Here is a 72,089-nt window from a genome sequence, read left to right as displayed (position 1 = left end):
CGTCCATCTCTTCACGGCCACCCTCGCAGGATTTCTTTGCGAAGGTGTAGCTAGCATCGCGACCGCATTCACAGGAACTTTACCCCACCCGTCGAGACGTGAGCCAAATCGGGTGCCTTCCAACAGCACGCACATGGCCTCCGTAGCGGGATTTCTCCACCTGTCGAGACGTGACCTGATAAAGAAGTGCTCTCCAACAAAACGCGCACTCCGCACAGTCACCATCGCAGGATTTCTTCCATTTCCACACTGAATATTGTTCATCTAGGTGCAGGGACTATTTTGGGAAAGATCCCATCACCCACACATATGAGTCCGTCTAGGGTTTTACCGCGCCCAGAATCGCGTTGCTCTTGATCTGTGTGTCATATGCGGCCTAGATACGTCCATTCAATGGACCACCTTGTCCTCTATACGCTCATCACCCCTCTTTTGAAGCTAGGCATTACCGACTTGCTGATCTGCCCTCCATTTTCGCTGCAGCTGAACCAGAATTCTTGAAATCGATCTATTGACGACGTTCCAAGTGCCCTCATCTAGACACATTTTCTCAACAATGTTGTCTACGTTTAGAGCGACATATCCTCGCGCACCGCTTCAAATCTGGGGCATACAAAGACTACATGCTCGGGTGTTTCTTCAACCACCCAACTGTCAAAAAACCGCGAATACCGTTGATCTATATGCTTGACCCATAATACTGGGAAAAGTTAATTTTGGTCCCAGTATTATGGGCCATTGTTTAATTTCGTCTATTAGAGCGGAAAATGCATTTTTCTAGGTGGTTTCACCGTAATTCAATGAATACATACCTATTCCCTCGATTTCCATCCATTTTACGCTCAGACATACAAATTTACACCGCTATTCAGCTTATAATTCACAACCGACTTTTTATTACAACCACAAAAATAACATTGAATCGACAGTCAATTGGAGACAAGTGACAACTATAGGAAAATTAAGAAAATTAACGCATTCGAACTAAGTGTATTGCTGTCAAGCATGCAGTACAATGTTGCTTCTATCTATTGCACTCATATTCGATAGTTAAATATTAATTTGTTACGTATAAAACTAATGTAAAGTGTACACTGGCCCATAATACTGGGCGGCCCATAATACTGGGATGACTGTAATCAAAAAGAATGGCATTACAGGAATTTATGCATAGTTCAAAAACCTATAAACTAGACCTTTACTACGCAATGTACATGTTAAAAAATAATATTTCCTCTTACAACTTGCTTTTACTTGCATTTACTCAAATTAGTAACAACCAACTTACCCTTGCTCAGTAATTTCATTAAAAAACTACAAAGTATACAGCCCTAAGGGTTGTACGAAAGGGTGACGTAGGACCAGTGGCGACTCGTGGTGGTTTAGCTTACCTGTTCAACCAGCGAAAAATACAAATTAATACGCAGCTTTTTTATTATCGAAATTCTATATTTTATTCATAAAACAAACATTAGGGGTATTCACGTAGCGCTTGCTATGTTGCGTAAACGGTGTATTTCGTGTATATGCTGCCGCAATTCGCATAGCAGTTCCGGTTTCTATGGAAGCGGTAGAGTAGCGGCAGTATAAATACGCAATACTCCGTATACGCAACCTAACAAGCGCTACGTGAATACCCCTATTATTTAAATAACAACGGAATACGGCGGTTTACTTTACCAGCAAACTCGTCTCTGAATTTTAACTACGAACCTAAGACTTTCCGTTCAATTTACCTATTGAACCAAATTCAAGAATAACCACCACACGCACCACAAGCAATATGCGTAAGTTGTTCAATGCTAAAGATGAACGAGTTAATGAGAAAATTTGGCGAATAATGCATGCCATCCCCTTCGTACCAATACATTGTTCCTGGTGCTAATCTCTACAGCAACGTTCAAGCGTCGTATTGAACGTTTTGCTCATTAGCTTCGTGACTAGATAAAATGGAATCAAAGCGCAGGCCATAGGGATATGTGGTAGTAAGTTGTTCAATGCTGAAGATGAACGAGTAATGAGACAATAATGCGCCCGCGCTTTCGAGTAAAAGCTGTTTCACATTCTCTTTTTATCTCCTTCGTACCCAGAATCAACATCAGGAATAATGTGTTGGTATATATGCTTGTGCATTGAGATCAAAGCAACGTTCAAACGTCGTGTTGAACGGTTTGCTCAGCAGCTTCGTAAACTAAACTAATAATTTACCGAATTATTCGTATTGCATATGCGTCGGTTCAAACGAAATCATGAACTAGTGATGAAAAAAAAATTTGTCGGGTTGAATTTTGTTGCCTGTCCTATGAACAGGTTGAACATGCGGACGAGTCGCCACTGCGTAGGACTATATCAGACCATTAGATCAAGGACTAATGTAAACTGCATTTCTGGCATATGTATGTTTATAAAAAACAGTTAGTGCCATTGTTTAATTGAGCGAAAGAAGAGCGAAATATTCAAATTAAATCCTTTATTGAATGCAATGGTGGCTTTGAAAATACGTGGACGGGGGTTAATAAGTACAACGCCTGCAATCATTAAGACATAGAGATTTCTTTTAAAAATCACTTGTGGACATCATAAAGGTTGAAATAGTAATAAATGACCAGCCCACAGATTATTGTATTAAATAAGATTCTGCGTCGTAGCTTAACATGTCTCAATAATCTTACTTTAACTCGCTTGTGGCCTTTTTAAAGGGCCATTGGTTACAAATAACGTTAAAGCCAAAGCACGTTCATCGCAAATATGACGTGCCATTCGAATGTCCTTCTCTTTTGACATGAATGCATCAGGCACGTAAGTTTTTCTGGCAGCACGGTTACCGTTGATACGCGCCCTTCAAAGGCTCTAAAGTTTTTTTCAAAAAAATAATTGTTTTTTGAATAGTGGGTTCATACAAGTAGCATAGTTGTGATATTTTAGTGCTAAACCTTCTATATCTCATGAAGTGTAGTGTTTCTAGTGCATATAAGTTACAAAATCTTAAATGAAACGAATGCTCTTTGTGGGATTATTGTGTCTATAGTCACACAAAAAAAAAAAAACTTTTCGCCTTGCAGCAGTGGTTGTGCTTACTTTGTACTAAAAATAAAATTACAGTGTGTTAGAATATACCTGCTATTATGCTAGAAAGGGACTGTTGATCATCAGTTGCGAACTATATTGCAGAAGCTTTCAGGCATATGTGCTTTAGTAATACTGTCGATCACTCAGTTGGTGTACCGTGGTTGCATATTTACTGTAGTGTCGCTCCTCTGTAGATCAACATCTTTGTATACAGCTATACACCCAATAGTTTGGATGCAATTTGAAACTGTTCTGTCTGAGTAGAGCTTTTGCGAGAGTGGTGAATGAATTGAGTGTACCTATGTATGTAACTGATGGTTGAGTAAGCGTGAGTGGTGCTCTCTTTCTCGATCAGGCGAACTCGTTTTATACACGGCTATACATCAAATAGTTCGAGTATAATTTCGTGCGTTTGTGTGGAAAACACAGCTTTGGCACGAGTTGTGTGAATGAGTACTGAGGTGCTTTAGTAGCATTACTCGGCACGCTCTTCCTTACGACAGCTTCTGCAGTGTCTGTATTTGCAACGGTGTTCTGCCGGTTGCACACAGCTATACATCTAATAGTTCGGGTGCAATCCGTCTACTACCATTGCCGATACAGCCTGAGCAAAACCTGCTTAAAGTGATTTGCGTACCCGATTTCTGTCGCTCAGCACACGCAGCGAAGTGCTACTAGGTGACCATCTGTATGTTGCGCTCTCTGAGTGGACTTCTAGCTGTGTGCGGCTATACACCCTATAGATCGAATGCAAGCTGTGCAAGCCCTAGATAGAACGACACGATAGTTAAGGAAGTAACGTATGCCTGAATGTTTTGATTATTACAGCAACAACGTAGAGCGCTGAATCGCAGCCTGCATGGCATGATAGTACGGAGTATTGTAAGTTTAAACACATGTTTAACGCACGAGGTATGTTTTTTTACCTTTGTTATACTATAACAAAGGTTTAGGAATTGGTCGAAAAACACGAAATTGATCCGAGGCCCGGAGGGCCGAGCCACATATACCAATCGACAGGGTTCGACGAACTGAGCAATGTCTGTGTGTGTGTGTGTGTGTATGTGTGTATGTATGTGCGGAGCGCAATTTTTCTATCGCCTGTTTCTCGGAGATGGCTGAACCGATTTGTTCGCTATTACTTTTGTTTGAAAGGTATTATTGCCTAGTATATCACTATTGAATTGTTTCGAGGTTCGACATTTCGTTTAAAAGTTATAAGTAAAAAAGTAAAAATTACGTGACACGATTTTCTCCGTACCCAAATGACCGATTTCAACGATCTTGGTATCGAATGAAAGCTCTTGTTAACACTAAATTTTTCGGATAAATTTTATTGAAAACAAACAATCAGTTTAAAAGTTATGCTTAAAAAACCTGTTTTGACAAGGTAATAATTATCGCCTGTTTCTTAGAAATGACTAAAGCGATTTAGACGCTATTAGTCTCATTTGACAGGTAACATAACCTAATAGATCACTATTGATTTGTTTTTTGATTGGACGTTTAATTTGAGAGTTATGATCAATTGAATACAACACATTAAAATTTACAATAATTTGTAACGATTTCATCTAAGATGATTTATATAGTTTGAATTATTTTGGCATCAAATTAGATATTTTAATGCTACAAATATATCTGCAAAATTTCAGAAGTATCGGTTTTGCCGATCAAAAGATATTAACCCTCCAACACTCGCGCCGACTTTTGTAATTCGGTTACTCGTGCGCATAATGGTCCAAAGCCAAAAAGACATGCGCATTAGAATTTTGACTGGGAAAACTTGGTTTTAGGTTTATGGAACCTTCGGAAGAATTTCTTGAAATTGAAAGTTCTATCGTCTGGTGCAATTTAAATTTTGATTAATCCCCCTATAAGTGAAATAAAAAAATTATTTTTCTTCAGTTTCAATATAACACATTGATGTGTTCTGCAAAGTTTTAGAACATATTATTACAAGAAATTTTGTTGAATACAGTAACCTTCTATCTATTAAGCGAAGAGAGAAAAATCTTATTCATTGTATATGAATTTGTAAGATCAGTTTTTTCTATTTTAGCTCTTTTTGTAATTGTTGCATTCCTTTTTCATGTATTACAAAATTGTATAAATAGTAAAAATACACAACTTTGATTAATATAGTATACCTCTATGTTTGTTTGTTTAGGTACTGTAGAACTTTGATTAAAATAAAGCCTTAATTTTGACCCCGAATGACTCGACTACCAACAGATACATTTTAAACATTTTATATTTGCTAATTGTGTTGCTGCATACAGACACCATTTTTACATATGAAGAAACGAGAGAAACTTCCAGGGTCAATCGCGGTACAACTCACATGCTGATTGCTTCGTTTCTGTGATGTCAGTTTATGCTGATCTATTTGCCCAACAATTTAAAGTATTAATGCATAATTATGACATTTTGCTCATAACAAGGTAATTGAAGAGCATACGTTAGTTAAGCAGAGATTTGTAACTTTATAACAATATGGCATTCAAAAACCTACACGTGTTGTACAAAATGCAACAGCGTGAGTAATCGAAGGTTAATAGAAATTGATGAAATTTATTCAAGAAAACTTTATTGATGTCAATCAAAAATAATGGCGTTACAGAAATTTATGCGTAGTTCAAAAACCTATGAACTAGACTTTTACTACGCAATGTATATGTTAAAGAATAATATTTCCTCTTATAACTTGCTTTTACTTGCACTTACTCAAATTAGAAACAACCAGCTTACCCTTACTCAGTAATTTCATGAAAAAAGGATCTATCAAAATTTATAGGTGCTGCTATTTTGTTCAAATTTTGTAAACTTATTAAATTTCCAAAAATTTAATGAAAACCAACGCACCACGCAACGTTAACCAATAGATGAATTATGTTTCGAAGACGTGTCGATTTCTATCTCAAATAGCAAGTAAGACCGTATAACAAAGGTTCCTTTCACCACTAGGTGGATTAAATCGGGTTTTTCTCTTATTATTCACGCATTTTAACTGCAATGGCACTTTTCACCGAGTAGACAGAGTATGCCCCACAAACAGCATCCGTATTTCGCGCTAACGCACTCATTTACAATCGAAATCATGCTATACTGCTGTACGAATCTGCTCGTTCATTGATCGATTTAGTTTAACCTGTCTTTTTATGCTACTGGTTTATTCATATACATTTTTACCTTTGTTATACTATAACAAAGGTTTAGGAATTGGTCGAAAAACACGAAATTGATCCGAGGCCCGGAGGGCCGAGCCACATATACCAATCGACAGGGTTCGACGAACTGAGCAATGTCTGTGTGTGTGTGTGTGTGTATGTGTGTATGTATGTGCGGAGCGCAACTTTTCTATCGCCTGTTTCTCGGAGATGGCTGAACCGATTTGTTCGCTATTACTTTTGTTTGAAAGGTATTATTGCCTAGTATATCACTATTGAATTGTTTCGAGGTCCGACATTTCGTTTAAAAGTTATAAGTAAAAAAGTAAAAATTACGTGACACGATTTTCTCCGTACCCAAATGACCGATTTCAACGATCTTGGTATCGAATGAAAGCTCTTGTTAACACTAAATTTTTCGGATAAATTTTATTGAAAACAAACAATCAGTTTAAAAGTTATGCTTAAAAAACCTGTTTTGACAAGGTAATAATTATCGCCTGTTTCTTAGAAATGACTAAAGCGATTTAGACGCTATTAGTCTCATTTGACAGGTAACATAACCTAATAGAGCACTATTGATTTGTTTTTTGATTGGACGTTTAATTTGAGAGTTATGATCAATTGAATACAACACATTAAAATTTACAATAATTTGTAACGATTTCATCTAAGATGATTTATCTAGTTTGAATTATTTTGGTATCAAATTAGAGATTTTAATGCTACAAATCTATCTGCAAAATTTCAGAAGTATCGGTTTTGCCGATCAAAAGATATTAACCCTCCAACTCGCGTCAACTTTTGTAATTCGGTTACTCGTGCGCACAATGGTCCAAAGCCAAAAAGACATGCGCATTAGAATTTTGACTGGGAAAACTTGGTTTTAGGTTTATGGAACCTTCGGAAGAATTTCTTGAAATTGAAAGTTCTATCGTCTGGTGCAATTTAAATTTTGATTAATCCCCCTATAAGTGAAATAAAAAAATTATTTTTCTTCAGTTTCAATATAACACATTGATGTGTTCTGCAAAGTTTTAGAACATATTACAAGAAATTTTATTGAATACAGTAACCTTCTATCTATTAAGCGAAGAGAGAAAAATCTTATTCATTGTATATGAATTTGTAAGATCAGTTTTTTCTATTTTAGCTCTTTTTGTAATTGTTGCATTCCTTTTTCATGTATTACAAAATTGTATAAATAGTAAAAATACACAACTTTGATTAATATAGTATACCTCTATGTTTGTTTGTTTAGGTACTGTAGAACTTTGATTAAAAAAAAGCCTTAATTTTGACCCCGAATGACTCGACTACCAACAGATACATTTTAAACATTTTATATTTGCTAATTGTGTTGCTGCATACAGACACCATTTTTACATATGAAGAAACGAGAGAAACTTCCAGGGCCAATCGCGGTACAACTCACATGCTGATTGCTTCGTTTCTGTGATGTCAGTTTATGCTGATCTATTTGCCCAACAATTTAAAGTATTAATGCATAATTCTGACATTTTCCTCATAACAAGGTAATTGAAGAACATTACGTTTAGGTAATTGAAGAACAAGAACGTTAGTTAAGCAGAGATTTGTAACTTTATAACAATATGGCATTCAAAAACCTACACGTGTTGTACAAAATACAACAGCGTGAGTAATCGAAGGTTAATAGAAATTGATGAAATTTATTCAAGAAAACTTTATTGATGTCAATCAAAAATAATGGCGTTACAGAAATTTATGCGTAGTTCAAAAACCTATGAACTAGACTTTTACTACGCAATGTATATGTTAAAGAATAATATTTCCTCTTATAACTTGCTTTTACTTGCACTTACTCAAATTAGAAACAACCAGCTTACCCTTACTCAGTAATTTCATGAAAAAAGGATCTATCAAAATTTATAGGTGCTACTATTTTGTTCAAATTTTGTAAACTTATTCAATTTCCAAAAATTTAATGAAAACCAACGCACCACGCAACGTTAACCAATAGATGAATTATGTTTCGAAGACGTGTCGATTTCTATCTCAAATAGCAAGTAAGACCGTATAACAAAGGTTCCTTTCACCACTAGGTGGATTAAATCGGGTTTTTTCTCATACTTTTGGATGATGATGGCTGAAGAAGAAATTTATTGCGTGGAGTGTAAAAGGCAGGAGGTTGATCCTAATAAAGTTTTGACATGTTTGTATTGCTTTTCTAGTGCACATTTTAAATGTCGCAATATAATTGGTAATGCAGTTAGACGTATGAAAGAATCACCCTATTTTTGCTCGGCGGATTGTTCAGTTACGTACCAACGAATTATGGAAATGAAGCACAACAATCAGTCCATGGTTTCGGCACTTGCTACTGAACTGAAAAACGCTGTAGCTTTCGAAATGGAAGGGATTAGAAAAGAGGTGAAACTTATCACGTCCGCAATTGAAGCCTCTCAGGAATTTTTGTCTTCCAAGTTTGATGATATCGTAGCCGATTTTTCGGAACTGAGGGCTGAGAATGAGCTGTTGAAACATGAGGTAAATGCGCTTAAAAAATCAAGTTCAACACTCACTGATGTCGTCCGCAAACTCGAATCAAACGTCGATAAAACCAATAAATTGGCTACTTGTAACAACGTAATGCTGTTTGGCGTCCCACATGCGCCCAATGAAAATACCTCCGAGCTTGTGCAAAAAACTTTGACTTTTCTTGGTGCGTCGACAGGTACTGATTCAATAGCATCTTCCAATAGAATCTTTACAAGTATCAAATCTGGAAATCCTTTAGTCCCGATCAGAATTGTTTTTAAAAATGCAGAAGCTAAAGAAGAGGTACTTAGTAAAAAAAAGGCTATAGGGCAGTTACTTTCAACATCGATTGACCCTTCACTTTTACTGAATGGGAAAGCTAGCACCATTTCGATTCGCGACGAATTAACTCCGCTTTCGTTAGAAATCATAAAAGAACTTCGGGAATCACAAGAAAAACTTAACATAAAATATATTTGGACTGGTAAAGGTGGGATGGTATTTGCAAAAAAGGATGATGGTGCGAAACCTGAGATGATAAGAAATCGAGCTGACCTAAAAAATTTTATGGCACGCCAGATAAATCTCTCTGTTTTGTCTCCCTCTCCAAAAAGGAAAAAAAGTACAACTGACAAAAACCAAAAGAAGAAAAAATAAGACACGTTTTAATTGCTTACAAGTTTGTTGAATAATAACAACTAAATGGCCACTACACAAATACAAAATCACATTCATGAGTGCTTTGATGATTTCAAGGTCCAGTATCAAAATATGAATGGTAGAAGTTTACGGATTCTTCAATGGAATATTCGCGGGATGAATGTAATTGAAAAATTCGATAATATATTGTATTTCCTGAACTGCTGTGATGTGATAATTGATGTCATTGTAATTGGTGAGACGTGGATAAAGGCAGATAGCACTTCAACTTTTGAGATTCCCGGTTACTGTTCTACATTCTCATGCAGGGACTCGTCTCACGGAGGGTTGGCGTTATATGTAAACAACAAAATAGTGCATAACATCAAAAACAATCTAGTTTCTGATGGATTACACTCCATTCACGTTGAGCTAACTGTTAACGGGTTTTGTTATGATGTTATTGGTATCTACCGACCCCCTTCCTTTGATTTTCACAAGTTTCATGACATCTTAGAAGAGTGGTTGCACAGTTCAAAAAAGAGTATTCCATGCTTCGTTGTAGGTGACGTTAACGTACCTGTCAACCTAATCAACAATAATGTCGTGGTTAAATATAAGAACTTATTAGAATCATATGGCTTTATATGTTCCAATACAATCCCAACTCGGCCAGCCAGCAATAACATTCTCGATCATGTAGTCTGTAAGATAAATGACGCCTTTTGCCTACGTAATGATACAATCGTTACCGATATAAGCGATCATTCGCAAATTTTAACCACCATACGTCTTACTGGCAGAAAGCAAAGGCAGGTTCTTACTAAAAAAGTTGTAGATAATATGAGGCTTGCTAGCATGTTTAATGAATATATAAATAGTATCGGATCTGTAAATGACGTTGAAAATTGCTTTTTTGAAATAATCACAAAATACAACCAGTTGCTTGCCTTGTGCACAAAAACGTTTGAAATTGAAATGACAGCTAAAAATGATTATTGCCCATGGATGACGTTCGAATTATGGAAGCTCATGAAGATTAAAATCAAGTATCTAAAGAAAGTTAAAAAACATCCTTACGATGCCAGTCTACGAACTATGATAAATCATATTACAAGAAAAGTAGATATGACAAAAAAACAGAATAAGAAATCTTATTACGAAAAGCTTTTGAGTACTACTTGCCATTCAAAGCTCTGGAAAAATATTAATGTGATATTTGGGCGTTGCAAAGCAAAAGAACAAATAAACCTAATTGAAAATGGGAACAGAATTTCTGATGCGCAACACGTCTGCGAAATTTTTAACAAATATTTTTCGAGTATTGGTGCGAATCTCGCAAGCAAAATAAGTCCAACGAACGCAAACCCTACTAGTAATATCAGATGTATCTCGAACACAATCTTTTTACGCCCAGCAAGCGCAAATGAAGTCATTGCCCTAATTAAAGAGCTAGATGCAAATAAGAGCTGTGGACCAGATAACATAACAGCAAGAACAGTTAAAAATAATCCTCAGGCCTTTGCTTCAATTTTAAGCCAAGCTTTCAATAAAATTATTGACACTGGAGAATATCCTAACTGTTTAAAAACTGCAAGGGTAGTGCCAATCTTTAAAACGGGTAATCCCTTGGATGCGTGCAACTATCGTCCAATCTCTACATTATCTGTCTTCAACAAGATCTTAGAAAAATTGCTCGTTTCTCGGCTATTAGACTTTTTCAATGCAAATAATGCTCTTTACAAATTTCAATACGGCTTCAGAAAGCAATGCAGTACTATGACCGCCATAACAGAGCTAGTAGACGGCATAATCAATGAAATTGAGTCAAAAAAACTTGTTGGAGGATTATTTCTCGATCTCAAAAAAGCATTTGTTACGCTTAATCATAATATCTTACTACAGAAGCTAGAATTATATGGTATAAGAGGAGTCGCAAATAACATTATCCGCAGTTATTTAACCAATAGGACACAATTTGTGACAATTGGTGATGCACGCAGCGCACTCCAGAAAATTGATGTTGGTGTGCCGCAAGGTAGCAATATTGGTCCGTTATTATTTCTAAGCTACATCAACGACATTGGAAATTTAAATTTGAGAGGGATACCAAGGTTATTCGCGGATGACTCGGCATTGTTTTACCCTTGCACTGACATTGGCAGTGTGATATCAGCAATGGAACAGGATTTAAAAATTCTGTCACAATATTTTGACGCGAATTTGCTTTCGCTTAACCTGGCAAAAACCAAATATATGGTATTCCATCCACCTAGGAAAAAACCAACCGGCCATTTAAACCTGTGTGTTAATGAAACACTGATAGAAAAAGTGGATAATTTTAAATACCTGGGTATTTACCTTGACTCTACGTTGTCTTGGGATCAGCAAATTAGGCATTTGCAGCAGAAGATCTCATCTTTGTCTGGTGCCATGAGGAAAGTGAGTTGCTTCGTTCCTAGAAAGGCACTGTTACAGTTTTACTATGGTTGCATCCATTCCCAAATCCAATACTTAGCAATAGCATGGGGTCATGCCTGTAAATCAAAACTCAAAAAGATTCAAGTCTTGCAAAACAGATGCTTGAAAACCATATTTAAACTGCCAATACTCTATCCAACTGTCCAACTGTACTTCAATAATAGCCACACTATATTACCCGTCCTCGCCTTACGTGAAATGCAGACTGTTATTCATATTCACAAAGTCTTGCACCAACCAGATTACCACCATAATATGACTTTAATTGTTGGCAATAGATTGCAAAATACTCGTCAAGCAAATTTCATACAGCGTAGCAGAGCCACCACAAATCTAGGCCAGACGCGAATTTCATTTTTCGGTCCCTCAACTTATAACACCTTACCTCCATTGATCACCAGCATCAATGTCTTTAAATGTAATGTGAAAAAATACCTCAAAACTAATATAAGTAATTATATAATCTAGCCGTATCAACCTACCGTATGTAAATTAAAATAATATTAACTTTTTTTTTTGTTGATTAAAACCAGTAGCCTAGTTTATTTTTGTTTTTAGTTTAATGTTAAGCTTATTTTTTATTTTTGAGCCCCTTAAAAGGAATAATTCCACTGGGTGCTCATTGTGTAATAAATTAGTAATTATACCTCTTTTGTAAATACCTCAGCTATAAATTTGTGTTTCGTTTGTTCGCTGTCCAGTTTTTTCCTACTAGCTGAGGTCTGTAAGTGTCCGATACCAGGGGGCTCTCTGTGTGAGCTTTTTGGTAACGGGGGTGTGTGGAGGGTTAATTAAAAAAAACCGGCGTCGATTCACTTTCTTTTCCTCCGAGAAAGTTTTACTAGTCTACTTTCACAGTTTACCGCTTCTTACATAGCAGAAAATATGGCTCGTACGCAAAAATTTCTATCTTATTTGTATGAGTCCTTATCCTCCTAGCCCAGGGGTGAGGGGTCTCAAACCATCATAAAATAAATACATGCCTACAATCCTCCCTCCCATACGAAATTTGGTTCCATTTGCTTGATTAGTTTTCGAGTTATGAGGACATTTGTGTTTTATTTGAATGGGGCCCCCCCTATTAGAAGAAGAAGGGGTCTCAGTACCTCATAGAAAAAAATCTTACCTCCAAAAACCTCCACATGCCAAATTTGGTTCCGTTTTGCTTGATTAGTTCTCGAGTTATGAGGAAATTTGTATATTGTTTGTATGGGAACCACCCTCTTAAAGAGGGGAGGGGTCTCAATTCACCATAGAAAAAATTCTTGCCTTCTGAAACCACCACATACCAAATCTGGTTCCATTTGCTTGATTAGTTCTCGAGTTTAGAGAAAATTTGTCTTTCATTTGTATAGGAGCCCCCCCCCCCCCTCCTACGCCCTTCTTAAAATTGGTCTCACCCCTCATAAAATTGGTCATTTTATCTTCTTCTTCTTCTTCTTCAGCAGCATAGAGCCGGGGTGGCTCGTGCTGTTTCAAGCACTCGTCTCCATTCAACTCGGTCTTGGGCCACTCGTCGCCAATTTCCTAGTCGTCTCAGAAGTCGCAAATCGCTTTCGACCTGGTCGAGCCATCGTGCACGTTGGGCCCCCCTGTTCCTGGTGCCGGTGGGGTTGTTGAAGAGGACCGTTTTCGTCGCACTGTCGTCCGGCATCCTTACGACGTGTCCGGCCCACCGTAGCCTGCTAATTTTCGCTAGATGTACGATGGGAGTCTCCCCAAGCAGTGCCTGTAGCTCGTGATTCATACGCCTCCGCCACTCTCCGCTTTCAGTTTGTACTCCGCCAAATATCGTCCGCAGCACTTTCCGCTCAAACACGGCAAGGGCGCGTATGTCCTCCGTAAGCAGCGTCACGGCTTCAAGTCCATAAAGAACTACCGGTCTAATAATGGTTTTGTACATTGTTAGCTTCGTGCGGCGGCGTATGCTTCCTGATCGTAGCGTTTTACGAAGGGCAAAGTAGGCCCGATTTCCCGCTTGGATGCGCCGCTGGATCTCCTTACTAGTGTTGTTGTCCGCGGTCACCAGCGATCCCAAATACACGAACTCTTCTACCACTTCTAGTTCGTCGCCGTCAACGGTTACCGTCCGTGGGAGGCGCACATTTGTTTCCTTTGAGCCTCTTCCTTTCATGTATTTGGTCTTCGACGCATTTATTTTTAGCCCAATTCTCCTAGACTCCGCTTTCAGTCTGGCGTAGATTGCCTCCGCCGTCGCAAAGTTCCTGGCTATGATATCGAAGTCATCTGCAAAGCCTAGAAGTTGGCTACTCTTGGTAAAAATCGTGCCTCTCGTTTCAATGCCCGCTCGTCGGATCACCCCCTCAAGAGCGATGTTGAACAGCATGCAGGATAGACCGTCACCTTGTCTCAACCCTCGTCGCGTCTCGAAGGGACTCGAGAGTGTCCCAGAGATGCGTACGAAACACATCGCTCGATCCAATGTAGCTCTGATCAGTCGCGTCAGTTTGTCCGGAAAACCGTATTCGTGCATTATCTGCCATAGCTTGTCTCGATCGACTGTATCGTATGCTGCTTTGAAATCGATAAAGATGTGATGCGTGGGCACGTTGTACTCCCGACATTTCTGCAAGATCTGTCGGATAGTAAACATTTGGTCCGTAGTTGCGCGGGCCCCCATGAAACCCGCCTGATAATTCCCTACGAAACCTTGTGCTATCGGTGACAGCCGGCGTAACAGGATCTGGGAGAGTACCTTGTAGGCGGCGTTTACCAACGTAATACCACGATAGTTGCAGCAGTCTAGCCGATCACCCTTTTTGTAGATGGGACAAACCACTCCTTCCATCCATTCCTCCGGTAGCTTTTCCTCCTCCCAAATCCTCGAAATAACCCAGTGTAGAGCCTTTGCTAGCGTTTCCCCGCCATGTTTATAAAGCTCTGCCGGTAGGCGGTCCTTCCCAGCGGCTTTATTGGTCTTCAGCAACCTGATTTCTCGTTTGACTTCTTGGAGATCAGGTGCTAGGACATCACTATCTTCCATGGGCGCTCCTAGGTTAATTTCCGTTCCGCCTCCTTCTGCGACTTCGCCATTGAGGTGTTCATCGAAGAACTGCTTCCACCTGTCGACCACCTCGCGCTCGTTTGTAATTAGATTCCCTCCCTCGTCCCTACACATGTCAGGTTTCGGTGTGTAGCCCTTCCGAGTTTGGTTCACCTTCTCATAAAACTTGCGCGTGTCATTAGCTCGGAACAGTTGTTCTAATTCTTCACGATCTCTGTCCTCCTTTTGGCGCTTTTTCCTCCTCAGGATCGTGGTCAACTGGTTCCTAGCTCGTCGGTACTTGGCCAGGTTCTCTCTAGTGGCAATACTTAGATAATTTTTCCAAGCGTTTTTTTTCTCCTCCACCGCTTGTTGGCATTCCCCATCAAACCAATCATTTTGTGTACTCCGAGGCTCAATACCTAGTGCCGCGGTAGCGGCCTCTCCGATGGCCGAGCGTATTCTGCCCCAACCGTCTTCGAGGTTTGAAGCACCTAACTCCTCGGAAGAAGGCAGTGCCTCATTCAGTACTCGCGCGTAGTTCTCGGCAGCTTGTGGGTTATCTAGCTGCCTGATGTTCAGCCGAGGAGGGCGGCTTTGACGTGTCCGGTATACGGTGGACAGCTTTGAGCGTACATGTACTGCTACTAGGTAATGGTCAGAATCAATATCCGCACCCCGACGGGAGCGTACGTTCGTGATGTTAGAGAAGAACCGGCCCTCTATGAGAACGTGGTCAATTTGGTTCATTGTACGTTGGTCAGGTGATCTCCAGGTGGCTTTGTGGATATCCTTGCGCGGGAAAAAGGTACTTCGGATCACCAGGCCTCGGGAAGCTGCGAAGTTTATACATCGTTGGCCGTTATCGTTTGTGTCGGTGTGCAGGCTATGGGGTCCTACCACCGGTCTATACATTTCTTCCCTACCGACCTGGGCGTTCATATCCCCGATGACGATCTTGATGTCCCGTGACGAGCAGCTGTCGTACGTAGCCTCCAGCCTCGCGTAGAACGCTTCTTTCTCATCGTCGGGTCTACCTTCGTGCGGGCAGTGCACGTTTATGATGCTATAATTGAAGAAACGGCCCTTTATCCTCAATACACACATTCTCTCGTTGATCGCCTTCCAATCTATCACGCGATCCTGCATTCCGCCCAGCACTACAAAGCCCGTTCCCAGTTCGTTGGTAGCGCCACCGCTCTGGTAAAACTGGGCCTTTCCGCCACGTATCTTCCATACCTTCTCTCCTTTGCGACAGATTTCCTGCAGAGCTACGATGCCGAGTTTGCGGGGTTCCAGCTGTTCAATCAGCACCCGCTCGCAACCTGCGAAATTTAGCGATCTGCAGTTCCAAGTCCCGAGTCTCCATTCGTCGTCCTTATTTCGTCGCCTAGGTCGATGCCGAATATTCCGCTCCGAATATGCTTGAATGTTGTTAGTTTGTGTTGTTTAGGTGTGTAGCCGTACTGGGGCAACACAACCGAGTCTCGTGATGGGGCTGCCATCTTATAGTGCCGAGACTCACTACCTCCTTCCCGGTTAGTATACGACCTTAGTTTCCACCGGGGTTGGTTACCCGATCTCCGCTAAGGTTGCTCGTATTCCGGCTGGTACCACGAGGAGGTCGGGATCGGAGTTGCTGGATAAGAGGCTAACGACCACTATGGGGTCTATATTCCGCATTACCTAGCCGTTTACCAGCCACCAGTATCCAACGATATATAAATTGTTCAGTTTCGTTCAGTAGTTTAGTAGTTATTAGCGTTTGAAATCTTTCATTCAAACGTTACACTTCTATTTTCGTTTTCACAAAGTGCTACCCAGTCCCAGTATAGTAAACAAAGACGTAGTCCTACGTCAAAAAGGATCTATCAAAATTTATAAGTGCTGGTATTTTGTTCAAATTTTGTAAACCTATTCAATTTCCAAAAATTTTATGAAAACCAACGCACTACGCAACGTTAACCAATAGATGAATAATTATTATGTTCCGAAGACTTGTCGATTTCTATCTCAAAGAGCAAGTAAGACCGTGTGTGTGTGTGTGTGTGTGTGTGTGTGTGTGTGTGTGTGTGTGTGTGTGTGTGTGTGTGTGTGTGTGTGTGTGTGTGTGTGTGTGTGTGTGTGTGTGTGTGTGTGTGTGTGTGTGTGTGTGTGTGTGTGTGTGTGTGTGTGTGTGTGTGTGTGTGTGTGTGTGTGTGTGTGTGTGTGTGTGTGTGTGTGTGTGTGTGTGTGTGTGTGTGTGTGTGTGTGTGTGTGTGTGTGTGTGTGTGTGTGTGTGTGTATGTAATGATTTTTTCTATCGCCTGTTTCTCAGAGATGGCTGAACCGAATCGTTCGCTATTACTTTTGTTTGAAATGTATTATTGTCTAGTCGATCACTATTGATCTGATACGATGATACGATGTTTCGTTTAAAAGTTATAAGCAAAAATGTAAAAACTACGTGACATGGGTTTCTCCGGAACTACGTGACCGATTTCAACGATCTTAGTATCAAATGAAAGCTCTTGTTAATGCTAAATTGTTCAGGAATTTTTTTATTAGAAACAAACGAGTAGTTTAAAAGTTATGCTTAAAAAACCTGTTTTGACAAGCTAATAATTATCGCCTGTTTCTCAGAGATGGCCAAACCGAATTATGCGCTATTAGTCTCATTTGAAAGGTAATATATCCTAATAGATCACTATTGAATGATTTTTTGATTGGACGTTTGATTTGAAAGTTATGAGCAACCGTATACACGACACCCCACCAAAATAATAATAGTTTATAACGGTTTTAACGAAGATAATGTACCTAATTTCAATTATTTTAATATCAAAAGAGAGGTTTTGACACTACGAATATATGCAAAATTTCATAAGAATTAGTTTTACCGGTCAAAAGATATTACCCCTCGAACACTCGCGCCAACTTTTGTAACACAGTTACTCGCGCGCACAATAGCCCCAAACCAAAGAAAACGTTCGCACTAGAGTTTTGATTGAGAAAACTTGGTTTTAGGTTTATCGAACCTTTGGAAGAGTTTCTAGAAATTGAAAGCTCTATCATCTGGTGGATTTAAATTTTTAATAATCCCCCTAAAAGTGAAATAGAAAAATTTTTCCTCAGTGTCAATATAACACATTGATGTGTTCTACAAAGTTATAGAGCATATTACAAGAAATTTTGCTAAAGACAATAACCTTCTATCTCTGCAGCGAAGATAGAAAAATCTTATTTATTGTACATGAAGTTGTAAATAAATTTTACAAATCAGTTTTTCTATTTTTGCTCTTTTTGTAATTGTTGTATGACTTTTTCTTGGACCTCCAAATTGTACAAATAGTAAAAATACACAACTTTACTGAAAATAGTATACCTCTATGATTGCTGTGGAACTTTGATTATAAAAAATATCCTAATTTTGACTCGAATTACTCGACTACTAGCAGACGGATACATTTTAAACATTTTACATTTGCTGATAGTTTTGCTGCATACAGACACCATTTTTCCATATGAAGAAACAAGTGAAAATTCCAGTTGGGGCCAAATTCTGGTACACCACACATGCTGATTGCTTCGTTTCTGTGATAGCAGTTTATGCTGATCTATTTTCTCAACAATTTAAAGTATTAATGCATTGAATAATTATGACATTTTGCTCATATTAAGTTTATTGAAGAATATGCGTTAGTAAAACAACGATTAGTAACTTTATAAGAATATGACGTTGGAAAACCTACACGTGTTGTACAAAATACAACAGCGTGAGTAACCGAAGGTTAATAAAAATTGATGAAAATTATTCAAGAAAACTATTGATGTGAATCAATTAGGATGGCATTACAGGAAATTATGCATAGTTCAAAAACCTATAAACTAGACTTTTACTAGGGAATGTATATGTTAAAGAATAAGATTTCCTCTTACAACTTACTTTTACTTGCACTTACTCAAATTAATAACAACTTACTTATCTTTATTCAGCAATTTCATTAAAACTCAAAATTTAAAAGTGTTCCTATTTTGTTCAAATCTTGTGAAGTTGTTCAATTTCCAAAAATTTTATGTAAACCAACGCACTACGCAACGTTATCCAATAGATGAATTATGTTCCGAAGACGTGTTGTTTTCTATCTCAAATAGCAAGTAAGACCGTATGACAAAGGTTCCTTTCACCACTAGGTGGATTAAGTCAGGTTTTTAACAGAAGAACCAAAAGACTTATTTCTGGCGCGTTGTAACGTCACGCTTCATATTTGCTTTCCAAAACAATCTGGGCAAAGCAAATGCTATTAATTTGTTCACTTTTATTAGGAAATTTTATGCTCTTTCCAAATATATAATAATATTTGAAGGTTTCTCAACGATTTTCCCTGCTAAAACATAAATACTGTGCAAAGAAAAGTCAAAACGTTGTAACGTCACGGCGGAATGTGTCATTTGGTAGAAAAAAAGCGGCGCCATCTTTGGAACACTGAAAAAAATGCTCTTGAAAATTTTTTAATGTTTTGCCTTTCTACTATATAAATATATAGTATTGCCTTTCTACTATATAAATATATAGTATAAAGGTATAGAAATCACTTGGAAAACCGGAAATGGAAAGAAGGTCCTGCGGGCCGAATGTTATATACCATTCGACTCAGTTTCGAAAACTGAGCATTTTCTGTGTGTGTGTGTGTGTGTGTGTGTGTGTGTGTGTGTGTGTGTGTGTGTGTGTGTGTGTGTGTGTGTGTGTGTGTGTGTGTGTGTGTGTGTGTGTGTGTGTGTGTGTGTGTGTGTGTGTGTGTGTAACGCTTTTAATCTCACTCACTTTTCTCGGAGATGGCTGGACCGATTTTAATGTTCTTAGTGTCAAATGAAAGGTCTAGGTGTCCCATTGGTCGCTATTGGATTTCATACTGATCGGACGTTTAGTTCGAAAGTTATGTATAAAAATACGAAAAATATGGGACTTCATTATCTCATAGATCCCTTAACCGATTTGAACAAAATTGATTGCATATGAAAGAGGAGCCTTGCAATCCCTTAACTTCCAAATTTCACGACGATTGGACTTGTAGTTTGAAAGTTACATAAAGAAATGTGAAAAAATAGTATTTAAAACATATTTTTGTAACATTTAAGAATTAATTCAATGAAAAACATCACACATTTTATTATTATTTGAAAATTACTGCTGAGATCTATCAAACGAAACCGAGTTATTTAAAATCGGACGGTTCATTCAAAAGTTATTCAAACTTTAACACTTAAGCACCGTATATTAAACCGTTAAAACGTGTGAAATCAAAACGTATCAATCAAATGTTGATTGTATTCAATGAGTGCGATGTATGTATATATGTATGTATGTATGTATGTATGTATGTATGTATGTATGTTTTGCCTTTCTACTATATAAATATATAGTATAAAGGTATAGAAATCACTTGGAAAACCGAAAATGGAAAGAAGGTCCTGCGGGCCGAATGTTATATACCATTCGACTCAGTTTCGAAAACTGAGCATTTTCTGTGTGTGTGTGTGTGTGTATGTAACGCTTTTAATCTCACTCACTTTTCTCGGAGATGGCTGGACCGATTTTAATGTTCTTAGTATCAAATGAAAGGTCTAGATGTCCCATTGGTCGCTATTGAATTTCATACTGATCGGACTTTTAGTTCAAAAGTTATGTATAAAAATACGAAAAATATGGGACTTCGTTATCTCATAGATCCCTTAACCGATTTGAACAAAATTGATTGCATATGAAAGAAGAGCCTTACAAACCCTTAACTTCCAAATTTCATGATGATTGGACATGTAGTTTGAAAGTTACATAAAGAAATGTGAAAAAATAGTATTTAAAACATATTTTTGTAACATTTAAGAATTAATTCAATGAAAAACATCACACATTTTATTATTATTTGAAAATTACTGCTGAGATCTATCAAACGAAACCGAGTTATTTAAAATCGGACGGTTCATTCAAAAGTTATTCAAACTTTAACACTTAAGCACCGTATATTAAACCGTTAAACCCGAATTAATCCACCTAGCGGCGTGACCTGGCCTTTCTACTGTCACAATAATCATCATTTAATTTCTCAGGAACATCTATGTATAATTAACTTGACTATATTTTTAAATATCCGTTCCGTATTCCTCAAAATCCTTATTTGCCAGTAAAATTCACAACGTATTGCGTAGAATAATTAAATTTTCTTTCCTTGTGTGCGTAAATACTTGTAACACCTTATTTAGTTTTATAATCGGTCGGCCTAAACTTTCGGGCTTCAGAGCCACATAGGAAACTTGTTTTGAATTGACAATATGAAATATGTGTTCAGAACAGATTTTTTGATAATTAATTAATACCATGTGTTCAAAAGTTAGCATCTTTGAAAAACAAGAGTTCAGAAAAATTATTATTATACTTCGCCTTTGAAGACAAAGAATATCAACAACAAAATGATTAATCTCAAAATTTTACTATTAGTTGGCTTGGCTTCAATTTTGCAGTATATCTGAATTAGAAAAAATAACTGAATAGAGCATTAGATATGAAAAAGAGAAATTGAAGTTTTTCTTAGCTGGCGCTCCTTCAGATAATTATTTTTGCATGAAAATCAAAACTTATGCTTTTTTTGAATGTACTTTCATGAAAAGATAGTCATTAGCTTGATCGCATCGTTTTTACAATGTTGGAGGGTTAGGAAAACAAGAGGGTTGCAAAAGCTGCGCCTTAAACATGCTTGAGAATGGGAAATATGATCGATATGATTTTCAGTGCTTGTCATTTTTGATTTATTTGTTGAAACATGATACATGACATAAGACATCTGTCCTTTAAAATGTCATTAACGAAAACAAATCTTACAAAATTACTACCGTGCAACGTTTACTTCTTATTTTTCATATAACATTTCTAAGCTCTAGTATCTATTGATTGAAAAGAGCATCTATTGATGCGCAAAATTTGTTTGAAATTTGTATAAATTTATTTGGAAAAATCAACTCATTTTTAATCCTATACACCACTATACCTTCATGCTTAAATTAACTGCTTTTCTTCGCTGTTTGATTTTCGTGTACAATTGTGAGTAACAGCAAGTGAAGAAAATGACAATTGAAATCTGAAATCAAAGAAAAGAAAAAGCTTTTCGATTGAATCCCATTATTTAATATTTATTTGCAACAGATACGTAGTTCGCCTACGACGTGCAGGCTTCAACAGCGTCTTATTTCAAAGCGTATACGTATCTGTTGCGAATAAATATTAAATAGTGGGATTTAGTCGGTAAAAGTTTTTTCTTTTCTTTAATTTCAAATTTCGTATTCCACTAAGAGGCTTCAAAAATTTCAGACAATTGATTCAGAAAAGTGAGAAACATCTTTTCTTGAATTTCAATGCAAATTTAAAAAATTGCAAATTGTCATCCCAAGTAACAATTTGAGTTTTATTACACTCTTATGATGACATTCGAGACCAAAATTGGTCATGAAAACCACCAGAAGAGTACAATCAAACTCACATTGTTGCTTGGGATCACATACACACACATACATACATACATACATACATACATACATACATACATACATACATATATACATACATATATACATACATACATACATACATACATACATACATGCATATATACATACATACATACATACATACATACATACATACATACATACATACATACATACATACATACATACATACATACATACACACATACATCACACACATTGAATACAATCAACATTTGTTTTGAATTCACACGTTTTAACGGTTTAATATACGGTGCTTAAGTGTTAAAGTTTAACTTTTGAATGAACTGTCCGATTTTAAATAACTCGGTTTCGTTTGATAGATCTTAGTAGTAATTTTCAAATAATAATAAAATGTGTGATGTTTTTCATTGAATTAATGCTTATATGTTACAAAAATATGTTTTAAATACTATTTTTTCACATTTCTTTATGTAACTTTCAAACTACAAGCCCAATCGTCATGAATTTTGGAAGTTAAGGGTTTGCAAGGCTCCTCTTTCATATGCAATCAATTTTGTTCAAATCGGTTAAGGGACCTATGAGATAATGAAGTCCCATATTTTTCATATTTTTATACATAACTTTTGAACTAAAAGTCCGATCAGTATGAAATTCAATAGCGACCAATGGGACACCTAGACCTTTCATTTGACACTAAGAACATTAAAATCGGTCCAGCCATCTCCGAGAAAAGTGAGTGAGATTAAAAGCGTCACATACACACACACACACACACATACACACACACACACACACACACACACACACACACACACACACACACACACACACACACACACACACACACACACACACACACATACATACACACACACAGAAAATGCTCAGTTTTCGAAACTGAGTCGAATGGTATATGACATTCGGCCCGCAGGACCTTCTTTCCATTTCCGGTTTTCCAAGTGATTTCTATACCTTTATACTATATATTTATATAGTAGAAAGGCAAAACGTGTGAAATCAAAACGTATCAATCAAATGTTGATTGAATTCAATGTGTGCGATGTATGTATGTATGTGTGTATGTATGTATGTATGTATGTATGTATGTATGTATGTATGTATGTATGTATGTATGTATGTATGTATGTATGTATGTATGTATGTATAAATGTATGTATGTATGTATGTATGTATGTATGTATGTATGTATGTATGTATGTATGTATGTATGTATGTATGTGTATGTGATGACAATTTGCAATGAAATTCAAGAAAAGTGAGAAACATGTCAATAGTCAGAAGTTTTTGAAGCCTCTTAGTGGAATATGACCTCTGAAATAAAAGAAAAGAAAAAAACTTTTACCGACTAAATTCCACTATTTAATATTTATTCGCGACAGATACGTATACGCTTTGAAATAAGACACTGATGAAGCCTGCACGTCGTAGGCGAACTACGTATCTGTCGCAAATAAATATTAAATAGCGGGATTTAATTGCAAAGTTTTTTCTTTTCTTTGATTTTAGATTTCAATTGTCATTTTCTTCACTTACTGTTACTCACAATTGTACACGAAAAGCAAAAAGCGGAGAAAAGCAGTTAATTTAAGTATATAAGTATAGTGGTGTATAGGATCAAAATACTAGTGAGTTGATTTTTCCAAATAAATTTATACAAATTTCAAACAAATTTTGCGCATCAATATATGCTCTTTTCAATCCATAGATACTAGAGCTTAGAAATGTTATATGAAAAATAGGAAGTAAACGTTGCACGGTAGTAACTTTGTAAGATTTGTTTTCGTTAGTGACATTTTAAAGGACAGATGTCTTATGTCATGTATCATGTTTTAATAAATAAATCAAAAATGACAAGCACTGGAAATCATATCGATCATATTTCCTATTCTCAAGCATGTTTATGGTTCAGCTTTTGCACTATTTTTCGACCTCATCTTGTTTTCCTAACCCTCTAACATTGTAAAAACGATGCGATCAAGCTAATGACTATCTTTTCATGAAAGTACATTCAAAAGAAGCTCAAGTTTTGATTTCCATGCAAAAATAATTATCTGAAGGAGCGCCAGCTAAGAAAAACTTCAATTTCTCTTTTTCATATCTAATGCTCTATTCAGTTATTTTTTTGATTCAGATATATTACACAATTGAAGCCAAGCAAACTAATAGTAAAATTTTGAGATTAATCATTTTGTTGTCGAAATCCTTTTTCTTCAAAAGTGAAGTATATAATAATTTTTCTGAACTCTTGTTTTTCAAAGATGCTAACTTTGGACGCATGGTATTAATATCAAAATATCAAAAAAAATCTACCCTTTGGGCTAAAACCACTCAAAAAAACCCGAATTAATCCACCTAGCGGCGTGACCTAGCCTTTCTACTGCCACAATAATCATTATTGAGTTTCTCAGGAGCATCTATAATTAACTTGACTCTATTTTTAAATATCCGTTCTGTATTCCTCAAAATCCTTATTTGCCAGTAAAATTCACAACGTCCAATACGTAGAATAATTATATTTTCTTTCCTTGGGTGCGTAAATAGTTGCAAGCGTCATTTATGTTACTTGATGAACACCTTATTTAGTTTTATAATTTTTACGTGATTTATAAAAAAAATATAATGTTTGTAGACTTGAATGAACATATATAGAAAATTAGAAATTAACCCTCTAACGGGTCTACAGACGGCCTTAACTTTCGGGCTTCAGAGCCACATACGAAACATGTTTCGAATTGACAATATGAAATATGTGTTCTTAGCAGATTTTTTGATATTTTGATATTAATACCATGCGTTCAAAAGTTAGCATCTTTGAAAAACAAAAGTTCAGAAAAATTATCATTATACTTCGCTTTTGAAGAAAAAGGATATCTACAACAAAATGATTCATCTCAAAATTTTACTATTAGTTGGCTTGGCTTCAATTTTGCAATATAGGTATCTGAATTAGAAAAAATAACTGAATAGAGCATTAGATATAAAAGAGAAAGTGAAATTTTTATTAGCTGGCGCTCTTTCAAATATTTATTTTTGCATGAAAATCAAAACTTAAGCTTCTTTTGAATGTACTTTCATGAAAAGATAGTCATTAGCTTGGTCGCATCGTTTTTACAATGTATCCCATAAGAGGGACAGGGAAACAAGATGAGATAAAAAAAATAGTGCAAAAGCTGCGCCATAAACAACATGCTTGAGAATGGGAAATATGATCGATATGATTTCAAGTGCTTGTCACTTTTTATTTATTTATTAAAACATGATACATGACATAAGACATCTATCCTTGAAAATGTCACTAACGAAAACAAATCTTATAAAATTATTACCGTGCAACGTTTACTTCCTATTTTTCATATAACATGCCTAAACTCTAGTATCTATTGATAGAAAAGAGCTTCTATTGATGCGGAAAATTTGTTTGAAGTTTGTATAATTTTGTTTGGAAAAATCAACTCACTAGTATTTTTAATCCTATACACCACTAGACCTACATGCTTAAATTAACTGCTTTTCTTCGCTTTTTGCTTTTCTTGTACAATTGTGAGTAAAATCAAGTGAAGAAAATGACAATTGAAATCTGAAAGCAAAGAAAAGAAAAAACTTTTCAATTGAATCCCGCTACTTAATATATATTTGCAACAGATACGTAGTTCGCCTACGATGTGCAGGCTTCATCACTGTCTTATTTCAAAGCGTATACGTATCTGTCGCGAATAAATAATAAATAGTGGAATTTAGTCGGTAAAAGTTTTTTCTTTTCTTTAATTTCAGAGTTCGTATTCCACTAAGAGGCTTCAAAAACTTCAGACAATTGACCTGTTTCTCACTTTTCTTGAATTTCAATGCAAATTTAAAAATTGCAAATAGTAATCACTTGCACACATACATACACACATACATACATACGTACATACATACATACATACATACATACATACATACATACATACATACATACATACATACATACACACATACATACATCACACACATTGAATACAACCAACATTTGATTGATATGATTTGATTTCACAAGTTTTAACGGTTCCATATACGGTGCTTAAGTGTTAAAGTTTGAATAACTTTTGAATGAACCGTCCGATTTTAAATAACTCGGTTTCGTTTGATAGATCTCAGCAGTAATTTTCAAATAATAATAAAATGTGTGATGTTTTTCATTGAATTAATGTTTATATGTTTCAAAAATATGTTTTAAATACTATTTTTCCAAATTTCTTTATGTAACTTTCAAACTACAAGTCCAATCATCATGAAATTTGGAAGTTAAGAGTTTGCAAGGCTCCTCTTTCATATGCAATCAATTTTGTTCAAATCGGTTAAGGAACCTATGAGATAATGGAGTCCCATAGTTTTCGTATTTTTATACATAACTTTTGAACTAAAAGTCCGATAAGTATGAAATTCAATAGCGACCAATGGGACATCTAGACCTTTCATTTGACACTAAGAACATTAAAATCGGTCCAGCCATCTCCGAGAAAAGTGAGTGAGATTAAAAGCGTCACATACACACACACACACATACATACACACACACACACACACACACACACACACACACACACACACACACACACACACACACACACACACACACACACACACACACACACACACACACACACACACACACACACACACACACACACACACATACATACACACACACAGAAAATGTTCAGTTTTCGAAACTGAATCGAATGATATATAACATTCGGCCCGCAGGACCTTCTTTCCATTTCCGGTTTTCCAAGTGATTTCTATACCTTTATACTATATATTTATATAGTAGAAAGGCAAAAATATCAAAAAATCTGCTATGAACATATATTTCATATTGTCAGTTCAAAACAAGTTTCGTATGTGGCTCTGAAACCCAAAAGTTAAGGCCGACCGATTATAAAACTAAATAAGGTGTTCATCAAATAACATAAATGACGCTTACAAGTATTTACGCACCCAAGGAAAGAAAATATAATTATTCTACGCAATACGTTGTGAATTTTACTGGCAAATAAGGAATTTGAGGAATACGGAACGGATATTTAAAAATATAGTCAAGTTAATTATAGATGTTCCTGAGAAATTAAATAATGGTTATTGTGGCAGTAGAAAGGCTAGGTCACGCCGCTAGGTGGATTAATTCGGGTTTTTTCTTTTCTTTGATTTTAGATTTCAATTGTCATTTTCTTCACTTGTTGTTACTCACAATTGTACACGAAAAGCAAAAAGCGGAGAAAAGCAGTTAATTTAAGTATATAAGTATAGTGGTGTATAGGATCAAAATATTAGTGAGTTGATTTTTCCAAATAAATTTATACAAATTTCAAACAAATTTTGCGCATCAATATATGCTCTTTTCAATCCATAGATACTAGAGCTTAGAAATGTTATATGAAAAATAGGAAGTAAACGTTGCACGGTAGTAACTTTGTAAGATTTGTTTTCGTTAGTGACATTTTAAAGGACATATGTCTTATGTCATGTATCATGTTTTAATAAATAAATCAAAAATGACAAGAAATCATATCGATCATATTTCTCATTATCAAGCATGTTTATGGCGCAGTTTTTTCACTATTTTTCGACCTCATCTTGTTTTCCTAACCCTCTAACATTGTAAAAACGATGCGATCAAGCTAATGACTATCTTTTCATGAAAGTACATTCAAAAGAAGGTCAAGTTTTGATTTTCATGCAAAAATAATTATCTGAAGGAGCGCCAGCTAAGAAAACTAATAGTAAAATTTTGAGATTAATCATTTTGTTGTAGATATCCTTTTTCTTCAAAAGCGTAGTATAATAATAATTTTTCTGAACTCTTGTTTTTCAAAGATGCTAATTTTTGAACGCATGGTACCTATTAATATCAAAATATCAAAAAAAATCTACCCTTTGGGCTAAAACCACTCAAAAAAAAATATCAAAAAATCTGCTATGAAAACATATCTCATATTGTCAGTTCAAAACAAGTTTCGTATGTGGCTCTGAAACCCGAAAGTTAAGGCCGACCGATTATAAAACTAAATAAGGTGTTCATCAAATAACATAAATGACGCTTACAAGTATTTACGCACCCAAGGAATGAAAATATAATTATTCTTCGCAATACGTTGTGAATTTTACTGGCAAATAAAGATTTTGAGGAATACGGAACGGATATTTAAAAATATAGTCAAGTTAATTATAGATGTTCCTGAGAAATTAAATAATTATTATTGTGGCAGTAGAAAGGCTAGGTCACGCCGCTAGGTGGATTAATTCGGGTTTTTTACTGTGATATTCGCATCGGAAAATTTCCACAAAACAATGGAAATGTGTCCTGCATTGAGTATAACATTTGTAATTTTTTTCAGATTTTTATGATAATTGGTTTCGGAGTAAACTGCGAAAAATGAAATTCACTCTAGCTGCCATTACTGATCCAAGATGGCGTCCGATGATCTGAAAATTTTCCAAAATGCTTCTCAGGTCAAGTACTTTGTTTGAATCATTGCATAATTTAATGAGGGTCGGAGGCATTTTTTTGTATGGAAAACCGGCTAGTCCCTTTGTCAAACACTGCGTCGGTGCTAGTAGAGTTTTATGCACCTTGGTGTGGTCTCTATAAAACGCTTAAGCCTCATCAGCTGCTAGGCGAGCTGAAACATATAAATATCCTTGCAGCCAGAGTTGTATATCGACCAGAGAATTACATCATCCGCAAACAGTATACTATTATCGGTTTTCGAACTTTGTTTTATTCTGAAAATGGTCCTTTAAAACATACATACGATGGGGATAATAGTAAAGCTGGAATAGTCCGTTTGTAGTTCAGTTGAACAATGTTAAAAGCAAATGAAAAGTTCGAGACTCGTTTGCAGACGTATTAATATCAAAATATCAAAAAGTCGGTTTTGAACACATTTCAATTTGAATTGTCAATTCAAAACGAAATTCGTATGTGGTTTGAAGCCTTACCCGCTAAACGGTTAATTTATAATTTTCTTCATATATTCATTCAAGCCTGCAAAAATTATCGTTTGTCTTTAAATATATTTCTAAGAATCACTTAGCTATAATAAAACTAAATAAGGTGTTGATAAAGTAAATTAAATGACCGTTACAAACATTTACGCACTCTAGGAGAGAAAACATTGCACGCAGTACGTTCTTATGAATTTTACTGTTTGTAATTTGTTTGTTTATTTGTTACGGTAACCTTTAGTTTACAACTTTATATCAGGTCAAGGAAAACACAAAAACGAAAATAGATACTTGATGACTAAATCGAACACACAAATTAATAATTAATACTAATCAAAAAACATTAAACAATTACACTAATCTTTTTGTAAAGTTTTTAAAGGTCGATAGAGTTGGCTTTAGTTTGGGGTCTATTGGGAGACCATTCCAGCATGTGGTTCCGTATATGAGCACGCTTTTTCCACTACTAGTTGCATGCCTAGGAATGATGAGACATCGCGTACGTTGCTGCTGTCCAGGTTGCAGGAGCTGTTGAATATAATCGGGCTGGTTGCCGAAGTAAGCTTGTCGTATGAAGCAACATATTCTAAGCCGGTAGTTAGCTGGTAGATCGACTCCGAGGATAGTATTTCGAACGGCGGCAGTTGTGTCTCGTCACTGTAGCTTGTATACAAACCGTACAGCAGATTTGAAACGGCGTTGTAGTTGATCTTTTAGGGATGCCGATAGTCCAGGATAGTATACGATGTCGCCGTACATGAAGATGGGCATTACCACCGCTTTCACCAGCTTGCGTCGTGTTTGCAAAGAAAGCACCGAGCAAAATCGGCGAAGCGTGCGCAGGACGTTATAGGCTTTCATAACGACATCGTTCACTTGATGAGTCCAAGTCAAATTGTGATCTAGCTTCAGTCCAAGATTCGTTTCTTCGTTAGATAGCGGCACTGTTTCGCCACAAAAAGTAATGCTGGTGTGTGGTAAAATTAGCCCAGTCTTACTGAAGATGATGGCTTGAGTTTGCTTTGGATTAGGCGCCAGCCAGTTTGCATCGGCCCAGTGCACGATGGCTTCGAGGTCTGTGTTGATGGCTTGTACAAGTCTGTCAACATCAGAGGCTGGACCAGAAAAGTAGACCTGCAGATCATCAGCGTAAAGATGGTAGTTGCATTTTAATGTCGATGGTAAGCTGTTTATGTACAAGCTAAATAGAATCGCGCTCAGACAAGACCCTTGTGGCGTCCCGTCGGGGACATCTCGCTCATCTGATATGATTCCGCCTAGACGGACCGATTGCTTTCTGCGTTGCAAGAATGAAGCCACCAGGCCACATGCTGCATCCGAAAAGAAGAACTCGTTCCGAAGTTTAGTCTTGAGAATTTCGTGATTTACGCAGTTAAAAGCGAGGGAAAAATCAACAAGAACCATTACCGTGCACGTGTTGTTATCCAGGTTGGAATACAAATCGTGTACTACCTTAGCCAGAGCGGTGGTAGTACTGTAAGCTTTTCGGTAGCCAGATTGAAATTTTGCCAACAAATGTAGAGGCGCCTGCGAATTGTCCAGGTACTCCGTGATTTGCGTGAGGAGTATTTTCTCAAGCACTTTTGATATGGCAGATAAAACACTAATTGTCATTTGTCATTTGTTTATTGTTCAGTAGTGTAAGGTTCTACCTTTTAAAAATACTACCTCCGGTTTGTTACAGTAATTACAATTATAATGTTTGTTTAAACTAGTCACTAATAAATTAATTTACCAATCTAACTACGGTTCCAAAAACGTAATTGGTCGGAAGTCCTTGGGCTGGGTAGGGTTGGATTGTTTTGGGATGGGAGTAATTATGGCTTTTTTCCAGTTGGTAGGAAAAGATTTCGACTCAATTATTGAATTGAACAGATGGGACAGGTGTGGAAGGATAAATGGACATAGTAACTTAATGAAGGAGATAGGAATTTCATCCGAGCCCGTTGCATTCGAATGGATTTCGAAAATTTTTCGATTTATTTCATCGGTGTTCGTACGACGAAAGTTGAACTCGGCTGCACCTCGATCAATCGAGGTTAAATAAGCATTTTGAAGAATAAGGAACAGATATTTAAAAATGTAGTCAACTTAATTATAGATGTATGGAGTAGTCCCGGTGTAGTGGTTAGCATTCACGCCTCTCACGCCGAGGACCCGGGTTCAAATCCCAACCCCGCAGAAGTCATGAATGACCCAAGCTGGTTAAAGTGACTGTAATCTAACAAAAAAATTTATAGATGTTCCTGAGGAATAAAAATACAAGGTATACATCCCTAAGGGTTGTACGAAAGGGTGACGTAAGACTATATCAGATCAAAGACTAATGTAAACTGCATTTCTGGCATTTGTATGTTTATTAGAATCTGTGAGTGTTATTATTTAAGTGAATGTTTAAAAGAGAAAAGCGAAATATTCAGATTCAATTCTTAATTGAATGCAATGGTGGCTTTGAAAATACGTAGACGGGGGTCTATAAGTACAACGCCTGCAGCCATTGAGACATAGAGATTTCTTTTAAAAATCACTTGTTTGCATCATAAAGGTTGAAATAGTAAGCTTGACATGTTTCAATAACCTTACTTTTACTCGCTTGTGACCTTTAATTGGTTACAAATAACATTAAAGCCAAAGCACGTTCATCGCAATTATGACGTGCCATTCGAATGTGTTTCTCTTTTGACATGAATGGCAACAGGCACGTAAGTTAACGGCGTCGATTCACTGTCTTTTGCTCCGAGAAGGTTTTACTAGTTTACTTTCACAGCTTGTTACATAGCAGAAAATATGGCACATACGCAAAAATTTCTGTTTTATTTATATGAGAGTCCTCATCCTCCTATCACAGGGGGGAGGGGTCTCAAACCATTATAAAATAAATTCATGACTCCATAAACCCCCACATGCTAAATTTGGTGTCATTTGCTTGATTAGTTCTCGAGTTATAAGAAAATTTGTATTTCATTTGTATGGGATCCCCCTTCTTAAAGAAGGCAAAGGTTCTAATTCACAATAGAAAAAATTCCTACCTCCAAAAACCCCCACATGCCAAATTTGGTTCTATTTACTTGATTAGTTCTAGATTTATTAAGAAATGTGTATTTCATTTGTATTAGAGCCCCTCCCCCTTTTAGAAGGGGAAGGGGTCACAGTACACAATCAAAAAAATTTTACCTTCTAAAACCCCCACATGCCAAATTTGGTTCTATTTGCTTGATTTGTGTTTAATTTGTATAGGAACCCCCCCCCACCCTCTTACGCCGTCCATAAAATTGGGCTCTCGCCCCCTCCATAAAATTGCTGATCATTTTATCTTTCCAACGACAAGTAAATTGTTCAGTTTCGTTTAGTAGTTTGGTAGTTATTAGCATTTGAAATCTTTCATTCCAACGTTACAGTTCTATTTTCGTGTTCACAAAGTGCTACCCAGTCTCAGATAGTAAACTAAGACGTAGTCCTACGTCAAAAAATAATTATTGTTGCAGTAGAAAGGCCAGGTCACACCGCTAGGTGGATTAATTAGGGTTTTTTTTCAGAAAGACGGAGATGTGTGGCTTAAATATATTTGGGTGATATGGACTGAATTGTTTACATGTTACTAAGTAACATAACGAATATATTAGCCACAGCAACCACGTTTATTGATTCTATATGTGGTGTGCAAGACATGAGGAGAATCGTCCTCTTTCATCATTGGAATTCTGACGAGGTAAGTTGTACTCGACTACCGGTCTCAATTAGGTAGTCTTAGTCCATAACGAAATAAATGGCTACACACTGCGGATCAAATTTTTACTCTCCGTCGGAAAGTCTCCGACAAATCCTCTAGAAATGTGTACTCTCGACAACGTGCCCACGCATCATATTTTCGTGGATTGCAGAACAGCATACGATACGGGTTTCCGGACAAACTGACGCGGCTGATCAAAGCTACTCTGGAACGAGTGATGTGCTACGTACGCGTTTTGGGGACACTCTCAAGTCCTTTCGAAACGCGAAGAGGTTTACGGCAAGGGGATGGACTGTCCTGTATGGTATTCAATATCGATATTGAAGGTGTGATCCGGCGAGCGGGCATCGAAACGAGAGGAACGATCTCCAGTAAGAGTAGCCAACTCCTAGCCTTTGCAGACGACCTCGATATCATTACTAGAAACCGTGGGACGACGGAGGCAATCTACGCCAGATTAAAAATGGAGACTAGGAGGGTAGGATCACGAATTAATGCGTCGAAAACTAAATATATGGTAGGAAGAGGCTCCCGAAAAAGTGACGTTTGTCTCCCACGAACAGTGACTATTGGCGGCGGGCGATGAACTAGAAGTGGTTGATGAGTTCGTATATTTGGGATCTCTGGTCACCACCGACAATAATACGAGTAAGGAGATCCGACGACGCATTCAAGCTGGAAATCGAGTCTGCTTTTCCCTCCGCAAGACGTTTCGATCTAGGAGCATACGCCGCCGCACAAAGCTGATGATGTACAAAACGCTAATAAGACCGGTAGTCCTCTACGGACATGAGACAGTAACTTTGCTTACGGTAGATATACGTGCACTTGCCGTTTTTGAACGAAAGGTGTTGCAGACTATTTTTGGCGGTGTACAAACGGAAAGCGGAGAGTGGCGGAGACGTATGAATCAGGAGCTACAGGCACTGCTTGGAGAGATTCCCATCGTGCACCTGGCGAAAGTTGGGAGACAACGATGGGCCTGCAAGGATGCCGGATGATTGTGTAGTGAAATCCGTTCTCTTCTAGAACCCCACCGGCACCAGGAATAGAGGGGCTCAACGTGCTAGATGGCTCGACCAGTTGAAGCCGACTTGCGTGTGTCGAGACGCGCAACGAAATGGCGACGAGTAACCCAGGACCGAGTACAATGGAGAGCAATTCTTGATACGGTAAGAGCCACCCCGGCTCTCGGCTGAATAAGTAAGTAAGTAAGCCTATCAATTTACATGAAATGAATCTGGCGGAAAATTTTCAAAAACATGGCGATAGGTCCCACTTGCCCCGGTAAATGGGGCAAGTCGGACCTATATTCAAATTTGGTTAAAAAGCCTAAAATAACAGAAAATCGTGCAAGTTAATATACAGCAATGTTAAAGCATTGCAAGAAACAATCAAAGATAATATTTCTACGAATGGTTCATCCAACAATAGCGTAACAAAATTAGATCACAACGGGCGACTTCATATTTTATATAAAATATAGATCGTGATCGTGAGCAATTATGCCGTAATGCATTATTGTAATGAGATGTAGACTAATCTCAAGTTTTTAGTCTTGACCTTGAAATGCGGTCATACATATATATTAATAATTTTTTGAAACGATGGTTCTGCAATTGATGAAGGGACGGTAGGGGTAAGAAATGAAAATTTTTGGTGAAGGAGGGAAAGAGCGGAAAGGAAGGGGTGGGGGGGTATTGGTAGCTATGCTTGACAAGTAGTCATTTTGACTCCTACCTTTTGTCCAATGCTGGAAGAAGCATGAGTCGAACCAAGCTGTAATCTGAGATTATAACCGGATTCGAACCCACAACACCCGCCAGGGCATGTGGTTCGCTGGTACTTGTACCTTTGAACCATAGAGGCGCTGGACAAAAGGAGACCGCAAAATCCACTTCTCAAGAATAGCGACGCGTTTGGTTATCGACACATATTGTGCCGCTTCCTACATCAATTGCAGATTACCACCGAGCGAGAAGTTTTAATCTAACTACTGTTTACTTTCAGGACGACGACACTATGCCGGCCCTTACGACTTGCAAGGTACTGCACGTGACGTTGTTCGTCTGTCAGCGTGTGTTAGCCGCGTTTCTCGGCGCGGGTTTTCGAGGGAAGGCCCCGTTCCTATGTAATAGACTAATCTCAAGTTTTTAGTCTTGACCTTGAAATGCGGTCATACATATATCTAGATAGAATTAACAAAAGGGCGAATGTCGCAAATGTAAACAAAACGAGTGAGAGTTACTTTTTGCTGGACCAGCATAGGAAAATCAACCCTCACTCGGTTTGTTTACGCTTGCGACATTCGCCCTTTTGTTAATTCTATCTTCATATATTAATATTTTTTTGAAACGATGGTTCTACAATTGATGATGGGACGGTAGGGGAAAGAAATGAAAATTTTTGGTGAAGGAGGGGAAGAGCGGAAAGGAAGGGGGGGGGGGTATTGGTAGCTATGCTTGACAAATAGTCATTTTGACTCCTACCTTTCGTCCAGTGCTGGAAGGTGCATGAGTCGAACCAAGCTGTAATCTGAGATTATAACCGGATTCGAACCCAATTTCAGTTGCAAATTTGCTTAATTATATCAAATGTGCCTTTGACACATTCCGCGGGCCGGTATACCAATCAGACATTTTACAAAAGTTGCTTTTAGCATTGCTGAATATTTTTTCATGATTGGGCAATGTTTGAACCTTTCAAAACTGTCCTAACTGGTATTCTAGCATTTTCGGAAGTTATTTAAAACGTGTGTCGAAAATAAATGAAATTTACAAGATGTAAATATTTTTCGTGATATTTTAAAAAATGCTGCTACAGTGCGCTAAAACATTTCATAATAGCACTTGTTTTCGACCAACTTACAAAGGAATATATGCTGAATCCATTCCAAAAATAGTTTGGATGTAATTTTGCAGTTATTTTGTATTTCAAGTGGATGAAATAGGGCCATTTTTTGCGTTGTAACGTCACGAAAAAAGCGTAGTTTTCGCAGGAAAGTACAAATTTGAACAATCTAATGATCCGTATTCTCTTTGTACTCAAAAATACCTTTAAAATGGTACCTAAAGAATGAACATAAGGTAAGTAGAACCTAAGTTACAACTGATTGAAGATCGCGTTGTAACGTCACGGCGGGCAGCCGGAAGGATTCAAAACATGTGAGACATAAGTAATAGCATTGAAACCTTAAGACATAGCATGATAGTAGCTTCAAAAAAGTTTCTTCATTTAAAAAGCACTTTCTAGTGATTAAAAAACATTCGGAGTTCGGACATTAGGGTATCCCTAAGCAGATACAAAAAATATTTTCTCTATTTTAAGTCAGAAATGATTGCTGTCTACAGAAAATTTTTAGAAAAACTAATTTCAAGAAACTTCGTTGAATACTGAAGATTTATATTTCTTACATGAAGAATGTTATAGAGCCAAACTCTAAGGGACACCCTTAAAAATAGTTTTTTTGATTTATCACTTTAATAACGCTTCGTACGCCTTTTAGATGTTCTAAGAAATTGGTAATAGAATTAACCTGCACATTTTCGTCGAAGATACTAGAGATCTATCTTTTTTCCTTTAGGAGCTATCCCTTGTTTCTTTTATTTATACATGTTGGATTTTTAGATTTTCCACATTATACCCTAAGTTGTAAAGTTGTAAGTTGAAAAAGATAGTGCTCTACTATTTTCGACAAAAATGTGCAATTTAATTAGATTACCAATTTTTTAGAACATTCGCAAGCCATACGAAGCGTTATTAAAGAGGTAGATCGAAAAAAATATTTTTAAGGGTGTCCCTAAGAGTTTGGCTCTATAGCTTTTTTCATGTAAAAAATATAAATCTTTAGCATTCAACGAAGTTTCTTAAAATTAGTTTTTCTATAAATTTTCTGTAATCATTTCTGACTTAAAATAGAGAAAATATTTTTTGTATCTGCTTGAGGACACCCTAATGTCCGAATATTTTTTCACCACTTGTGCTTTTTAAATTAAGAAACTTTTCTGAAGCAACTATTATGTTATGTTTTAAGGTTTCGATGCTATTACTTACTCACTTTCAATCAATGTTGTATTCAAACAGTATTGGGCTGACAATACGATGGAAAGTCATAATCTGACATTTGGCAGTACTAACGGTGAGCCAGTTCTTGTGACACCAGTTAACAAAAATATCCAGTAGTTTTTGCAAATAACGACAGTCTTCAATGGATCGTACAGCTATAAATAATTTCAGATCGTCGGCGTACACCAACTTACATCCATCACCAAGAAGTAATGCCACGTCGTTGAAGTACAGCGAGAACAGCAATGGCCCCATAATACTGCCTTGTGGTACACCCGATTTGTTTGAGAATGGGGTGGAAAGGCATGAATTGAGCTGTACGCGAAGTGTTCGATCGCATAAATAGGAACTCAGCCATTCTATAAAATGTTGTGATCCACCAAGTCGAGAAAGTTTTCGAAAAAGTATTCGATGGTCTATTCGGTCAAACGCAGCTTTTAAGTCGGTGTAAATTACATCAATTTGAGCTTTCTGCTCGAGATGCAGGATGCAAGTCGACGTGAAATCCAGCAGATTAGTGCTAACGGATCGTCCAGGCATGAATCCGTGTTGGTCAACCGAAATATACCTTTATAAAAAATACCCCAATTTTGACCTCGAATTACTTGACTACCAACAGACGGATACATTTTAAATCTTTTACATTTGCTGACAATTCCGCTGCATATAGACCCATTTTTCCATATGAAGAAACGAGAAAAAGTTCCAGTTGAGATCAATTGCGGACTTCACATGCTGCTTGCTTCGTTTCTGTGATGTCGGCTTATGCTGATCTATTTTCCTAACAAATTAAAGTATTAATGCATTGAATAATTCTAACATTTTGCTCATAACAAGTTTATTGAAGAATATACGTTAGTTAAACCATGATTTGTAACTTTATAACAATATGGCATTTAAAAGATATTTACTACGCAATGTATATGTTAAAGAATATTCTTTCCTTTTACAACTTACTTTTACTTGCACTTACTCATATTAGGAACAACTTACACAGCAATTTCTTGAAAAAAGTATCTATCAAAATTTATAAGTGCTCCTATTTTATTCAAATTTCGTGAACTTATTCAATTTCCAAAAAATTTATATAAACCAACGCACCATGCATCGTTAACCAATAGATGAATTATGTTCCGAAGACGTGTCGATTTCTATCTCAAATAGCAAGTAAGACCGTGTAACACCTCCTTTCACCACTAGGTGGATTAAAACAGGTTTTTAACAGAAGAACCAAAAGACGAATTTCTGGCGCTTTGTAACGTCACGCTACATATTTGCTTTCCAAAACAATCTAAGTAAGGCAAATGCTATTAATTTGTTCATTTTCAATAGGAAATTTTACGCTCTTTCCAAATATATAATAATATTTGGGTGTTTCTCAACGATTTTCTTAGCTGAAACACAAATACTGTGCAAATGTCAAAACGTTGTAACGTCACGCCGGAATGTGTCCTTTCCAGATTCAATTGACATCGACATTGATAAACTTTCTTATATCCTTATAAATGCTTTCCCGATATGGCAAAGTATTTTAACATTGCATAAAGAATTACTACTTCAAGATAAGGTTAATTTGCTCTTATCTTATATATAAAAATGGGTTTCTGTCTGTCTGTCGGGATGTTCCTTATAGAATCAAAAACTACTGAACCAATCGGCGTGAAAATTTGCATATAGAGGTTTTTGGGGCCAGGAAAGGTTTTAGTGATGGTTAGAGACCCCTCCCCCCACTAAGAGGGGGGGTTCCCATACAAATGAAACACAAATTTCTGCATAACTCGAGAACCACTCAAGCAAATAGAACAAAATTTGGCATGTGGGTGTTTCTGGTGACAAGAATATATTCTATGGTGAATTGAGACCTTTCCCCTCTTTAGAAGGGGAATTATGACTCCTCTCCTCTCTAAGAGGGGGGGCTTCCATACAAATGATATACAAATTTCCTCATAACTCGAGGCCTAATCAAGCAAATGGAACCAAATTTGGCATGTGCGTGTTTTTGGAGACAAAATTTTTTTCTATGATGAATTGGGACCCCTACCCACTTTAGGAGGGGGGCTCCTATACAAATGAAATACAAATTTCCTCATAACTCGAGAACAAATCAAGCAAATGGAGCGAAATTTGGCATGTGAAACTTTTCGAGGGTTAAGAATATTTTCTATGGTGAATTAGGACCCTTCCCCGCTTTAAGAGTGGCGGCTCCTATACAAACGAAATACAAATTTCCTCATAACTCGAGAACTAACCAAGCAAATGAAGCAAAATTTGGCATGTGAAAGTTTTCGAGGGCAAGAATATTTTCTATGGTGAATTAGGACCTCTCCCCGCTTTAAGAGGGGGGGGGCTCCTATACAAACGAAATACAAATTTCCTCATAACTCGAGAACTAATCAAGCAAATGGAACCAAATTTGGCATGTGGGGCTTTTAGGGCGCAGAAATTTTTTCTATGATGAATTAAGACCCCTCCCCTGTTTAGGAGGGGGATCCCATACAAATGAAATTCAAATTTCCTTCTAACTTGAGAAATAATTAAGCAAATGGAACCAAATTTGGCATGTGGGAGATGTTGGAGTCTTGAATTTATTTTATGATAGCTAGAGACCTCTCACCCCCGTGGTAGTGGGATATGGACTCTCATACAAATAAAACAGAAATTTTTGCGAAACTCAAAAACTAATCGAACTCGAGAAATTCGAGACTCTTCCATAAAACATTCGTCAATAACAAGACCACAAAAACTATCTATTGTAATACTAGATCACTTAGGATGAGACGGCCGCGAGTGTTGCTGGTGACCCGCCGTCGGAAGCACTACCCACTGGGGGGAGGCAACTTCCCGCAGAAATCACTTTGTTTTCCTAGGTCTACCTGGGTTTCGTGGAACGAGCGACAGCGAGTAAGGAGAGGATCGCGAAATGGTACTTTTCACAAAAAAGTTTTCCGTGAAATGGTACATTCCGCCTAAGTTTTTTTCGCAAAATGATATTCGGCGAAATGTTGTACAATCATGGCGAATCTTACTATCCGCTTTCTGGCTATGCAATGAGGGGACAGGGGAGTTGCTTTCTATTTTACTGTGAGGAAAAATTGCAAATTTGTATATTAAACTACCCATTCCTGGTAACTAATAAGCATTAACATAAGCAACAAATCATCGTATCTGGTATTTTATACTGCACGTTGCTGTACATTTTTTGTTAGAGGTGTTTGTATCTGGAATTCACTGCCTAGCAATCTGAGGGATCAAAAGTCATTTTTTACATTTAAGAAGCAATGCAAAGAGCACTTTAATTAGTTTAGTTTTTGATTATTTTTTTTCTTAATTAAATTATATATTTTTTTAATGTTCTTTAAAACATAATTTCTAAAGATGCACTTCATATGCTATGTAGCAATTTAAAAGATTTAAATCTTATGCTATTTTGTTGTAAATAAATAAATATTAGCTTGTTGACTGCATGTTGTAAATTGGCATCCAAAATTGTATTCAAATTCTTCGTGTCGGTAATTAGCTGTAAATTAGCATTGTCAGCACTATAAGAAGGTTATCAGTAAAGTAGCTGTATATTTTGCCAAAATAGCATTTAAGTAGCATTTAAGGCGACTTAAATGCTTATTGGCCTGTATTTGAATAGCATTGGTGATGCTTATTGGTTACCTGGGATACTTTCATAGTTACGTAACTGCCAAAATGAATCATCTAAGGTTGAACTCCTCAAAAACTCGAGATTGTGACAAAGATCAACCGAGATTCATGATTCATGTACAACACAGGTTAATTTGTGGCAATACGAAGTTTGTCGGGTCAGCTAGTGTATTATATAAAAAATGGGCCAGTTCGGATTGAATACTCGTCGCGTGCGGTTCACTTTTCTTTAGACTCCGTAAGCGATCGTATCGAAATTCAAGTGCTATTGTTCTTTGCATTAACTGCCTTTGTTCTCATTTCGATCGAAAAAGCATCGGCTTTCAATTGCGAGTTTTTGACATATTGCGGTAGTTTCGAGTGGTCTTTAAACAGTGGGTGGAGTAAAAGGTAATACGAAGTTTGATAGCTTCACATTGCCGGTGAAAGTGACATAAAAAAAAATTGCGGAAAAGTGTGGCAATAACACGTGGTATCAATAGTGAATAGTGGTAGAAGATATATATATTTTACGCGTAAGCGTGAAAATCGCAATCGATATAGTGCTAATAAGATCAATCCAGTGCCAACGCAAAGGGGATTAACTCCAATTCCTGAAGGGGTGAAACGAAGACCAGTTTTTTTCTGACGGGACGACGGTTCCCAAGTAGTCAAGTGAAGAATCTGTATCAAGTATTAAATTTTTGGGAGCTTACCTCATACCTAAGTTGGGGATAAGCGAGCGCTTGTTTTTCCAACGGGACGACGACCTCCAGGTAACCAATATAGTCTTAGAATACACTAACCTCCTCGGCCATTCGGCCGCTGGACATCATGTCCACGTACGATCCCCCTCCTGGAGGCATGGGCCCCAGGGTATCTGCGGGTAAAATAGACGGATCAGAGAGGGGAAGAAAATTGCCGGAATGGATGGACCCCAGCAATAGCAATGGAGAGCTGACCATTCTACGTCTGCAAGCTAAAGACGGGCAAGTTCTTAAAAACCCCTTAATCATACGTTCGTCAGTAGAAATATGTGCAGGAGGGAAAATCGATGGAGCTTTCCCTGAAAATAGAGGAATTTATTATTCCCTCAAGGTGAGGAATGGCGATCAGGTCAAGAAGCTGCTTAAGATGGATAAGCTTACAGATGGTACCCACGTGGACAACCCACCCTAGCCTCAACACTGTTCGCTACGTTGTTTCGTGTTCAGATGTACGGGATATTCCCGAAGCGGAATTAAAAAACCACCTCAAAGATCAAAAGGTTATCGACGTCCGAAAAATTACGAGACGAGTGGGTGAAACCAAAGTAAACACGGCTTCCATGATTCTAACTTTTAATGGAAGAATAGCACCCGAATATGTCGAATTCGGATTTCTCCGTGCTCATACCAGGCCATATTATCCTGCACCTATGCAGTGCTACAAATGTTGGCAATTTGGCCATACTAAACTTCGTTGCCAACAAGAAAAGTCAATTTGCGGACGGTGCGCTAAAGCTCACGAAATAACAGAAGGTAATGCCTGCTCTGAGCAGAAATATTGCAGTCGTTGTAACGATAGTAGCCACGCCATTTCAGAGAAAATATGCCCACAATACATGAAAGAGAATGAAATTCAACATACCCGGATCGGTCAAGGCGTGTCCTATCCAAATGCAAAAAGGTTATATGAGGCAAGCCATAACTCTCGTACGTACGCTGGAATAACAAATACCGGAAAAGACGAACAGATAAACATGTTAATGAAAAAATTAGACGAAATCACAAAGAAGATGGCAGAAAAAGACGAACGGATTAATGCACTGGAACAAAAGCTTTCAGCGTCCCACCGAATGGGGGTAGTACAGAAATACAATGGAAGTAAAGAAATGCAATGCACAATGGAGGATATGGTAGAACGTATAAAAATATTGTAAAAATGTGCCGCGAAAAAAGAGCTGGAAGTTTCACAACTGAAAACCAAGCTAAGGAAACTCTGCCCATCACCCGTGCAATCCCCCCAGAACCCACCAAAACACTCCAACACTGACAAAGAAGAGTTCCTTAGACCCAGAGATATCAGCCTAATGGGCACACGGTCATCATTAAGCAGCATCTTTAACCCACTAGAACAGAGTACACCAAAACGACCGCTATTCGACATCAAACAGGAAAAACGCAGCAGCAAGATACCAAAACAAAACGCCAATGAACAATTTGAAGAATATCAAGACGTCCCGATGGTAGGTGAAACCATCGATATTGAGTGACCAACGCAGTGCAATATCCTATGGCCTCAAAATCCTTACCAAATTACTTCCTACACGAAACAAATCCCTACGCAGAAAAAAATTCCCACCAAATAAATCCTCCAAACAAGACAACACAGAAGAGGCCCAACCAATTTCCACAATCCCTTCCCACGCGCCTGCAAGAGTACCACTCATCACAAGGACAAACAACCAACAAAGAACGGTTCAAGGCCACACCCAACATGATGGTGAAAGTAGCAGAGAAGGATGCACGGCCAGTCTCACAACCAATCTCCTGGGAACAATGCTCGGTGGAACAGCTTGTTACCAACCAGAAAGCTCTACAACTATCACCGCAAAAGGAGCGGAAGAGGTTGAGGAAGCATCCGCCAGGAACCCTGCATTTGAGACTCGGCGGACTAGTACTCCCGCACAGCCCCTGGCGATGGACCAGCGGATCTGTGTTAAAAGAAACGAGGTCGAAAAGCCACTCACCGATAATTTTTCGTTGCACGCCGAAGAAGGCAGCAATGCCCGCGATGTTTGCAGCCCCACTGTACCGGAAGTTACAAGAAGAGCGAAATCGGTGGACAAGCCGCAACCATCCGGGTTCGGGACGCACAAGGGCCTAACAACCCGTTCCCCGATAAAGGAAGGCAATAGAGGAGCCAGGTCGGAAAAGGGTATTTTTGCCTATCCCCTGGAGGAGAATACAAGAAGCTCGGGGCACCAGGGGCGTCGCAGCCCCACCATACCGGAAGTTACAAGAAGAGCGGAATCGGAGGACAAGCTGCGGTTCTCTGGGCACCCGGCGGGCGGGACGCACAAGGGTGTAAAAGCCTGTTCCCCGCATAAAAGAGAAAGCAAGGAAGGAAAATGCTCGGACAGGACGGACAAGGGTCATATGACCCATCCCCTGGGAGCGGACATTGAAATAGGTCGTCACCAGTCAGGCAGGCCCACAGATAACGCTGCAAACACGGCGGATGAAGTCGATGAAATTTTCGCCTGGAACAACTCATCTGAGATTCGGCAGCGTAGCACCCACCCACAGTCCCTAGCGGAAGCGAACTGTGGAATTGCAAGTGATCCACCAAGGGATCAAATTATAAGACATAGCCCGATATGTGCCAACAGACCGCTAGACCCACATGCACCCGTATTTCACTTGGCAAACAGTCATCGATCATCTGATTCGGAAAACTCCGAGCACTCTACGAGTACTCAGCAACTAGCCAACTCCACTCACCAACCCTTAGCAATCCAGTGGAATATCAACGGGTATTTCCACAACCTGAATGATTTGGAGATCCTAATCCATGACAAAGCACCAGTAGTACTCGCACTGCAGGAAATTCACCGAGCTCCGCCAAGTACTATGGACAGAACGCTCGGAGGAAGATACAGCTGCCTCCAGAACCAAACTAGTAACGCGTACCACACAATCGCTCTGGGTATCAAAACCGGCACCCCACACACACCAATTCATCCGGATATTGATTTGCCGATCGTGGCAACAAAGGTAATGTCCCCTTTTGAAATATCCATCGCTAGCGTGTACCTGACATGCCAGGAAATCCCGAATCTTAAATCGAAACTGAGGGAGGCGATCCTACAAATCCCAGAACCCCGTCTCCTGCTAGGAGATTTCAACAGCCACCATCATGCTTGGGGAAGCAGAAAAGCGAATAAGCGAGGATCCATCGTTGTAGACGTTATTGAGGAAGCCCAGCTCACGATACTAAATGACGGATCTCCCACCTTCTTCCGAAGAAGCACTCAGTCTGCAATCGACATATCTCTGGCCAGTCAAAAAGTGCTACCAAAATTGGGTTGGAATATCAATGTCGACATGATGGGAAGCGACCACACACCCATCGTTATCAACTCCTACAGCGAACCAATCAACATTACCAAACGACCACGGTGGTTGTTCGAGCAGGCAGACTGGGCCCTTTTCGACAGTCACTTGTCAACCACGATCCAAGAACGCCGCCCCAACAATATCTTGGGGTTTACGAACATGATTGTAAAAGCTGCTAAAGTCGCAATTCCCAAAACAAGTTCAAAATTAGGCAGGAAGGCCATACACTGGTGGTCGCCGGAGGTAAAAAAAGTGGTGAAAGCTGGGCGAAAGGCTCTCCGGGCCGCAAAACGAATGGCAGATCAAGACCCTTCCAAGGAGGCAGTCATGGAGCGATATCGTACCCTATGAAATGAATGCAGGCAAGTCATCCGGAATGCAAAGCGGGAATCATGGGAGAGCTTTCTGGATGGCATTAGTGAGGAGCAGACTCCAACTGAGGTTTGGAGTCGAGTCAATTCCATGAATGGCAAGCGGCGAGCCACGGGAATTGCTCTACAAATCGAAGGCCAGTTCACGCGCGACACAAACACGGTGGCAAACGCACTCGCTAATTATTTCGCGGACATGTCATCAATAGACAACTGCTCTCTAGCTTTTGTCAAAAAAAACGACGTATCAAACCAGTCAATCCATAATACCGTCATCCCGGAATCAGGGCAGAATGAGTATATTAACTCCCCCTTCTCCATGACCGAGATCAGCTTCGCCCTCTGTAAAGCCAAGGGAAAATCTGCAGGAAGCGACGAGGTGGAATATCCGATGCTAAAAAACCTTCCCCCATCTGGCAAAAAATGCTTGCTACAATTACTCAACCGCGAATGCACTGGAAGAACATTCCCGGTAGGTTGGAAGCACAGCCTTGTAATACCACTCCCCAAACCGAACAATAGCAACACGGATCCCGCAGGATATCGACCTATCTCACTGACAAGCTGCATCTGCCAAACCATGGAAAGGATGGTCAACAGAAGACTAAAGGGCCAAACAGAATGCTGCGTCAACGCATCCGTCAGCGTCAATTTGACAGTAAACCCATGGGAAAACTGTCAAAATAACGCTAACGGACGCGTTGACGCATCATTATGTTTGGCCCTTAACACACTTTTTAAAGACCGGAAACCTCCTTGACCACCGTCAACATGCATTTAGATCGGGACATGGAACAGGTACATACTTCGCTGCACTAGGTGATATTCTGGGCACAGCGAAGGAGGCTATTCTGCATACGAATCTTGTCTCTATAGACCTCGTGAAGGCGTATTTTTTTATTTGTTTGTTTTACACTCATCTGACTTATTAGTCTAAATGAACTTACTCTAACAATCTATGATAAATTTATTCTCACCAACCGCTTAAATTTACTCAGTGATTCGCCAAATTGGAAATCCTCAACACAGCTAAAAACTCTGACACACGATGTAACTGGTTCGTTGCGGCTAAATTCGGTACGGTGAAACGGGTTAGTCAGCAGTGATGACGGCCTTAAAGTCCTTTCAGATGCACGGAAATTCATAAGCGACAGTAATTTCGGTGAGTCAATTTCGCCATTTAACAGTTTGGCTACGAACAAAGCCTGTTGAACCTTATGTCGACATTCTAATGTATCTAATCCAAGCAAACGGCAGCAGTCAGGATACGGAGGCAAATTGTTTGGGTCACGCCAAGGCAGATTACGTAGAGCCAGTCGTATAAACTTTCTTTGGACTCGTTCAATTCGAAGGGTCCAATAAAGCTGGTGTGGAGTCCAAACTATACATGCGTTTTCGAGGATCGGTCGGACTAAAGCACAATAAAGTGCTTTGAGGCAATGCGGATCACTGAAGTTTCGGCCAATTTTGGCTATAAATCCAAGCTGGCGCGTTGCTTTTGAGATTATCAGTGCACGATGACGATCAAACGCCATTTTCGAGTCTAGTGTAACACCAAGGTCGTTAACGCAATCGACTCTTCTCAGTACCTGTCCGTTAATTCTGTAGTCATATACGATCGGCGATTTGATACGGTGGAATGTCATAATCTCACATTTAGTAATGCTGATGGTCATGTGGTTCGATTTACACCAGGTCACAAATGTGTCCAACAGTAACTGAAGACGATGACAATCCTCGATAGAACGAATCGTCAAGTAAATTTTAAGATCGTCAGCATATACCAGTCTGCAACCAGTTCCTAGAGCAAAGGCAGCGTCGTTGAAGAATAAAATAAACAAAAGTGGACCCATGTTACTGCCTTGAGGTACACCAGATTTATTTATGAACGGCAACAATAACTTGGACCCAAGTTTCACTTGCAGAACCCTATCACACAAATACGAGCGAAGCCATGCGACAAATTGTTGCGAGGCACCCAGTCGCAAGATTTTGTCAAGCAGTATGCGGTGATTTATGCGGTCGAAGGCGGCTTTTAAATCGGTATATATCACATCTACTTGTAGTTTACGTTCCATTTCGGCATTACAATTAGAGGTGAAGTCTAGGAGATTTGTTGTCACGGAGCAGCCAGCCATGAAACCGTGTTGGTCCGAAGAAATGTAGTGTCTAGTACGTTGAATTAAGGCGCCACTCACAATTATTTCGAACAATTTGGAGGCAGCGGGCAAATTTGTAATGCCACGGTAATTTCTGACACTTCGGCGGTCCCCATTCTTAAAGACCGGAAACATAAAGGAATGCTTCCAAATCTTCGGAAATTTCCCTTGCGCAAATGATTTGTTGAATATACAACAAAGCGATATAGCTAAAGCTTCAGCGCAACGGTAAAATACAACGGCAGGAATTCCATCAGGCCCAGCATAGTACGATGTTTTTATTTTTTTTGCGGCAGCAGTAATCATATCCGGGGTAATCTCAAAGACATCGAAGTCGACGAAATCGGCTGGGACCAGCGACGCACCACAATCAGTAGCCCTTGTTGGTCGAGGATCGCAGGCGAAAACAGACGAGAAGAACGTAGCAAATAGTTCACACGAATCAGATTCGAACATTTTCGTTTCGAATTTACAAATGACCAAAACTTTTTCGGGTTTCTGCGTAGGTCTGTTTGAATGCGTAAGACGTACGACTTGTAAAGGCTTGCATGTAGTCGCCTATAATCTTCACTAGCCCGTTTAAAATCTTGTTTAGTTTGGTTAGTACGCCACCGACGATGCTTACGTTGGAATTTATTGCGCACGCGCTTTAGACGACGAAGCAAATTTGTGCTCCACGCAGGAGTTGAAGCGGGTTTTACAAAGGGCAAATTCTCATAGAACCATAAGCGAATAACATCACAAAAGCGCGCAGCCATGGTGTCAACAGAGTCTGTTCCGAATAACCTGGTCCATTCAATATCACAAAGATCTGCAATAAGAGCATCGTAGTCGATTTTCCGGTAATTCAACTCACATCTCACTGAAGCAGCACATACTGGAGTGATCACTTGATGGTGAGTGGCGGGGAGCGAGATGAGCAAGGGAGGATGATGTAAATCCGGCTGTGTTAATGGCACGACGGACCTTTCGACCAACAAATCGGTTTCACTAGTAAACACCAAATCGGGAACCCGGCCAAGATGATTGCGCTCTATGTTAACCTGGCAAAGGTTTAAAAAGTCCATGCCATCGATCAGTGCTGCGCTTGCCACAGAAAGCTGTACGGAATTATTGTGCTGCATCACGCTGCTGTGTGCAGTCCAAGCGATATGCGGCTGATTATAATCACCGCATACGATCACAGTGCTATTGTCAGAGCTGCTCCCGCAAAGTTCACGTACAGAGGCAATGTGGGCATCGACGATTGCTACTTCGTTTCGTTTATCGGGCGATAGGTACAGGGCACAAAGTAAAAACATCACTTCGGTCTTCTCAGCTGAGGCAGCAGGAATATACAGAGCAGCAACATCTCCGTCTGATCAACCAATCGCAGTTATTAGCGACTCCCTCAGCGCAATTCAGGCACTCGAATCGCAAACAGCTCGCCACCCGTGGATTCAGGCAACACAGAAGGACGCCAGAAAAGACACAATTTTCATCTGGGTTCCAGGGCACTGTGGCATCCCTGGCAACGAAGCTGCTGATAGACTCGCCGGACTCGGGGAAAAGGAATTTTGTACACCAAAAAAGTGGCCTACATAGACGTCAAAAAGTGGTTGGAAAGCAAAATGAGACGAGCATGGGAAGAAAGATGGCACGGCTGTGAAGATATTTTCTTACGAAAAATAAAAAACGCAACTATCGCCTGGACTGAAAGAAAGAACTGGAAAGAAAGAAAAGTATTATCAAGGCTAAGAACTGGACACACAGGAATAACGCACAATCTAACAGGCACCGGAGAATTCAGGAAAACCTGCTCGATATGCAATGTCACATTAACTGTGGAACACATAATTACGTTCTGTCCGGAGTTCGAGGGACCACGACGCACCTACAACATCTCATCAAGCGTAAGGGAGGCACTGAGCGACGATCCTGTGGCAGAAACGACGATAATATTGTTCCTGAAAGACTGCAGTTTATTCGACCAAATTTAAATTGAATGCTTTGGCAGAAACACAATTGTATCTCTTTACAATTTGATACAATCTGGTGTTAAAGAGTACCGACTAACTGTCTCAGATCGCTGCTATGATGTCATTGCCCTAGGCGAAACATGGCTTGATTCCCGAACAGTCTCCAGTCAAGTTTTTGGATCCGATTATGATTATGTCTTTCGTTGCGATCGGAACCCGAATAATAGCCGCAAATCTATCGGCGGTGGTGTTTTGATAGCTGTCCGTCGTGGGTTAGAAGCCAGGGCTATCGAAAACAATGCATGGAACTGTGTAGAGCAAATTTGGACGGCCATCAAGCTAAGTGATCGCACACTTTTTCTTTGCGCTTTATACATCCGCGACAACGATCTTATTAATGTCCACTGTCAATCGGGGTACTCTATTATGGGAGAGGCGACTCCTCTTGATGAGATCATCATTCTGGGCGACTTTAACCTGCCAGGTATATCATGGAAACCTACCCATAGCGGATTTCTCTTCTCGGATCCTGAAAACTCGACGATTCATGCTGGTGCAGTAAACCTTCTCGACAATTATAGTGCTGCTATGCTCCGTCAAGTTAACCATGTAGTTAACGAAAACAACCGTTGCTTGGATCTCTGTTTCGTGAGCTCTTTAGAAAAGCCCCCCTGCATCACCGCAGCTCCATGTCCGCTAATTAAGCCAGTTTTGCACCACCCACCCCTGATAGTCTGTATTGAGGATAAGCCCCTTCGCGACTTCATTGAATTTCCCGCGGCTATATCCTACAACTTCCGTAAAGCTGATCTGCATAGTATTATTGACGTATTGTCCAGTATTGACTGGGCAGTGATACTTGACCCAGAGGACGTCGAAGCTGCGGCGCAAACCTTCTCACATGTTTTATTATATGTTATAGATCGACACGTCCCGAAAAGAAGTCACCGCTACACTTCTCACCCCTCTTGGTACACGAATGAGTTGCGCAAACTGTCCATACAAAAGAGCAACATTGCGGAGATTCACGAAGCATCGCACGCTTTCGCTAAAACGTCATTATGCGAGAGTTAGCCACTTATATAGGCGAGCCAGTAGGCAATGCTTTTCACGGCATCAACAGAGCATTCAACGGAAACTAAAGCGTCACCCGAAGTGCTTCTGGAACTATGTAAACGATCAACGCAGAGAGTCCGGCTTCCCGTCATCTATGAAGCATAACGGGGAAATCGCTGCCGCACCTCAGGATGTATGCCGTTCCTTTTCCAGCAAATTTGCAAGTGTTTTCACTAACGAGGTATTGAGCGTTGACCATGTTGCCTTAGCAGCAAGCAAAGTTCCAATTTATGGTCAAACACTAGGTGCCATTGATGCCAACGTCGAGAAAATCTCAAAAGCCGCTTCCATGCTTAAGTCGTCCTTCAACCCTGGACCTGATGGAGTACCTTTTGCATTCCTGAAGAGACACATATCCTGTTTGTTGACGCCATTGCTCTATCTATTCCGAATGTCCATCTCTAGCGGCGTATTCCCATAGTGTTGGAAATGTGCGCATATGTTTCTTGTACATAAAAAAGGTAGTAAACGAGATGTGAACAACTATAAAGGAATCACATCGCTCAGTGCAGTTTCAAAACTATTTGAGTTGGTAATCATGGAACCTCTATCGTCACACTGCAAACAATATCTAAGTGCCGATCAACATGGCTTTATTTCCCAGCGCTCTACCACCACAAACCTGCTGTGTCTGACATCATACATAACGGGAAGTATGGACCAACGTGCTCAAACAGACGTCTTATACACAGAGTTGTCGGTCGCTTTTGATAAGATAAACCATGACATCGCAATTGCAAAATTGCATAGACTGGGCGTTAGCGACAACCTTTTGCGCAGGTTTCGCTCATATCTGACCAATCGACAGTTGGTGGTTGCGATTGGAGATTGTAGGTCCGATAGCTATCTAGCCTCCTCAGATATTCCTCAGGGAAGCCATCTAGGACCTTTGATCTTTCTGCTCTACTTCAACGATGTTAATTTGGCTATCAAATGCCCTCGACTCTCGTATGCGGATGACCTGAAAATGTTTTCCCAGATCCGTTCGACAGACGATTGTCACTTTCTCCAAAATCAGTTGGAGGCCTTTGCCACGTGGTGCGATGTGAACCGCCTGTTAGTGAACCCGGAGAAGTGTTCAATAATCACTTTCTCCAGAAAGAAAGACCCGATCCTGTTTTGTTATGAGCTCAATGGCACATCCATCGAACGTGTTCCGTATACTAAAGATCTGGGAGTTATCTTGGATCTTGGAGCCCGTTGATTTAATAATAATAAATAAATAAGCGTCTGGATGCTGTGTTGAAAAACTTGGGCTTCAAGCAGAGTGCTTGTTTGTACACGAACAAAGTCAGGGGAAAAGTATTTACCTGCTTGTTTACGTGGATGATATTCTCGTGGACTGTGTGGACGATTCCGAGATCAAGACTGTATACGAGCAACTGAAGAAACAGTTTGAAATGACTGATCTTGGGAAGTTGAGTTACTTCCTTGGAATGGAAGTGGATTGAGATAAAAGTGGATATAGCGTGTCTTTCAAAGGCTATATTGACCGGATTATTGATAAATTCGGACTTTGTGATGCCAAAAAGGCTGAAACCCCCATGGAAATTGGGTACGTAAAGCAAGAAAACGAAAGCAGTGCGTTTTCTGATGGTACAATGTACAGAAGCCTCGTCCGTGTGCTACTTTACATAGCGGTCTGTGCTCGACCTGATATTGCTGTGAGACGATTCTTGGACGAAAGGTGAGTGCACCCAGTGATGCAGATTGGGTATCTGCGAAGCGAGTTGTGCGCTATTTAAAGGCGACAAAGGATTGGCAATTACGGTACAACAGTTGTGGTGGCGAACTGGTCGGATTTTCTGATGCGGATTGGGCTGGTGATATCTGTTCCAAGAAGTCAATCACAGGGATTGTTTACCTGTATGCTGGTGGAGCTGTTTCATGGTGTAGTCGGAAGCAAACAAGTGTAACGTTGTCTTCGATGGAATCGGAGTATGTGGCTTTACGCGAGGCAAGCCAGGAACTTCTATAGCTACTGAAGCTACTAAGAGATTTAGGCGAACCATATGAAGGACCGGTGACTATGACGGAAGACAACCAGAGCTGCATAACATTCGTGAGTTCGGAATGAACAAGTCGGTGTTCGAAGCATGTGGAGACGACGGAACATTACGTCAAGAATTTATTCAACGACGGAGTGCTGAAACTGAAATATTGTCCGTCGAAACACATGGTTGCTGATATTCTAACGAAACCACTTGGAGTTGTCAAACAACGGAAGTTTGCTGAGATGATTGGGTTAGCTGCAAGTGATTGCAACAAATGTTGAGGAGGAGTATTGGGAAAGCAACATTCATGGCATCCTTGTTATGTTTGCGCGTAGTGTTTATATGTGTGTATGTTTGTCCACCAAATCACCAGCGAAGCAAACTTGGCAATAGAGTAGCAGCAGCGGAAACTTTTGGCGGTAGCCATTTTATTGTCATGTGCTTTCAATGTGATAAGATCGTTTTTCATTAATAAATCTTTTTGTGCTTAATTAATTAACCTTGGCTTTCAATTCTATTGCGACTTTAACCCAAGATTATTCTCAGGCCCCTCATTTACCCTTCCTTTATGCTGAATTCTATATATTTACTCACTGAAGCCTCTTAACAGTGCAAAAGTCCCTCCTATAGCTATATGGAGAACGTGCCACCCGAGCCAAAAAACTCTGATACCCTCCTATAGCTAGGTGTACTGGTCAGAGGAACGAAGGAGTCCTCGTCAGGGACGGCTATAATATGGGATAGTGCTGGCAGCGAGGAATAAGTGGTTAAAGTAGATCAAGCTTTGAAGGAAGGGTAAACCCCATACACACAAGCACGCATAAAATTTAATAAGCATATCGCTCACTCAATAGCGATTATAGCAAAAACAAATGCAGTGCAGGTCATACAGCAAACATCCGGGCGATATTACAATAAATCAACTATACTGGTCGCAGTAATGGGTCTACATATTGAAAAAAAAAAACAAGATCGTAATAGAAAGTTCACATTAAATCGTTTTCATGTCAATTTTATATTGGAATTACAATTACAATGATAAGAGTATATCAAAACAAAGTAAACAATAAGTTGTATTGCAGTCGTGCGTGTCCTCATATACAACTCATGACTGTGAATTATAAAGCAGTACAGATGACTGCAATATTAAGTAAGTGATTAAGATATAAATCATATATGTATTCAGGAGTATTTTAAGTTGCGTGTTATTAGAACTAAAAAAGTTAGAATTAAAAATAATCGTCAAAATTTTCGCACGTATATTGCCTCCACTTTGGTACATATATGCTCTTATCTGGCGTGAAATATAACTTTTTCGTTCAGCTATGATGTCGTATTTCTCAGTTGCAATCGAGATAAACAAACCAAATGGCTTACTGGGAGGTACCCGGGTAGACAAAAGAGGGGGAGCTGACAAGTGGGGAGGAACGTCCGAAAGAGGAACAAGCGTTGTATTTTTGCATTATAAGCATTTCGGTTACAATAACCTATGTACAAGTGGCTGTGAGACAAAGGCTCCTCGAGTAAGATCGGGCACTCAGCTAGTATCTAATAAGTTTGAAAATCAAGATTTTAAGGGAGCGGCGTTTTAATACGACAAGTCTCTGCACCATGCTGCACTGAAATACTTATGTGTATGATCGTTTTTCACCCATTTCCCGTGATCGGATTATTACAAAATTAGTATCAATATAAGCGGAAAAGTCTATAAAATCGTAATCTGAGATAAAAAAAAATTGAGTTTATTTAAAAAAATTTTAGTCGATCATGTCCCCTTAATTACAAATACCTTAATAATAATATTCATTTACTACAGCTACCTGATGATACTTATTCACCGACGAAATTGTTCAACAATAAATCTAGTACATTGGAGCTCAATAACTTAAAGCTATACAAAAAGTTACTTCTTCGCTCGCCAGTAACAGTGGAATCGGTCGAACAGAAAACATTGGCAGCCAAATATTCTTCGCTAGAAGAATTTAGCGCTGATATTCAAGATATTGCACACAATATAGCAATTATCCACGGATGTAAGCGGTTTTTCATTGTTTTTTGTGTATTCAATAAAATTTTATTTGTTTCAGCGAATTCCCTCGAATATGATGCAGTTATGTATTTTATTACAGATTGTGTTTATGATCTAATTGAAATACGGGACTGTCCTGATTGTTTTCGACATTCAAATGAAAAGGCAGAACCTGAATGGTTCGCTAGACCGTGCACTACACGACACGAATTAGTGTTTGCTAAACAGAAAGGTTACCAGTATTGGCCTGCAAAAGTGATTCGTGTATATAACAATAAATATGACGTTCGGTTTTTTGGTGACAAACATTCTCGGGCAATCATTGAAGCTACAAGTGTTAAACCAATTGATACGAACCTTGATTTGTTGAAAGTAAAACTCAACAAACGTGGTTTTCAGAAGGCCATAGATGAACTACATGCTCACCGAATTCTTGCTGGTTTTCCTAAAGATTATTGTGTACAGGGAAGCCAAGTGCCAATAAAAAATGTTCAATCTTCAGGTATTAGAAAGACTTCTGCAAATAATAAAAATCGAATAAAGACACGAGGTGAAAATCTGGAACCTGAAGTACAACAAGTTCATTACAATAAATCAGTGACGTCTTCCAGCGCAATCATTGTTGCCAATCGATCACCACGCAACACATTGCAATCTTCAAGGTACGTAAACATTCAATTTCTCAAAGTTTTGTACAAATCGAATCCCTCTTGCAGTGACACTTCTCCATTTTTCTCAGGTTTTCAAACCAAAAACTCATATTTCATGCTAAAATATCTCTAAACCAGATTGATATTGTGATATTCTATTTTTCTCAGTAATGAATAGACGCTCAATATATAAGGTACCCCGGGGCAAGTGGGAATACGGGGTAAGTGGGAACGGAGCTCATAACTCTTTTAACCTCATTTTCTTGAACCGAACTTTTTTACAAATGAAAGATACAATTCAAACGCATGCATTAACATTATAGATGATTTATAATTGGCGTTCCAAACACCAAAATTGGACTTTAAATTTGAGCGTTATTTTCAATGTTTGTTGTAATTTTGATGCACCTTTCTATAAATGATATTTTGGCCACAGGGTTTTATAAAAGTACATGTTTTGACGTAGGACTACGTCTTACGGCAAGTTTTGAGATAGGGTGTCATTCAAAAAAATCGAAAAATGCGAGCGTCACGAAAAATGATAGGTTTTGAGCGCTAATAGCTCAGCGGTTTTCCGATCGATTTTCAATATTTTTGCACCAATCGATCGGAAAACTTTCTACGCATCCACACCAATAAAGAAAACTACCCAAGTAACACTTGCAACATGTTTTGCCTTTCTACTATATAAATATATAGTATAAAGGTATAGAAATCACTCGGAAAACCGGAAATGGAAAGAAGGTCCTGCGGGCCGAATGTCATATACCATTCGACTCAGTTTTGAAAACTGAGCATTTTCTGTGTGTATGTGTGTGTGTGTGTGTGTGTGTTTTTTATTTTTTTTATTTTAACGAGTAGGGAAATCTGCTATCAGACACCTGAGAAGACAACTCAGGGAGTGGGGTTTGGTATCCCGACCCCCCTACTGGGGCGTGAGGATCCAGACCCACTAAAACCCTACTCAAGTCTCCAGCCTCAATCCCCCCTGGAACCACCTTATCGGTATTACTTCAGGGAGGGGCTATTGTGCTTAACGCACGCTCTTAGATAACTACTGGACTATGGTAGTTAGACTGTTTATTCGCCGTTGATCGGCTTTCCAGCGGTTTTGTAGCTCAAGTACGATCTGGGTAGCAGCCGCATTGATCGCACCCCAGACGTCCGAGCTAGAACACATCCTTTGGACTAAGTTATCCGAAGTAGTGTCCTGTCCGCTAACTGCCATCATGTTGCTTCTCACGCCCGCGAAACGAGGGCATATGAAGAAAGCATGTTCTGCAGTTTCCTCAACGTCCGCGCATTCGGGGCACTCGGGGGACTCCGCATGCCCAAATTTGTGCAGATACTGTCTAAAACAACCATGCCCTGACAGAATCTGTGTCAGGTGGAAGTTGACTTCGCCATGGCGCCTGTTGACCCATCCGGATAGTTCCGGGATAAGTCTATGTGTCCACCGGCCTTTTGTGGAATCAGACCATGCCCGTTGCCATGTGATCATCGAGGCCGATCTTGTGGTACTCCGTATGCCTCTAGTTCCTTTTTTTTGGCTGCACTGTTCAGTTTGTTTACGTTGAGTTTTTAACGCCTCTATAATAAACCGTCTTTTTGCAGTGATTTTGAATATTAATTGTTTTGTTTGTGTTGACTTCGGTCTGCTGCTATACTGCTGTTCAGTTTGACTTTTCCTTCCACTAAGAGCGACATCTGTATTTCAAACGCGTAACCCTCTGCATAGACGATCGATATTAAGAGTGTCCACCTCACTTTCATGATGGCTTGCAAAAAATGCAATAAGCACGTCAATGATTCAGACCAAATCGTTTGTCGCGGTTTTTGTGGTTCAAAGTTCCATATGATTTGCGCTAATATTGATCTTCCGGTTATGGATATCCTGGGCGAGTACGAGCGTAATGTTTTTTGGATGTGCAATGGTTGTGCGGATTTATTCTCCAACGAACATTTTAGAAACATCGCTCTACGGAATGAAATCAGTAGCACTGCTGCTTCGGCAAGCGATATAAAGGCCATGAAGACCGATATTGATAAGCTGAGTACCGCAATCAACACGCTTGCCTCCAAGGTTGACATAAAACTTCAAACTCCTCTGCCGGTCTCTCCTATGCCATGGGGCAATCGCAATGACTTGATGCCGAATACCCCCAAACGCAGACGTGCAAATAGCGGGAATCCTGTTGATTCAATTAAGAGCGCAAGTGGTACTCGCGGTACAAAGCCTTCGGCGGGCTCAGTAAAAACAGTATCGTTGAGCGACGACCTTTTTTGGATTTATCTTTCATCTTTTCATCCTAATACTTCAGTGGATGATATGTTGACGTTTGTGCAGGACTGTTTGGATCTTGATTCTAGTACAAAGCTTAAAGTGGTAAAACTGGTACCCAAAGGTACAGACCTTTCTACGTTAAGATACGTCTCCTTTAAAGTCGGTATCAGTCGTGACCTAAAACACGTTGCGCTGTGTAGCGACTCCTGGCCTGAAAATGTGTTTTTCCGTGAATTCGAGGACAACCGATCAAAAAACGTTGTTGTCGGATTGCAGTTGAATTCACAAACAACAACGCTTCTCAAGCCACTAGATGGCGATGGACAGAATCATGCGAAACCACCGGAAGTGCAGTAGGTACCAGCGCTGCTCTACCATTGACACACCAGGAACCAGAACGCACTGCCTGTCGCATTATGGGAGACCTCAGCCCACCCGACCCAGACATGCTAGAAGTTTCTTGTCGTCGTAGTCATCTCGTTTCCTGCCATCAGAGTCGTTCTGGTCCTGCGGTTGGGATTGGTAGCGGGGTCTCCCAAACATCGTTCTCAGGCAAGTATGCGTACGTTAGTAACATTCATTTGCCTGATCAACATCCGTGTTCCAGCGAACCGTCTACTAGTCTACCAAACGGCAGGGTCCGATCGGGAGAATTGAGATGCATCAGTCCGGGACGCACAACACAAAGCAATATGGTAGCCCTTGATCCGCCTAGCTCAGCCTCGCCCGATGCCGGTTTCACCCAATCACAGTTAAATAGTTCCTGCCATCATAGTCGTCCCGGTTCTGAGTCTAGTGCTGCGATCAGGGCTTACCAAGCTGCCCTCTTTGGCAAGTATCCATCTTCTCGTGACGTTGCTCGACCTGATATCGCCTCCACTTCCAGCTCGACGTCAGCAGTTCTATCAGCCACTTCATCGCAAGTTTTTCTATACTACCAGAATATTGGTGGTATTAATAGTTCTCTTGCTGAGTACCAGCTGGCTTGCAGTGACGCATGCTACGATATCTACGCTTTCACGGAAACTTGGCTGAAGAACAGCACACTATCGAAGCAACTGTTTGACGACAGGTACTCGGTTTATCGGCACGATCGGACAGCCTTAAATAGTAACAAAAGCTCTGGCGGCGGAGTTCTTTTGGCCGTGCGCTCCTACATCAAATCCTGGCAATTGAAACCTCCCGAAATAACGACGGTCGAGCATCTGTGGGTAGCGATATCGACTCAATCTGGAACGGTTTTTATCTGTGTCGTATATTTTCCACCTGACCGCATCAATGACAGCAACATAATCGACAAACACGCACTCTCTCTCGAATGGGTTGTCTCTCAAATGGAAGCTAATGATAGCATTATTATTGTAGGCGATTTCAACCTCAGCACAGTTTCGTGGCTCAGCGATACGAATAATTTCCGCTTTCCTGACTTTGCTCATTCCTCTTTTCGTCCAGCTTCACTGTCCTTGCTTGATTCATATTCAACAGCCGGACTGAGACAGCTGAATGGCATTTTGAATGCAAATAACCGTTTGCTTGATCTGTGTTTCGTAAGCGAAGAATTAGGGCAACGTTGTTTAATTCTGCAAGCCCCAACACCACTCGTCAAGCATTGCAGGCATCATCCACCTCTATTGTTGACACTGGATTTGAAACCCGAATATCGTTTCTTAGACCATGCGGAAACCGTCTATTACGACTTTCTCAGAGCAGACTTCGAGGCGATGAACAGTTTTTTGGCTAACTTGGACTGGAATTCTTTACTCGCTAGTCATGACGTTAGCTTTGCTGCTTCCACCGTTTGTGGCATCATACTTTACGCGATCGATCAGTTTACACCCAAAAAATTCAAACGCAAGCCTTCTAAGCCCGCATGGTCCAACTCGGAACTTAAACGCCTGAAACGACTGAAAAGAGCTGCCCTTAGGAAATACTGCAAATATCGCTCGGACCGCACCAAAGTTGACTATGCACATGCTAACTCCAACTACAAGCGCCTAAATAATAGTTTGTTTATTGCCCATAATTCGCATCTGCAGAGCTCTCTTAGAGCAAATCCCAAGAAGTTTTGGACCTTTGTAAGCGAACAACGGAAAGAATCTGGACTTCCTTCCAATATGACTGACGGCGTTAAAGTAGCGGATTCAGTCGCAGGTATTGCCGACTTGTTTCGCACGCAATTCAGTAGCGTTTTTTCTGATGAGATCGCCCTTGCTCATGACATTGTGGCAGTTACAAGTAACATTACTCGCTTAACCGTTTCCAGTTTCCCGTACAACGTAACTAGCGATGTGGTGATCTCTGCTGGGAAACATTTGAAATCCTCAACTGGATGCGGCCCAGATGGCATTCCTTCCATAGTCTTGAAACGCTGTTTAAATACTCTTGCATTGCCCTTAGCTAAGGTTTTCGATATATCATTGACGATGGGAGTTTTCCCCGAGTGCTGGAAGGATTCCTTTGTTTTCCCTGTGCACAAAAAGGGATGCAAAAGAACCTTTGCCAATTACCGTGGTATTGCTGCCTTAAGTGCTGTCTCTAAGCTGTTTGAGCTAATCGTTCTGGAAAAGTTGATGCAAGATTGCTCACACTGCATCTCTCCTGACCAGCATGGATTTATGCCAAAGCGCTCAACGACAACTAATTTAATCGCCTTTACATCGTTCATCATCCGTGCAATGCAAGAAGGGAATCAAGTTGACGCTATATATACGGACCTTTCTGCAGCTTTCGACCGTATAAACCATGAAATAGCCATCTCTAAATACCACGAACTGGGCATTCACGACAATCTGCTGGCTTGGCTTCGCTCCTATCTCATCGGCAGAACTATGTCAGTCAAAATCGGCGATTACGTATCGTCACCCTTCGTAGCAACTTCCGGCGTTCCCCAAGGCAGTCATTTGGGACCGTTCTTGTTTCTGCTGTACATGAATGACGTGAACAGTATCCTCAAATGTTCGAGATTATCTTATGCTGACGATTTGAAAATGTACTGTACAGTAAAAAGCCCTAATGATGCCCATCTCTTGCAACAGGATTTGGAGACCTTTGACGAATGGTGCCGAATTAACAAGATGTCACTAAATGTGTCCAAGTGCTCAGTCATCTCCTTCGGTCGCAAACGTAACATGTATCTGCACGATTACGCCCTTTGTGAGACGGCCCTAAAGCGCGAAACAACCGTTAAAGACTTGGGAGTCTTGCTTGACTCTAAACTAACGTTCAAGAACCACATTTCCTACGTTGTATCCAGGGCTTCCTCGCAACTAGGATTTCTGTTCCGCTTTGCGAAAAGCTTCAAGGATGTATATTGCTTAAAATCTCTATATTGCTCGCTAGTTCGTCCTATGCTGGAATACTCCGCCATTGTTTGGTCACCTTTTTACCAAAATGCAATTCATCGGATTGAAGCAGTTCAACGCAAATTTATCAGGTTTGCTCTGCGACACCTCCGCTGGCGTGACCCACGTAACCTGCCAAGTTACGAAAGCCGTTGCAAGCTGATTAATTTAGAACCGCTGGAAGGAAGGCGCAATGTGGCTAAGGCGTGTTTTGTCGGCGATCTTCTTCAAGGAAATATCGATAGTCCTGAATTGCTTAGTCGCCTAGATATCAACACTAGAAGACGTAATCTTCGTTCGCACGCCTTTCTCGTCAATCGACATTCAAGAACTAACTATGGGTTACACGAACCAGTGCTTAGTATGTGCCGGGTTTTTAATAGCTGCTATGAGGTGTTTGATTTTAATGTGTCTCGTGAAAACAATAAGCGTTGTTTTAAAAGATGTTTGTGCTAGGTTAGTTCATATATGTTTTAAATAGATTTTGTCATTAGGATTATACTTTATCTGTTGACTATAATAAATGTAAATTCCACGTTGGTTGAAGCACTCTACGTCCTCGCTGATGATGATACCAATAGGCATCATACCCGCTAAGACGCAGATTGCGTCATGTGAAACTGTGCGGTACGCACTCGCCACTCTTAAGCACATGAGACGATAGGTGCTTTCCAGCTTGGTTAGATAGCTTTTGGTACCTAACGCCGATGACCACACCGGCCCGCCATACCTGAGTATGGACTGGACCACGTTGGCTAAAAGCCTTCGCTTGCTGCCATATACCGCAGAGCTATTAGACATCATACGAGACAATGCCGAAATAGCTGTGGAAGCCTTCTTGCAGGCATAGTCGACGTGCTCCCGAACTTGAGCTTGTCGTCGACCATGACTCCAAGGAGTTTTAAGAACCGCGTTGACGAAATAGTGCAGTCCCCGACACTGATATTTGCTTGCTGCACCGACTTGCGGTTGTTCACCACGATAACCTCCGTTTTATGATGCGCTAGGTCCAGTTTCCTGGATTGCATCCAATCTTCAACAATTCTTATAGAGTGGGCAGCCGTCAACTCAACCTCTCTGATAGATTCACCGTAGACTTCCAAGGTGATATCGTCCGCAAAGCCGACAATCACCACCCCTACTGGAAACTTTAGCTTCAACACCTCGTCATACAGTCATCCCAGTATTATGGGCCAGTTAAGCATGATGATGCTACAAAATTATTGGTAGAAACGCAGATTTAAATAATTTACAATTTATTTATAATCTAATTGGTTATAAATATATCATAATTTGATGTTCAGTAGGCAATCTTGTTCTAAATTCACACACTTTTTTGCAGAACAACAAAATATAAGCATATTCCATTCCCAGTATTATAAGCCACTTTTAAACCTGGTCAGAATTATGGGTCAATGTTTCCAGTATTATGGGTCAGTAAAACAAAATTGGTTTTATTTCGAGCAAACCGTGTGTATGTGTGTGTGTGTGTTTTTTTTACCGTGAGGAAAAGCTCAATGCCTGCCACACTAATGATGCACTGCATCATGTGGCACGGTGTGGGATTCTAACCCACTAAAAACCTCACTGCTCCTGGCCCCAAATCCTCCCGGGACCACCGCTAGGTATTACTTCGGGAGGAGGGTGTGCCTATGCACTACTCCGCTACCTGTCGAGACGTGCACCGATGCTGAGATGGCGACCAACTTAACGTCCATCTCTTCACGGCCACCCTCGCAGGATTTCTTTGCGAAGGTGTAGCTAGCATCGCGACCGCATTCACAGGAACTTTACCCCACCCGTCGAGACGTGAGCCAAATCGGGTGCCTTCCAACAGCACGCACATGGCCTCCGTAGCGGGATTTCTCCACCTGTCGAGACGTGACCTGATAAAGAAGTGCTCTCCAACAAAACGCGCACTCCGCACAGTCACCATCGCAGGATTTCTTCCATTTCCACACTGAATATTGTTCATCTAGGTGCAGGGACTATTTTGGGAAAGATCCCATCACCCACACATATGAGTCCGTCTAGGGTTTTACCGCGCCCAGAATCGCGTTGCTTTTGATCTGTGTGTCATATGCGGCCTAGATACGTCCATTCAATGGACCACCTTGTCCTCTATACGCTCATCACCCCTCTTTTGAAGCTAGGCATTACCGACTTGCTGATCTGCCCTCCATTTTCGCTGCAGCTGAACCAGAATTCTTGAAATCGATCTATTGACGACGTTCCAAGTGCCCTCATCTAGACACATTTTCTCAACAATGTTGTCTACGTTTAGAGCGACATATCCTCGCGCACCGCTTCAAATCTGGGGCATACAAAGACTACATGCTCGGGTGTTTCTTCAACCACCCAACTGTCAAAAAACCGCGAATACCGTTGATCTATATGCTTGACCCATAATACTGGGAAAAGTTAATTTTGGTCCCAGTATTATGGGCCATTGTTTAATTTCGTCTATTAGAGCGGAAAATGCATTTTTCTAGGTGGTTTCACCGTAATTCAATGAATACATACCTATTCCCTCGATTTCCATCCATTTTACGCTCAGACATACAAATTTACGCCGCTATTCAGCTTATAATTCACAACCGACTTTTTATTACAACCACAAAAATAACATTGAATCGACAGTCAATTGGAGACAAGTGACAACTATAGGAAAATTAAGAAAATTAACGCATTCGAACTAAGTGTATTGCTGTCAAGCATGCAGTGCAATGTTGCTTCTATCTATTGCACTCATATTCGATAGTTAAATATTAATTTGTTACGTATAAAACTAATGTAAAGTGTACACTGGCCCATAATACTGGGATGACTGTACATGACGTTCCACAACACCGGGCCCAGTATGGAACCTTGCGGAACCCCTGAGGTGATTGGAACGCATTTCTGACCCTCCTCCGTGTTGTAGCATAGCACACCATTCTGGAAATAATTTTCCAGAATTCTGTACAGCGACACCGGCACTTGGACGTTCCGAAGCGAGCTGGCTATGGAGTCCCAGCTAGCGCTATTAAACGCATTTCTCACGTCGAGCGTGACAACTGCGCAATAACGAATATCTGTCCTCTTGGGCTGGATTGCCACCTCGGCTGTCTTAGTGACAGACAAGATGGCATCCACCGTAGATTTGCCTTTTCGGAAGCCGAATTGGTTCCTTGACAGACCGTTTGTACCCTCCGTGTACTGTACGAGTCTGTTAAGGATAACCCTCTCCAGCACCTTGCCGGCAGTATCGAGTAGACAGATCGGCCTATATGACGAGGGGACACCCGGAGGTTTTCCCGGCTTCGGCAATAGGACCAGGTTCTGTCGCTTCCATCTGTCCGGGAAGTTGCCGGCTTCCAGGCATCTATTCATTACTGCCCCGAATAATTCGGGAGCCTCTAAAATAGCCGCTTTAATGGCCATATTCGGGATACCGTCTGGCCCCGGTGCCTTGCTCACCTTTAGGGATTTAGCGATATCAATGAGTTCCTCGTTCGTAACCGTCACTTCCTCCCCGACCTCCAAACCGCCGTCGCCCACGTTACTTTGGATGTTCGGCTGGGAGGCCGACCTTCCTACGCTATGGTCTGAGATACTGGAACGTCGGCCGTGGGACGACTCAGCGGCCTGGGGCCAGGGCCTTGGCTCGTGGCGCGGAAAGAGGCCCTCGATGATCCGCTCCAGCATCTCTGGCGATTGCTCAGCGGGCGCCATCATACCCTTGGTCTTTGCCATTACGACTCTGTAGGCATCACCCCACGGGTTCGCATTGGCACTAGCACATAACCTTTCAAAGCAGTCTCGTTTACTAGCTTTTATCCCGCTCTTAAGCGCTGCGCGTGCAGCAACAAGTGCTACTCGACATTCAGCCCTGCTTTCATCCGAACGAGCTCTTTGCATAATTCTCCTCACACGAAAGCACGCTCCGCGGAGTTCCGCAATTTCATCTGTCCACCAGTAAGCCGGTGACCTGCCATACCTAGGTCGACCTTTCCTAGGCATGGTAGCGTCACATGCTCGCGACAGTACCTCAACCAAATGATCAGCGTTCGGATCGGGCATACCGCGATCACCGCACTCTCTCCGGATCGCTTCCACAAAAACTTCGGGATCGAAGTATGATGTCTTCCATCCACGGGTGGTTGGAGAGTTGGCCCTACTCGCCGCCTGCCGCCTCGTTATCTGACCGACACCATAGCGGACCGCCTGATGGTCACTGTGAGTGTAGCCATTATCTACCCTCCAGTCTCCTATCAGACCAGGACTGCCGAAAGTCACGTCGATGATAGACTCCGCACCGTTCCTATTGAAGGTACTTGTGTTGCCGACGTTGGCCAGATCTACGTTAAGCTTTGCCAGAGCTTCAAGCAGAATCCGACCCCTATGGTTCGTGCGACGACTTCCCCACTCTACCGCCCAAGCGTTAAAGTCGCCCGCCACAACCACCGGCCTTAAACCAGTCAGCACAACTGATACTCGGTCTACCATCCGCGTAAACTGCTCGATAGACCAACTCGGCGGAGCATAACAACTGCAGTAGAACACTCCACCCACTTTGGCAACCGCAAATCCCTCGTCTGCAGTTGACACAACCTCCTGAACCGGGAACCTGCTTGTTGTCCATATAGCCGCCGTCGCAGACCTATCCGAGACCCAGTTGCCGTTTCCGGCAGGGACGCGATATGGATCCGAGACTATGGCAATGTCCATTGCTGACTCAGAAACTGCTTGGTGTAACAGTTGCTGAGCCGTGCTGCAGTGGTTCAGGTGTAGTTGTGTCACTTGCACTATGAACGTGGCTTAGTCGCCGGCACACCGGCCGGGCACCTTGGAAAACCCGTTACGTGCTTTGCGTCCCGTTTACCGGTACAGATCAGGCACTTAGGAGGCTCCGCGCAGTCCTTTGCTTTATGGCCAGCACTGCCACATCTCCTGCACAACTGGCTCCTATCTGGCCCCTTGCAGTTCCAGGTTTTATGTCCGTGCTCGAAACACCGGAAGCAAGCTTCCGACTGCTTGGACACGCTCAGTGGGCATACCGACCACCCCACTTTTAGCCTAGCAGCTTTCAGGGCTTTGTTTCCGTCAATCAGCGGAAGTCGTATGGTGGCTACCTGGGTCCCGGCCGGACCCTTGCGTAGGCGAACCGCCTCGGTTGCCACCACCACTCCACTTTGCTCTTCGAGAGCTTGTACGACCTCACGCACTTCGGTGATCTCGTCCAGGTTCTTAAGCTGGAGAGTCACTTCTGGTGAGAGAGCACGTACCAGCACTCCGTCCCCGAGCACTCCTTCCGCTATGGGCTTGTATGCGGAACTCTTCTTTGTGGCGTCCTTCTTTAACTCGAGGATCATATCGCCCGTGCGTGAGCGGCGGATGCTCCGTACGTCCGCGCCCAGATCCTTGAGTAGGGCGTCTCCTCTCATGGCCTTCAGAACCTCCGAGTATTTCGACCCGTCGGTTTTCAGGATAAGAGCGTCGCCCTTCTTCGCTCGCTTTCTTGCTGGTTTAGGTGGAGCAGTTTTTTTTACTGGAGCCTCCTCCGCCTTTTCTCTTGGCCCTAACCTCGGTCCACGGGCCACCTGTCCTGGAGCTAATCGCTGGTTCATCGGTTAGCTCTGCCAACCCGCTAGCCTGAGGGCTTTTACCAATCAGGCGTTTTTTCGGTCCGCCAGGGGTGCTATCCCCCGGGGACTGTCTCGGGCGCTTGGCGGATGCCTTACCGCTGCTGGTAGCGCTTTCCGTAGCCTCCTGGGCCGCGTTACGACACTCCGTCAACGGGCAAGCGTTCGTTTGTACTGCCTTCGACGCCTTCACGGTCACCTTCTTGGCCTCTCCTGCACGCGCCACGAGGTCGTTGTGCGTTTTGGTCGCTGCATTCAAGGTTATCCGAAGCATGAGCAAGCTCTGCTTCAGGTCCTTGAAGAAATTGCCGCGACCTGACGTAAACTTGATTATTACATCGAGCTGCTGTGACGCTGCTACCACTTTAGGTACAGCGTCCCTATTTTTCTCCATCGCCCTGATAAGCGCTGGGCCGTTCATCGCTGTGTCCGGCGTGGTAGGCATACCGCTGCCTTTGCCACCCACACTAGCGCTCCTAGTTGCATCCTTCTCCACCCTTGGTGGAGAACGCTGGATGCCTCCTCTAGCGAACGGGGTTTCCACCGTATCCACACTTGTTGTATTTTTGATTTTGTCTTCCATAAGAATCCCACGAGTTGAGGGGAAAGAAAAGTCCGCCACATCAGAGCCCCTCATGATGCGGTAAGGGCTGATTACTGTGGAGGGCGCTCTGGTACTCCACAGGCTCCGTTTGAGGCTGAGTATTTATAGAACCCCCCCCCCCACCATTCATCCCTCGGCACGGGTCGCATGACACTTGGATTAGGGGTTTATCCATTCATGTTTTTACTTTTAGCCATGGATAATAGCTATTAAAACCATCCTCCTTTGGGGGCTTTGGACCCTCTGCTCAGGTTCTCGGTATTTTCAGGTTCATCGAACATGCTTCTACCGAGATCCGTCATTTGCAGGCGGAGAGTTTACACTCAGCCTTCGCATGAGTGCCCCCTTCTCTGTCCGCATACGACCCTAGTTTCCACCGGTTGTCCGATTTCCACTAAGGAGCGTATTTCGGATGGTACCACGAGGAGGTAGAGATAGGAGTTGCTAAATAAGAGGCAGTGTGTGTGTGTGTGTGTGTGTGTGTGTGTGTGTGTGTGTGTGTGTGTGTGTGTGTGTGTGTGTGTGTGTGTGTATGAGGCGCTTTAAATCTCACTCACTTTTCTCGGAAATGGCTGGACCGATTTTAATGTTCTTAGTGTCAAATGGAAGGTCTAGGTGTCCCATAGGTCGCTATTGAATTTCAGATTGATCGGACTTTTAGTTCAAAAGTTATATATAAAAATACGAAAAATATGGGACTTCATTATCTCATAGGTCCCTCAACCGATTTGAACAAAATTGATTGCATATGAAAAGGGAGCCTTGCAAATCCTAAACTTTCAAATTTCATGACGATTGGACTTGTAGTTTGAAAGTTACATAAAGAAATGTGAAAAAATAGCATTTAAAACATATTTTTGTAACATATAAGCATCAATTCAATGAAAAACATCAAACATTTTATGATTATTTGAAAATTATTGCTGAGATCTATCAAACGAAACCGAGTTATTTAAAATCGGACGGTTCATTCAAAAGTTATTCAAACTTTAACACTTAAGCACCGTATATTAAACCGTTAAAACGTGTGAAATCAAAACATATCAATCAAAGCTACCAATACCCCCCCCCCCCCCCTTCCTTTCCGCTCTTCACCAAAAATTTTCATTTCTTTCCCTACCGTCCCTTCATCAATTGTAGAACCATCGTTTCAAAAAATATTAATCAAATGTTGATTGTATTCAATGTGTGTAATGTATGTATGTATGTATGCATGTATGTATGTATGTAAGTATGTGAGGATAATTTGCAATTTTAAAATTTGCTTTGAAGTTCAAGAAAAGTGAGAAACATGTCAATTGTCTGAAGTTTTTGAAGCCTCTTAGTGGAATACGAACTCTGAAATTAAAGAAAAGAAAAAACTTTTACCGACTAAATTCCACTATTTAATATTTATTCGCGACAGATACGTATACGCTTTGAAATAAGACACTGATGAAGCCTGCACGTCGTAGGTGAACTACGTATCTGTTGCAAATAAATATTAAATAGTGGGATACAATCGAAAAGTTTTTTCTTTTCTTTGATTTCAGAATTCAATTGTCATTTTCTTCACTTGCTGTTGCTCACAATTGTACAAGAAAAGCAAAAAGCGAAGAATAGCAATTAATTTAAGCATATAGGTATAGTGGTGATAGGATTAAGAATACTAGTAAGTTGATTTTTCCAAATAAATTTATACAAATTTCAAACAAATTTTCCGCATCAATAGATGCTCTTTTCAATCGATAGATACTAGAGCTTAGAAATGTTATATGAAAAATAGGAAGTAAACGTTGCACGGTAGTAATTTTGTAAGATTTATTTTCGTTAGTGACATTTTAAAGGACAGATGTCTTATGTCATGAATCATGTTTTAATAAATACAGTGGTTTACCGATTTTATCTACCCATCCGAAAATTTTTGGTAGATTTATTTGGAAAGTAGACAAATTTGGGAAAAAATAAATTGCTCCAAAATAATTTAAATGAACAAAAAATATTGTTATTATAAATCATTTTTTGCCTTTCTACTATATAAATATATAGTATAAAGGTATAGAAATCACTCGAAAAACCGGAAATGGAAAGAAGGTCCTGCGGGCCGAATGTCATATACCATTCGACTTCGTTTCGAAAACTGAGCATTTTCTGTGTGTGTGTGTGTGTGTGTGTGTGTGTGTGTGTGTGTGTGTGTGTGTGTGTGTGTGTGTGTGTGTGTGTGTGTGTGTGTGTGTGTGTGTGTATGTGTGTGTGTGTATGTGACGCTTTTCAATCTCGCTCACTTTTCTCGGAGATGGCTGTACCGATTTTTATGATCTTAGTGTCAAATGAAAGGTCTAGGTGTCCCATAGGTTGCTATTGAATTTCATACTGATCGGACTTTTAGTTCAAAAGTTATGTATAAAAATACGAAAAATATGGGGCTTCATTATCTCATAGGTCCTTCAACCGATTTGAACCAAATTGATTGCATATGAAAGAGGAGCCTTGAAAACCCTTAACTTCTGAATTTCATGACGATTGGACTTGTAGTTTGAAAGTTACATAAAGAAATGTGAAAAAATTGTATTTAAAACATATTTTTGTAACATATAAGCATTAATTCAATGTAAAGCATCACCAGATTTATTATCATTTGAAAATTACTGTTGAGATCTATCAAACGAAACCGAGTTATTGAAAATCGGACGGTTCATTCAAAAGTTATTCAAACTTTAACACTTAACCCTAGAGCGGTCGCGCTAGTGTACTGAGTACACGCGTTTTCGAAAACCGCGAAAAAATCATCGAAATTTTAATCAAATCACACCAGGTTTTGGTTGTATTCGAAGATCTACTCTTCCTCTTTCTAATGATGCCAAAATATAGCAAAAAGAAATGGAAGAAGTGGTCGAAAGATGCTTGTGAAAATGGCGTGTCTGCGCGCGTGTACTCAGTACACCAGCGCGACCACTAACGTAACTTTTTTGAAATGAAAAAAGTTACACAAGCGGTCGCGTCGTGTACTGAGTACACGGCGGGCAATAGCTCAAGTTTGTGAAGAGATAGAAGGCTGCGACTTTCGACAAAGTTGCTTATCTAGTTAAGACACATCCGGTGATATACAACAAAGTTCGGAACTGATTCGCTAGATAGCGCTAATAATGAAGAAATTAAATTCATTTTGGAATATTTTAGAACCGTAATGAGCTAGAAGGTTGCTATTTACTACAAAGTTGTTTGTAAACCCGAGACGCATTTGGTAACGAACTCTGAAGTTTGGAACTAGTCCGCTAGATGGAGTGTACGGTGAAATTTAATTCATTTGGCGATATTTCCGAACCATGACGAGATAGAAGGTTGATGTTTTCGACAAAGTTGTTTATCAGGTCAAGATACTTCCGATGATGGTAAATAAAATTCGGGATTAAGTCAGTAGTAGGTGGAGATGATGAGAAAATCAAATTATTTTCGGAATATTGCGGAACCATGATGACATAGAACACTGCTGTTCGCTACAAAGTGGTTTCTGTAGTCAAAACACGTTAGATAACGCATCGTTGTCCTTTTATCATTGATTGCGTTGTCAATTCCAGCCAATCAACAGCTATTTTTATGGTTCCCTGACAGAAGCAATTGATACGTATTGCTTCAACTTTTATCAAAAGACAAGATGAAGAGCACAGACTGATCAAAATGCTTTTGACGAAGCAATTTCGTCGTCTACATCGTCTATATAGAAATATCACCAGGAAAAGATTCCTGGAAACCCGTGCTGCCGGAATGTGACGGAAACATTCTTCAAAAATATTTTAGAGTGTTTGAGTCCCTATTCTTCCCAGGGTCGCTAATAGGTTTATTCGAAAATCTGGTAAACACGAATAAATGTCTGGCCAAAATCTGGCGATCAATTTGACCGATGGGGAGGACTTTTTCGGGAAATGTCTTGCCAGTTGTGTTCAACGTAGATATAAAATGTTGTCTAAAATTAGGAGTGATGACTCCTTTGCAGAACGGAGAAACAGAAATCTAGTAAAAATCTGGGACATTACTAAATATCTGGAAGATTTTGAACTTTGTCTGGCATGCAATAAAAAAATCTGGTGAAATCTAGATTTATTAGCAAAGCAAAACCATGCATGGGTATAAACGTGCTTCAGAACTTGACCCTTCTTTATCGAAATACTTCGCTGCCGGTTATTAGAGTACAGAAAAATCACTGGGCTAGTGCAAAGATCCTATTAACTCTGAAGCGGCACCGCCCAGTCGAGACTCGAACATACGACGACTGGCTTGTTGGGCCAGCATCGTAGCCCGGAGCAAACATGACGGGCAGGCTTAATGGCAACGTTGATGCTTGCAATTATTAACGTGTGCGTGATGATAGAACCAAAGCTATTTGTTTTGCTAACGCGACAACACGACTGAAGTGCACTCTCTTGATACTCATTTGTATACAGCTTACTTTTTTCATTGGGCTCGAATTCTTTACTCTTTCCTTGTATTACGTGTGTGTTATTTCCTGTATGATATAAGTGACCGTAATAAGAATATTACGGGATTGTTAGGAATCTAATGCACATTTTTCATTCTCATTATCATAGCAGGAAATAAAACAAACAAATGCTCGTTTTGTATTGTTTTATGGTAAGTGTCAACATAATTCTAACATTCTAATGTTTAAAGCATTACCTCAACATACCATAGCAAAGTTCCTTAATAACATACTCATTATAAAACTGTACAACTGATTGTTATACAACGAATGTGAGTCATTAATAAATTGGTATAAATAAAAGTATCGTAAGTGTGCTCCTTGGGTAAGTTGAATAAGTATCATGTATCTCTAGGTGAGATATGTGCATTATTCAGTTTGTCAACACTGTCGATGATTCACAAACTCTGTTTTGGGAAAATCGCCAAAAGAATACTATTTGCAAACATTTTGGTGTTCTCTTCCAGACCAGATAAGCCATTTTACCGTTTATTCGACATAAGCTGAGATATCACAAAAAGAAATATGATTTTACCAACTGCGACATCTAGCGGGACAGTTTC

Source organism: Sabethes cyaneus, chromosome 3 (assembly GCF_943734655.1).
Source record: "Sabethes cyaneus chromosome 3, idSabCyanKW18_F2, whole genome shotgun sequence".
Lineage (NCBI taxonomy): Eukaryota > Metazoa > Arthropoda > Insecta > Diptera > Culicidae > Sabethes > Sabethes cyaneus.
This window is presented reverse-complemented; position numbering follows the sequence as displayed.